We start from the raw sequence: 72,089 nt of genomic DNA, 5'->3' as shown, positions 1-72,089 counted from the left end.
TCAAGCACTAAATCAAATTTGAATATTTTCTGATCTACTTTGTACCGATCTTGTATATACAATAATCACGGTAGTGTAATGTACCGTATATACTCGAGTATAAGCTGACCCGAGTATAAGCCGAGACCCCTAATTTTACCACCAAAAACTGGGAAAACCTATTGAATCGAGTATAAGCCGAGGGTGGGAAATGGATTGGTCACAGACCCCCCCCAGTATATAGCCAGCCAGCCCCCTATAGTATACAGCCTGCCCCCAGTAGTATACAGCCATCCCAGCCTGCCCCCAGTAGTATACAGCCACCCCAGCCTGCCCCCAGTAGTATACAGCCACCCCAGCCTGCCCCCAGTAGTATACAGCACTGCCCAGCCTGCCCCCAGTAGTATACAGCACTGCCCAGCCTGCCCCTAGTAGTATACAGCACTGCCCAGCCTGCCCCCAGTAGTATACAGCACTGCCCAGCTTGCCCCCAGTAGTATACAGCACTGCCCAGCTTACCCCCAGTAGTATACAGCACTGCCCAGCTTGCCCCCAGTAGTATACAGCACTGCCCAGCTTGCCCCCAGTAGTATACAGAACTGCCCAGCTTTCCCCCAGTAGTATACAGCACTGCCCAGCTTGCCCCCAGTAGTATACAGCACTGCCCAGCTTGCCCCAGTAGTATACAGCACTGCCCAGCTTGCCCCCAGTAGTATACAGCACTGCCCAGCTTACCCCCAGTAGTATACAGCACTGCCCAGCTTACCCCCAGTAGTATACAGCACTGCCCAGCTTGCCCCCAGTAGTATACAGCACTGCCCAGCTTGCCCCCAGTAGTATACAGCACTGCCCAGCTTGCCCCCAGTAGTATACAGCACTGCCCAGCTTGCCCCCAGTAGTATACAGCACTGCCCAGCTTGCCCCCAGTTGTATACAGCACAGCCCAGCTTTCCCCCAGTTGTATACAGCACAGCCCAGCTTGCCCCCAGTAGTATACAGCACAGCCCAGCCTGCCCCCAGTAGTATACAGCCCAGCCCAGCATTAAAAAAAAAAAAAACTTATATACTCACCCTCTGGTGGCCCCGATCTGCAGCGCTGCTCCCCCCATGTCCACGCGGGTCCTCTTCTGGCTTCCGCGCCCGTCTTCTGTACATTATGCTGGGCGCCGCCATTGTTGTCTTCCGGGCGGCGCTTAGTATGACGTCATCAGCGGCGCCCGGGAGACAGCAATGGCGGCGCCTAGCGCGATGTACAGAAGGCAGAAGAGGCGCCGGGAAGCCAGAATAGGACATCGGAGGAGCGGCGCTGCAGAAGAGGACATCGGGGGAGCAGCGCTGCAGAAGAGGACATCGGGGGAGCCAGAAGAGGACATCGGGGGAGCAGCGCTGCAGATCGGGGCCACCGGAGGGTGAGTATATAAGTTTATTATTTTTTAAGTATTTTTTAACTCGTTGTGACTCGTGTATAAGCCGACGGGAGTATATACGGTATCTGTTTAAGGCTACATTCACACGACCGTATGAAATTGTCCGTATCCGTACCGTTTTTTTGCGGATTACATACGGCCACATTGTTTTCTATGATAAATACGGCCAATCATTTATATTGCCGTTTTTCAGCCCGTACCGTACCGTATTTTGGCCGTAAAAAAATATAGAGCATGTCCTATTTTAACCCGTATATCTGGCCCGTTTGCTCCATAGAAGTCAATGGGAGCGTAAAAATACAGGCTAAATACGGGTTGCATACGGTTGTGCACCGTATGCTGCCGTATATACGGGCCATTTCCAGGGTGACCAGGATCAAGGGGGTTGACCTTCCTGTCAGCATTTGTTCTGTGTAGTATTGTCTGCATTGCCTGGTGAAAATGGCTTTTCTCTCCATGGAGCGACTTATTGCACTAGTCCAGGCGAATCCCATTTTGTGGGACAAAAGAGAAGAATCATTTTGCGACCGCGCAAGAAAGGCCAAAAAGTGGGAGGAGGTGACGGCTCTTTTACTTCCCGCAGATTGGAGTGAGGCGAAGACAGCAAAGCAGCGCAGAGAACTTGGTGAGTGAGATTCAATCCCCTGTCACCAACTTGCCAGTGACCTCTATAGCTTTGTGCATGATGGATGTCACCGCTGCAGCTTTGTGCATGATAGATGTCACCCCTGCAGCATTGTGCATGATAGATGTCACCGCTGCAGCATTGTGCATGATAGATGTCACCCCTGCAGCATTGTGTATGATAGATGTCACCGCTGCAGCATTGTGCATGATAGATGTCACCGCTGCAGCATTGTGTGGGACAGATGTGACCTTCCTTTTTTTTTTTTGTTTCAACAGTGGGAATAATCACCAAGCGCTGGACATCAGCCCGCGACCAGTATAAATGGGAAAAAAGTCAGCTGGCCAAAAGTGGAAGTGGGTCATTAAAAAAAAAACCATACCTCTATACAAAGTACATGAGATTCTTGGACGCAATAATGAATGTGGGAGAGTAAGTATATAAGGTTTTTAAAATGTTAAACATGCTCTATATGTCTAGAGGTGTGTTCTTTCCTTCATGCAGAATTATGTCCCTCAACTGAAAAGAATCATTATGCATGATTGACAAAAAAATCCCTTGCATATACATTTTTATTAATATAATTTTTTTATTCCACAGTACGGCCAGGGGCGCACCTACCATGAGGCGAGTTGAGAAACTCGCCTCAGGCGGCGGCGCCTCCTGGTGGACGGTGGGGCGGCATCAGGCAGGTCACTCACCGCAGCTCGGCCCCGTCTGTCTGCGGCCGCCTTCTGACCCTCCTCTCCCGGACCCCCGGCTCGCCTCTCCAGTCCGTGGTCCGCCCCCCTCCCTCTCTGCTTCTGGCCGGCCGACGTCTCCTATCTGAGGCCTGCCTCCCCTGTCCCCGACCCGACCGCCCGCCTCATGAATCCGCGGCCCGCCCACCTCTCTCGCCACTTCCGGCCGCCCGCCTCACACCTCCGCGGCCTGGAGACGTCTCCAGGCCGCCCGCTTCACCCATCCAGGGCCCGCCACTCCTGGCCGCCCGCCTCCACGGCCCGGCCACCTGCTTCAAGTGTCCGCGGTCCGGCCGCTGGCCTCACACCTGCGCAGCCCGCCAGTGTCTCCCGGGCGCACGCTTCACTCGTCTGCGGCCCGCCACTCCCAGCCACCCGCCTCCGCGGCCCGCCCGACTCTCCCGGCCGCCTGCATCACCCGCCCGCGGCCGCCGTCATGGTAAGTATGTATTTATTATATCCTAAGATGCATCTAAATTTAAATGTGTATACATGTATATACACATATATATACACACACATGTATATTTATATGCATCTCTGTATACATGTATATACTGTACGGTGAGTGTGTGTGTTTGTATACTGTATGACTGTATATAAGTGTGTGTATACTGTATGTGTGTGGTGAGTGTGTGTATATGCATGCTATATGAGTATATATGCTGTATATATGTGTACATGCTGTATGAGTGTGTGTATACTGTATATATATATATATATATATATATATATATATATATATATATATATATATATATATATAGCGGCTCGCTGTATGTATTGTATGGTATATGGCGGCACAATGTGTGTATTATATATAACATGGCGGCACGCCAATACATACAATATACATATAATACATACAGCATACCGCCATATAGTATATAATACATACAGCATACCGCCATATAGTATATAATACATACAGCATACCACCATATAGTATATAATACATACAGCATACCGCTGTATGTATTATATGGTATATGGCGGCACACTGTATGTATTATATGGTATATAGCGGCACGCTGTATGTATTATATGGTATATGGCGGCACGCTGTATGTATTATATGGTATATGGGGGCATGTTGTATGTATTATATGGTATATGGGGGCATGTTGTATGTATTATATGGTATATGGCGGCACACTGTATGTATTATATGGTATATGGCGGCACGCTGTATGTATTATATGGTATATGGGGGCATGTTGTATGTATTATATGGTATTTGGTGGCACACTGTATGTATTATATGGTATATGGGGGCACACTGTATGTATTATATGGTATATGACGGCACGCTGTATGTATTATATGGTATATGGGGGCACGCTGTATGTATTATATGGTATATGGCGGCACTCTGTATGTATTATATGGTATATGGCGGCACTCTGTATATATTATATGGTATATGGCGGTACTCTGTATATAGTATATGGTATATGGCGGCACGCTGTATGTATTATATGGTATATGGCGGCACTCTGTATGTATTATATGGTGTATGGCGGCACTCTGTATCTATTATATGGTATATGGCGGCACTCTGTATATATTATATGGTATATGGCGGCATGCTGTATGTATTATATGGTATATGGCGGCACGCTGTATGTATTATATGGTATATGGCGGCACGCTGTATGTATTATATGGTATATGGCGGCACTCTGTATGTATTATATGGTATATGGCGGCACTCTGTATGTATTATATGGTATATGGGGGCACGCTGTATGTATTATACGGTATATGGCGGCACTCTGTATGTATTATACGGTATATGGCGGCACTCTGTATGTATTATATGGTATATGGCGGCACGCTGTATGTATTATATGGTATATGGGGGCACGCTGTATGTATTACATGGTATATGGGGGCACACTGTATGTATTATATGGTATATGGCGGCACGCTGTATGTATTATATGGTATATGGCGGCACGCTGTATGTATTATATGGTATATGGGGGCACGCTGTATGTATTATATGGTATATGGCGGCACGCTGTATGTATTATATGGTATATGGCGGCACGCTGTATGTATTATATGGTATATGGCGGCACGCTGTATGTATTATATGGTATATGGCGGCACGCTGTATGTATTATATGGTATATGGCGGCACGCTGTATGTATTATATGGTGTATGGCGGCACGCTGTATGTATTATATGGTATTTGGGGGCACGCTGTATGTATTATATGGTATATGGCGGCACTCTGTATGTATTATATGGTATATGGCGGCACTCTGTATATATTATATGGTATATGGCGGCACGCTGTATGTATTATATGGTATATGGCGGCACGCTGTATATATTATATGGTATATGGCGGCACGCTGTATATATTATATGGTATATGGCGGCACGCTGTATGTATTATATGGTATATGGGGGCACGCTGTATGTATTATATGGTATATGGCGGCACTCTGTATGTATTATATGGTATATGGCGGCACGCTGTATATATTATATGGTATATGGCGGCACGCTGTATGTATTATATGGTATATGGCGGCACGCTGTATATATTATATGGTATATGGCGGCACGCTGTATGTATTATATGGTATATGGCAGCACATTGTATGTATTATTTGGTATACGGTGGCACACTGGATCTATTATATATTACATGGAGGACGCTGGATGTATTTTATAATATATGGTGGCATGATGTATTGATTTTATATTATATGGCAGATTGTTGTATGTATTTTGTTCTATATGGTAGCTCGCTGTGTGCATTATATAGTACATGGTGGCACACTCTTATGTATTCTGCATTGCTTTATTTTCAAATTAAACCAATATGATTTGGGTCTGGTCCTGTCGCTCCTTGATATATTACATATATGGAGTCGGGGGGGGGGGGCGTCTTTTTATAGCTCGCCTCAGGCAGCAGAAAGGCTAGGTGCACCCCTGAGTACGGCTGATAACCTGGAGGAGTCTCCGGCCACAGAAATTCCACCCTCTCAGGATGAACCGCCCACTGATGTGGAGGACGCGGGTGGAGAGGCTGGTCCTTCTACTCAGGAGCCTCCTGAAGTCCCTGCTCCTTCCACACCAGCACGGCCATCTTCCACACCTACACGTAGTCGTTGTCGCAGGCCACCGCATACACAGGAGAGGGCAAGTGTGGAAAATGTTGCTATATGCGAAATTTTAAGCCAGCTAAGAACCCGAAGGGATGACTCCCCAGAGGACGCATACCTGAGGGGACTGGCACCTGAATTAAAAAAAGTTTTACCACATGACATGGCCAACTGCAAAGCCGCACTGTTTGCAGTTGTTCAAATATTCCAAAAAATCGACTACCCTCAGAAAAATGAGGTTGGCCTTTACCTGGACCGGCACCGGGAACGTGTAGGAGGCCTAATCCCACCCAGCCCTCCACGGCCCACTCGGATGTACCCCACATCGTATGAAGTGCCATCACATAGCCAGGCCTCAATGGGGGGAATGTCCAGGGAATTCTTTGACTTATAATTTTTTTTTGTTTATTTTATGTATATAGTTTTGAAATTTATTTTCATAAAAGTTATGAAAAAAAGTAAAGTCTACTGTGTTTATTTGGGAAATAGTTTTTATATAATGCACTGTGCCACACCCACAAAGGTCTGTGCAGACCGTGTCATTGAGCAATCAAGCTACAAGGATACATGGCCTGCATACACTCATCTGTACAGTGAAATAATCCCTCACTCCCCACCCCCACATCCAACAAAACACGATACACAATTTTTAAAAAATATATTTATTTAAACATGATCAATTAATGATGAGGTCTTTGTTAACTCCTTTGACTTATTTTTAACTTGTGGCACAAAATGCACAAATCAAAAATGGGTCAATGAAGTTTTAAGCTCACAACCCACGTCAAGGGGCCCCATCTCTTGCGAGTCCCTACACTAACTACCAAAACAAAAAAGAGGAAAAATAATAAAAAACTGATCTAAAATAGTCCAGAGCCTCAACGTCCACTAATAGCATCCAACTGCCAGGGAACTGCACCCTCTGAAGAAACAAAGTAAGAGGCAAACTGCTCACGAACGAACAGTCCTGCCGCTCCGGGTCGTCCTTGGAGAGTGTTGTCCAGGGGGATAGACGCTGTTGGATGTTGTCCCTCCAGTTCACCATCTGAAGCACCATCGTGGATCCGAACGAAATTGTGAAGAATAACGCAGGCTTGCACTACCTTCTTAATATTGTCCGGGTCCATCTGAATTGAGCTATGTAGAACCCGCCACTTGTTGCTTAGAATCCCAAAAGCACACTCCACGTACCGTCTCGCACGAGTGAGCCGGTAATTGAAAATGCGCCTTCGTTCATCCAAACCACTCCGAGGGAATGGTCGCAACACATGACGGGAAAGTCCAAAGCCTTCATCAGCAACGATCACAAATGGTGCAGGAGGTCCAGTTGATCCAGGTAGACATCTTGGCTCTGGAAGGGCGAGCTGGTTGGAGCGAAGCGTTCACCCATTCTGGAAGCCCTGAAGACCGCTGCATCCGCAGAACTTCCATAGGCCCCAATGTCCACAATTATAAACTTGTCACAGTCAGCCAAAGCCAACAAGACCACAGAAAAATATTGTTTATAATTGAAGAATTGGGACCCTGAGTGAGCCGGCTTCTTTACACGGATGTGTTTCCCATCCAGCGCCCCAATGCAATTTGGAAACTGTGCAGATTCATGGAAACCACCCGAAATCCGGATCCAGTCTTCAGCAGTAGGCTCAGGCATCACCGCAGCTTTCAATCGCTCCCATATCACTTCGCAGGTCGCTCGCACGATCATTGAAATGGTGGAAACACCCATCAGAAACTCATAATGCAGTGAAGCAAACGAGTTCCCAGTGGCAAGAAACCTTAAAAAAAAAAATACATTTAATATTTAAACACACAGTCCATCTTGAAATAATGAAACGTATGTACATATGAAAAACTTACCGCAGTGTCACGATGAGCCGTTCCTCTGGTGTGACGGACCGCCTCAGGTTGGTATCCTGTAACCGAAGCCCCGATCGCAGGTCCTCCAAAAGACGGTCAAACGAGGTGACAGTCATCCGAACGTAGCTGAAAAACTTGTCCGGATGCTGCCGCAGGTCAGTGTACAAGTTGCTGAAGTGACCCCTCCTAGGCCGCTCAGCAACAATGGGATGAACCCAAAACCGCCGGGTCCTCTTCCGCTTCTCCGCCTGCATTGCCAAACGCCTTCGGAGAATCGTCACAAGGGCCCAGTCCAGGAGCAGATCATCAATGAGATTGTATGACATCGCTGGGAGATTTATCAAGTGTCTGAAAGTCAGAATATTTCTAGTTGCCTATGGCAACCGATCACAGCTCCCCTTTAAAATATTCATGAGCACAGGTAAAATGAAAGTTGAGCTGTGATTGGTTGCCATGGGCAACTAGAAATATCCTGACATTCAGACTCTTGATAAATCTGCCCCAATGGGACACATTTACTAACGGTCAGAACGCCGCATTTTCGTTGGGTTTCGCATTTTTTTTCTTTTTTGCTTTGAATTGCCACGGGTTTTTGGCGCACGCGCTCGGATTGTATCGCATCGGCGACATACCATGGAATTTAAAAAGCAAATTGTGTCGCAAGATCAGCACTTGCATGCTCCGGGAAGAAGAAGGTGAAGGAGGTGAACCTCAGCGGGGGAAGCGACACATGCAGGAAATCGGGTGCATGATCTTAGTGAATCGCGGCAGACCCAAATTCTCGTTAGACAACGCACGGCAGGGATCACGACGGGACGGGTAAGTAAATGTGCCCCAATGTGTCTACTTTATTCTTTTGTTTGGTATGATCACGGTGATACCACATTTATATAGGTTTTATTTAATTTCAAAAATGAAAACAATGGTGCTTATTTACCAGGGGTCGTGTATTGCACTTTCGTCAGACTGTGCGCCGTTTTCGTGATTTGTACAGCTTTGACAGGTATTTAACCGGTGTCTGCGCTGGGATTGTGTCGCACGTGATCATTTTTGGCGCAGTTGCACTGGCTTTCGTGCAACACAGATTGGGGGGCGGGCCATCAGACGATCCAACTGATTCGGACTGAACACAGGATTTAACTTTCAAATTGTATCGCAAGACAATGGGGGCCTTATACTAAGGGCCCGATTCGCGGTTTCCCGACGTGTTACCCAAATATTTCCGATTTGCGCTGATTTTCCCTGTATTGCCCCGGGTTTTTGGCGCACGCGATCGGATTGTGGCGCATCGGCGCCAGCATGCACGCGCCGGAAATCGGGGGCGTGGCCGTACGAAAACCTGACGGATTCGGAGAAACTGCCGCATTTAAAAAAAGGGTAGCTGGACAGGCACTTACCTTCACCAAGTATAGGATCGTGATCTCCGGCGCGCCTCGGCGGATTTCAGCGCAGCAGCGACACCTGGTGGACGTCGGAGGAACTATCTTAGTGAATCGCCGGAAGACCCGAATCCACCACAGAGAACGCGCCGCTGGATCGCGAATGGGCTGGGTAAGTAAATCTGCCCCAATGTACTTACATGCACCAGGAAGAAGAAGGTGAACTCTGTCGGACCTGAGCAGGGAAGCGACACATGCAGGATATCGGGCGCACGATCTTAGTGAATCGCGGCAGAGTGCATTATCGTCGGACAATGCACTTTTGGTGAACTGCATGGACTGTGTAAGTAAAACTGCCCCAATGTCTAAGGAAAAAGAAAAATACCCTAATAAATTTTTAATACTTCGGTTTATGGAGCTGTATGAGGTGTCATTTTTTGCAAGATGAACTGAGGTTTTCATTGCTACTATTTTGAGGACTGTGCATTTTTTGTTAAAAATTTTTATGTTATGTAAAATGGTGTAAAAATCATTTTTTGAACATTTGGGGCTAGTTTCCATTTTGGGGTTCACCAGGCAATAACCACTTTTATATTTTGATAATCGGCCATTACGGGATTCGGCAATACCCTACATGTTTGTGATTTTTACTGTTTATTTATAATAAGAAAACCAAAAATATTCCCCGGCACGGGGAAAGAGAGGAAAGACACTAACAATTAATCATAAAAATAGATAATTCTTTAATGAAAAAAATATATATTAAAAACATACAAGAAGGTGTGGTACGTATGAAACATGAGATGTAGACAGCTATTCAGGATGATGAAACACAGACAGTTTGCAGTCGAAAATACAGCATAGGGAACACAGTAGAAAGTTCTACTACATATGGGTGTATACCAGGGCTGGATATAATATGTACCCCGCAAGGATGTTAATGTGAAATAATGAGGTGCAGATAGTTGCCAGATTGGCACATAGAAACACTAATAAAACATCCAAGATAATGTAAATGCCAGTCCTTACCAGTAGGTCAGGTATGGTGTTGCCCGTGGCTGCGACGACTGCAACGCCCCGACGCGCGTTTCGGCCGCTAAGCCTTCGTCTGTCCCCCAGACGAAGGCTTAGCGGCCGAAACGCGCGTCGGGGAGTTGCAGTCGTCGCAGCCACGGGCAACACCATACCTGACCTACTGGTAAGGACTGGCATTTACATTATCTTGGATGTTTTATTAGTGTTTCTATGTGCCAATCTGGCAACTATCTGCACCTCATTACTTCATATCAACATCCTTGCAGGTACATATTATATCCAGCCCTGGTATACACCCATATGTAGTAGAACTTTCTACTGTGTTCCCTATGCTGTATTTTCGACTGCAAACTGTCTGTGTTTCATCATCCTGAATAGCTGTCTACATCTCATGTTTCATACGTACCACACCTTCTTGTATGTTTTTAATATATATTTTTTTCATTAAAGAATTATCTATTTTTATGATTAATTGTTAGTGTCTTTCCTCTCTTTCCCCGTGCCGGGGAATATTTTTGGTTTTCTAGCAATGTTGCGAGGTTTTGACCGCCTTAAAAATGCGTATACCTAAGGGGTGCCACTAGGCATTTAGGTGGGGCTTAAATACCCACACCCGTATTACAATCCATCTACTTTGCCCTTTAGACTGTTCCTTTCTGTTTGTTCTCATTGTTTATTTATAACGCAAAAGAAAGATAAAATATAACCTTTATAAAGTCATTTAAAATCATTAGTGATGTCTCACACTAATCTGTGGGAAAATTAGTATGGCATTATGTTTGTTGCCATACTGTATCATAGCCACAGTCATTGTTGAGTGACAACTAAGGACACATCTACAGGTAGGGGTCCCCTTATTGGTTATTATGTCCCTCCTGTAGTGTAATATCGTCCCACCATTTGGTTGATAGTGGGATAAGGGAAGGAACAGGCTGTGTGACCCAGAAATACCCGGCAATCACCGCCATAAGGTTAGTAATTCACAGGCTACATCAGTGTCTCACACATATACCACGACGCGACACAATGCATAACCTGGCTGATACTGTGTGAAGAGTACGCGGCTTTAATAGTTGTTAGCTTTGTCTAGACACATATCTGTAGCGCTATCACAATAACCACGCAACTTGGACTGCCAGCTGGGTTGTACTGTTAGCAGATATTGCCTACAATCATGCGTTGATGCCAGGTACGCTGACTAGCACTGTCCCTCTGATTGATGTCCCTAACAGTGGCTATGGATAACAAAGAGGTGTCCCCGGTTTCCCCGGGTCTCCCCGCCTTCTTCTAGCTTCCAAGAAGAATTTTTACAGATCTTTTTGGAAAATAATATGTCATTTTAAAGTCCTGTCACACATCGCATTTTTGGACAGCATGCGTTTTCAGTCCGTTTAATGTTGATGCGCTGAATGTTTACCATGTTTTTGGCTGCTTTGAACCTGTTTGTAGTGTAGACAGCTGTAAAACCAGCCAAACACATGGTAAACATTCAAAAACACACACATTTTAAAAATGTGTGCATTTTTAAGATGCATGCGTTTTTAAACGGACTGAAAAGGCATGCTTTAAAACGGTCCAAAAAAGTGACAATTGACATTTTTGGTCCATTTTTAAGCATGCGTTTTTCAGTCCGTTTAAAAATGCATGCTTCTTTAAAAAGCAATTAGACGTCAGCGGGAGCAGGTCCCAGTCACGTTGCTGCTCCCTTCTCCGCTCCTCCGTGCATCTCACTGAATGAGGGCGATGCATAAAGGAGCAGAGCCGCCGGGCTAAAGGGGTTAAACAGAGCTGCTGGTTCTCATTAGACCCGGTCCAGCTCTGATCCAAATCCCCAGTCTCAGGTGGTCGCTCTTATAGATGCCGTTACAGGGGAAAACTTGTAAAAGCAGGGGTCTTTAATGACCTCATAGGGGACATATAAAGTAAAAACACACACACAAAAAATATTAACCTGTTCACGCTTCGCATCGCCAGCCGACACCCCTCCGATGACATCACAGGACCAATCTGATTGGTCCTGTGACGTCAATCGTCTCCATTGGCCAGTCAATATAAATTGGCCAATGACAGCGATCTGTGATGATTTTTGGGCAGATCTTACTAGCCCAACACTCTCCAACATCGCTACTTTGTGATTAATGATGTTGGAGAGAGTTGTGCTAGTGATCTGTCCCTTTACTGCACCCCAAAACAAATGATTACCCCCCATTGTCCGTTTTCCCAATCCCCCACAACCGCACTTTTAAGTGCGATCTGTTAAAAGAAGTAGTAGTAGCGTGGAGCAGTAGTAGTAGCGTGGAGCAGTAGTAGTAGCGTGGAGGAAGAGTTGGAGTAGCGTGGGGGAGTAGGCATAGCGTGGGGGAGTAGGCGTAGTGTGGAGGAGTAGGCATCGCATGGAGTAGTAGGCATTTTGTAGAGAAGTAGGAGTAGCGTGTAGGAGTAGGAGTAGCGTGGAGGAGTAGGCGTTGAGTGGAGGAGCAGGAGTTGCGTGGAGGAGCAGACGTTGCATGGAGGAGCTGGCATTGAGTGGAGGAGCAGGTGTTGCGTGTAGGCATTGTTCTGTGTTGTACCAGTACAGAAGCCCCCAAGCCAGACTGTATTTTGGATTATAATAGGTACGTGGGAGGGGTGGATTTGTCGGTCCAGGTACTTCAGCCATATAACGCCATGCGGAAGTTGATGGTGTGGTACAAGAAGCTGGCCGTGCAAGAAGCTGGTCTACCTGTGGGGTTAAAATGCTCACTACACCCCTAGATTAATTCATGAAGGGATGTAGTTTTCAAATAGGGTCAGTTCTCAGGGGTTTCTACTGTACTGATCCCTAAGGGTATCTACAAATGTTTTATGGTGCCAATTTTTTTTTTAAATGTCTGTGCTCCAGATGCCATTCTCTTCCGAGCCCTGTCGTGTATCCATCTTGTATATTATTGCCATGTACCCAGGAGAACCTGCATGAAAATTTTTATTGGGTGTTTGTCTCCAGTGGCATGAATTGGGCTAAATACTTTTGACAATACAATGACAAATTTTGAGAAATTGCAAAGCAAATTTTACCCAACACCATTCAATTTGTGTTACATTTGAGCCAGGATCTTATAGGTTAAAATGCTCATGCAACCCTAAATAAATTCTTTGAGGGTTGCCCTTTTCTAATATGGAGTCACTACTCGGGGGTTTCTATTGTACTGGTACCTCAGGGGCACCCCAACACCAGCCTAGTGAAAAGGGTGCTCCAAAAGCTAAATTTTGCTAGTCCCTTCTTAGGCCTGCCGTGTCCCTAGCCTGTAGACTATTGCTACACATGGGGTATTACCATACCTGTAATAACTCACAGAATGATTTTTGGGGTGTTTATCCACAGTGGCATGAGTTGAGCTGAATACATTTCTTCCTACTATGACACATTTGAGAAAACAATGCAATTTTTACACTGCCCCCTTCACTTTGTAGTACATTTGGGCCAGCATCTCAGGGGTTAAAATCTTCATACAACCCTAGATAAAATCTCTGCGGGGTGCCCTTTCCTAAAATGCATACTCGGGGGTTTCTATTGCACTGGTACCTCAGGCGCACCCCAACACCAGTCTAGTGACAAGGGTGCTCCAAATGCAAAATTTAACTCCTTCCCTTCTCAGCCCTGCTGTGTGCCCAGCCTGTCTATTATCAGCACATATGTGGTATTGCCGTACTCAGGACAACCCGCAGAATGATTTTTGGGGTGTTTGTCTGAAGTGGCATGAGTTGAGCACAATATATGAGGCACTAAAATTACATTTTTGAGATAAAAATGCAATTTTTGCTCTGTACAATTTACTTTGCATTAGATTTTGATCAGCATGGTGGGGGGTTAAAATGCTCACCATGCGCCCAGTTAAATTCTTTGAGGAGTCTAGTTTTCAAAATGGTATAATTTCTTGGAGTTTTCTATTGCACTGGTACCTCATGGGCCCTGCAAACATGACATGGCACTCTAAATCCAAACGTGTGAAAACGGAGCTCCAAAAGCAACATTTTGCTTCTTCCTTTCTAAGCCCTGCTGTGTGCCCAGCCTGTCAACTATTGGCACATGTATGGTATTGCCATACTTGGGACAAGCAGCAGAATGATTTTTGGGGTGTTTGTCTAAAGTGGCATGGGTTGGGCACAATATATTAGGCACTAAAATGACAATTTAACATAAAAATGCAAGTTTTGCTGTGCACCATTTACTTTGCATTAGATTTTCACCAGCATGTTGGGGGTTAAAATTCTCACTACAGTCCTAGATAAATTCTTTGAGGGGTCTAGTTTCCTAAATGGTGGCATCTTTGGGGGTTTTCCATTGTACTGTTACTTCAGGAGCTTTTTAAGTGCATTGTGGCATGACTTTTTGTCTAAAAACATTTGAAACTTTGAAAATTGTCATGTTTTAAAATTTTTTCCTAAATTATTGAATTCTTACCCCCCAAAAAAACTGATCACTGAAATGAAACAAATAAAATGTTGAAAAGTTATTACCACAGGAAGATACTCTGGTCAAATTTTTAAAAAAGGACTTAGCCTTAGAGGGGTATTCTCGTCTGGGCATTCACATCCAGATTCCTTAATCAACCATGTATAAACATTTCTTCAATTAGAATTCATTAAAAATAATTTACCTTTGTGAAGATAATTTGATCTTCTGTATTGATATGGTCCCTTAGAAACAAGACTGTGTCCCTATATATGGCCACCTCTGCTGGAGGGATTGCACAAAGAATCAAAAAGTTTTGTATATGAAATGTCCTGGAGTTAGTGCATGTCCTACAGCCGTCCTGTGGTAATGATTGCTGAATCCTGGTGGTCAGGCAGGACTCTATAGCGCATGTCTGGCCACCGCTGCCAAAATGTGAGGTGGTCGTATCCGAGGAAGCTATCTCGTTTCAAAGGGACAACATGGCTACATTTATGAGAAATTATCTTCACACACAAACATTTTTTTAATAACATCCAATTGACGAAATGTTTGCATATGGCAAATGAATTTATTTAAATGTGAATGCCCAGATGGGAATACCCCTTTAACTTACAAACAGGCTCCGTCCTTAAGGAGTTAAGATAAACAGCCAAACGCATGCAAAACGGTCAAAAAAACGATGTATTTTCAAAACAGATGCATTTTAAAAATGTGTGCTTCAAAACGGACCCAAAGCACCACATGGGGCATCACTCTAATACTCTGGAGTGCTGGATCCTATATCGTATTCATCTCGGCGGCCAGGTCGGCACACTGGACCACGTGCACTCATTTACCACCATAAGTCATAATGAAAAACCTGCAACATTTTTTTACACTTTTATTCTTTGTTCATGTGGCGCTTCTTTTAGTTGGCACAGGAACCGCCTAGTAACACATTCTATAAAAAGTTTAGGGGTGTTCCTATTTCAGCAAATAAATGTTTTTGTTAACGTTTGTATAATTAAAGTTATACATTCTTCCAATATACTTTCTGTATCAATCCTTCACAGTTTTCCAGATCTCTGCTTGTTGTCATTCTGTGGGAAACTTCATTGTTTAGCTCCTGTGCACAAACACCGTCCCATGACCATGTGATGTTACACGGGTGCACGGCTCGTTATATCACACAGCTCTATGACTCTCTGTGATATAACGAGCCGTGCACCTGCAGGTCCATCACATGACCATGGACAGATATCTATCCATAGGAAGGAAACATAGAAGCTTCCTATAGATCAAAAGCAAGCAGAGATCTAGAAAACCGTAAGGATTTGATACTGAAATTATATTTTAAAAATTGTATAACTTTTCATCACACAAACAGTAACATTTATTGGCTGAAACGGCAATGCCCCTTTAAGGATCACAACTAGAGATGAGCGAGCACTAAAATGCTCGGGTACTCGTTACTCGAGCCGAACATTTCCTGATGCTCGAGTGCTCGTTTCGAGTAACGAGCCCCATTGAAATCAATGGGAGACCCGAGCAATTTTTAGTAAAATTAAAAACTGAACGAGCACAGTGAAAGAACACAGTGCAGAACAGATTGCAGATGTTCGGGAACATCTGCGATCTGTTTCGGAGACGCGTGCAGAACGATGTTCTCTGCAATAGTATTTGAAGAACAATATGTGTGAAGAACAACTTGCAGATGTTTGGAAACACCGTTCTGCATCTGCATTCTGCTCCGGAGACACGCGTGCAGAACGGTGTTCTCCGCAATAGTATTGGAAGAACAATATGTGTAGAGAACAACTTGCAGATGTTGTCAAACATCTGCAAGTTGTTCTTCACACATATTGTTCTTCAAATACTATTGCACCGTGCAAGCGTGTCTCCGGAACATCTGCGATCTGCTCCGGAGACAAGCGTGCAGAACGGTGTTCTCCGCAATAGTATTTGAAGAACAATATGTGTGAAGAACAACTTGCAGATGTTTGACAACATCTGCAAGTTGTTCTCTACACATATTGTTCTTCGAATACTATTGCGGAGAACACCGTTCTGCACGCGTGTCTCCGGAACAGATCGCAGATGTTCGCGAACATTTGCAATCTATTCTGCACAGTGTTCTTTCACTGTGCTCTTCAATTAAATGATTAAATTAAATGTTTTAATTGTATTTTTTTTACTGTTCTTTACTTTTTTTTTTTAAATTAAATGCTCGTTATCGAGCAGGGCAAATACTCGTCCGAGCAACAAGCCGGTCCGAGTATGCTAATACTCGACCGAGCATCAAGCTCGGACGAGTATACTCGCTCATCACTAATCACAACCTTCTTGCCCGGATCAGTTTCTGAACAGCTTTCTGTTTAGCTCTGTTGTATGATATAGAATATAAAACTTCTATTAATTTTAGCAATATATTTTTGGGGCAATTGAACAGAATTTTCACTTTTTTAATAATAATCTTCATTTGCACCCTTATAAATGAAATGAAATTGCATTCACACTGCTGTTGATACACTGTCCAGTGAGATTTTCCCTCTGGTTTCTGGATAGCTGTATGGTATATTATATATATTTAAGTGTTAATTGTGCAGGGTGAGTAAAAGTCATTGCACACGTGTCACATACTCTATGTCTCTGACAGGTGTAAAGTCATTTTTTGTTAATCATGACCCTGTGATAATATGTAAAGATCAGAAGCATTCTACAAATATACATTTACCAAAGAATATAACACAGTTCTGGCGCAGAACTGACAGTTCTCATGGCTCAAACATATATGTTCTTTTTATAGGTTGTGTAAAGTACTTAGTTTAAAGTACTTATTAAAAGTATTCTATGGTCACCCCTCCTATTTCATCCACTGTACCAACACAGGCTGGAATTTATCGAAAATCTACCATAAAAAAGCATGATGAACCACTGACACTTACTTATAGATCCAAGCTGACTGTTATCCATGACCTCCTTCCTTCAAATTTCAACTTGTAAAATTATGCTAATGATCCACAAGGGCTCTGGAGGTGTTACCAGTGCCCCCCTGCTCCCTCAGCACTTCCCACTCCCATTGCTGCTGTCATTTTAGACAGTGGGAGGGGGAGATTTTTTTTGCAGTTAAAGGGAACCTACCACCACAAATCTACCTATAAAGGTAGATCGGGTGGTAGGTGGATCAATGGGACGTGAGCATAGCCCTTTTAAGGGCTAATCCTCACGTCCCCACACTTTTTTGTTAACTTTTATAAGACATTTATGCAAATTTACTTATGCGGCTACTGGGGCGTGGAGTAGCTGCATCTGAGGTTACACGAGGCGGCTACTCCACGCCCCGGTAGGATCGCCGGACGAGGGCGTGCAGCTATGCGGAGCTGCGCGCCGAAGATGGGTGAGTAGGAGGGAAAAAGAGGCTACCGGGGCGTGGAGTAGCCGCCTCGTGTTACCTCAGATGCGGCTACTCCACGCCCCAGTAGCCGCATAAGTAAATTTGCATAAATGTCTAATAAAAGTTAACAAAAAAGTGTGGGGACGTGAGGATTAGCCCTTAAAGGGGCTATGCTCACGTCCCATTGATCCACCTACCACCCAATCTACCTTTATAGGTAGATTTGTGGTGGTAGGTTCCATTTAAAGAAAATCTACCATCAAAATCAAACATGATAAATTAGGAGCACTTTCTTATCCAGACATTGTGATGGTATTCTTCTTATATTATTTATCCATGCCTACTACTTCCTAAAATAATCTTTTAAATTATGCTAATTACCAGAGCCTCTCCATTCTGCAGATTCACAGGGTGCTACAATGAGCAGAACATGTCTCATCCAATCCCCTGTTCTCTTCCTTCTGCCTGAGTAATATAGCAGTAGCAGGAAGTGCATGTGAAGGGGTGACCTACTCTGTTCATTGTAACTGGCTGTGAAGCTACAGCATGGAGGGCTTCAGGTTCATTAGTATAGTTACAAAAGTTAAGAGGAAAGGAGGACATAGATAACAAAGAAGATTACCACAGTCACAGTGCATGGATCTGTAAGTAAGTGTTCCTGGTTTATCAGGCTTGATTTTGATGTTAGATTACCTTTAATGTTTAGGTTACAGAACATCAGTTGTTCCATTGATTTCTGTGAAATTTATGAATATAATGGAGGATGCTATTTTTGGAACTACTGTAGAAATAAATGTAGGATGAAGCATGTGCATGGCCACCTCTCCAGTATCCCACATTTCTACATCTACTGAATAATATATATCTCTTATGGACACTTTCCTTCTACTTTTACTGATCTTAGGATATTAGTAAACAATTTGATAGACAGTTCACACATTGATGTGTTAATCACTTATGTTTATCCCTTAGTGATTCTAACATGGTAAAGGTAACTGTTATCCCCTTAATTTGCAATTCTCCTCTGTTTTATTGGTGATTTGTTCCTATCACTGCATTATCTCCTCAGTGTAAGATTCAGCAGTGTGGGTGGGCACTAGCTAAGCAGATACTTCCTGATTTCTCTTTGCACCAGTTTTTTTTTTTGGTACACCCTTAAAGAGGACCTGTCACCCAAATTTTAGGCACTAGGAGCTGCTTACTATACTCTGGTGTCTTAACGAAAAACAGTTTTACCGCCAACACTATGCACTACTAACGCCACTGCCTCGTTTTGTACCGCGCGGCCGTTTGGTTCCCATCCTCTCACTGCTGCCACCCTGCTGACTCACGGCCACAGTAGTGACTTGCTGCCTGCTTTGCTGCCTGACGCGCAAGCTGACACCCTCTTCTCCCGACAATGATGATGAAGCCCTTGTCCACCTGGCTCACAAGTGCGATCGGCTACATCATCATCAATTTGTTTTTCCCTGTCACTGCTATTCTCAACGGTCTCAGTATGCATAGCCCGACTACTTGCAAGTGCATCATAACCTCCCATGCAACTCTCCACATCTCTACTTTCCCGCCTACTGCACGAAGCAGCGGATGTCTGCCCCACCTCTTCCGTACCAAGCAGCTGCTGACTGTCCGCAAAGAGTTTGTCCTCGCTGTATAAAGTGGCGCTGAGCCCAGACCCCTTAGTACAGTGGTGGCGAACCTATGGCACGGCCGCCAGAGGCGGCACTCAGAGCCCTTTTCCTGGGCACCCGGGCCATCGCCCCAGCACACCAGACAGGACTCAAAGAATCTTCCTGCAGTCCCAAGCAATTTAAAAGATGCTGCTTTCAGCCATAAATTAACGTGATAATTACTTCGCTATTTGGGATTGTGGGAAGAGGGAGAATGATTAAACAGGGCCGAATTACCTTTGGAGAATTTCCTACTGGCCCCACGATTCTCTGAGTACAGAGGGACACTGGAAAGAAGCTAAAATGATGCAAATTTCCCATCTTGTTCTCAAGAGGCCAATATGATTGAACATTGTTGAGGAACAGGGAGCAATAAATTACTGCCTTTTAGTTTTGGTTGGCACCTCACAATAAATAAGTTTTTGGGTTGCACTTGGGCACTCGGCGGCTTAAAGGTTCGCCATCACTGCCTTAGTAGATCTCTGGCTGAGGGAAATGAACAGGACAGAGAGCCGCAGACCTGCTCCTGGGCCATGCCAACTAAGGGTTGCATCTGACAAACCCATGGACTCTTGGCTGGGGTTGTCAGTGAATGACCTAGTCAACCAATCGAGAGCCTTTAGGTTAATCATCAACACACTGCTGCTAGATGACACCAGTAGTTCTGGCCTCACAGAGTCACCCCTGCTGTGACGCCTCCTTACTGTGCTGCAACCTTTGCCTTTTCCACCTGCCACCTCTCTGTCTGACATAGTGGTTAATCGACCAATTCAAAAGAATTGAAATTTGGGGAATACAGAACTCCAAAAACCCTGGACTTTGAGAAAAAAATCACTCCATCAGCTATTGAGTACAAGCAGATACATACAGTGTGAAATGATGGGATTGCAAATGGCCATCTAGTTTTATAGGGCTGTGACATCACATAAGCCTGCCGGTCGCTGATTGGCTTATGTGATGCACATGTGATCGAGAGTGTTCCTTTCTTCTTGTCAGAGTTCTCTGCCCCATGTAACACTTTGTGCTCGCGGCCATTTTGCTAATAAATGGGAAAAAAATGTGTTCCCACAAATTCCCGTAAACTTCGGATTTCTGCAGAACTGAAGTTTTCCTGAAATTCGAAACGAATTCCACTTGGTTAGAATAATTTTGCCCATCTCTAATTACATACTTATCACAGTAAGACCTTATTCACATGGGTCGTTGTGTGGATGTGTATCCGGCCGGATATACAACCCCAAAGACGCCTATGGTGCCCCGCTCGGTATGCTGAGCATAACGTATGACCACCGTACTGTGCCGTGAAAAAAGATAGAGCAGGCACTATCTAGGGCTGCAAGAATGGCCGTTCAGCCCTATTTCCTATGGAGAGCAGCGCTTACCCCTCCTCTTCTCCAGCACCCTGACGTGTGGTCACCCGGGATACAGCAGGGTGAGCACGCGTTCATCTGAATGCCTTAGCTGACTGAACACAGCATGTCCGTCGAGTTCAGTGATTCTAGGTCCAGCCTGGTAAATCCAGGACTTGCATGGAGCCAGTTTATCAGAACACACTCATTCACCAGGCATTAGGCTACACGCTCGTGAATATTGTGGAAGATTTATCAGAACTGTCTGAGAGCAGAACTGTTGTAGTTGCCCATAGCAGTTCAGCTATCATTTTTACCACAGTAGTTTATAAAATGAAAGCTGAGCTCTGATTGGTTTCCATGAGCAGCTAGAACAGTTCTGCTCTCAGATAGATGGATCTCCGCGAAGTCTTTGGCCCCTTCCACACTAGCGAGTGTGATGCGATGAACTCGCATCACACTCGCAACGCAAGCTGCCGGGAACGCACGGCCCGAACGCTGCACCGCAGGAGTGAACTCAGCATGTCAGGCAGCGTTCGGGCCGTGCGTTCCCGGCAGCTTGCGTTGCGAGTGTGATGCGAGTTCATCGCATCACACTCGCTAGTGTGAAAGGGGCCTTTGTCTAGGGGCTTCCCTTTAATAAATCTTTTAGTATATGGCCCCTTGTACTTCTATGGGGTGATAAACATTGGTTTCCATAGGCCCCTGTGTAAGCCCCTTAGAGCAGGCCGTATTCCTGCCCATCTTAGCGGTATGGTCTTGTATGGTCTTCGTCTTGTGATGACACGCGGCCGCAAGCAGCACACCACAGGTTATGGCTTGTGTGTATGAATAAAAGTGATAAAAACTGTGGCGCAGGGTTGACAGTCACATAGGAACAGGTATAATGACAACTATCATGGGCACGTTGTAAATGGGGATCAGGGTCTGGCAAAATGTTACCTGCACAATGTTATAGGCGTCTTTGGTTGGGATTCTGTCTAATTATGTGGCAGGAATATTGTTATGGAACATCAACGATTGCAACAATCTTATAAGGGCATCTGTGGCTGGGAAAGTGTGGGGCTCTTTATGGAGATTCAGCACTGAACAATGCATGGGGGTTTTATGTCTCTATGTGAGGGAGGATTTTATTGCTGTCCTCCTGTCGTGCTCATCGTGCCCATCCAGCATAAAGTTGTAAAGCCCTGTACACACGACATCCTAGCCGCTTCATGCGTTATAAAATATAACATGACGTGGAGCCCCGCCCATTCGGCGTTACCCGGAAGCACATGACAGGGCACGGGGAGGAGCATCACGTCCCTAGGAAGGTTACATCCCGGTCACTTCATGTGTAGCTAAACGCTCGTGTGTCTCCCGCAGAAGCAGCATGGACCCCGGCACAGCGGGTAAGCCCTGCCCTCCGCATGCTGTCCCGTCACCGCGCTCCCTGCAGCGCCTCCTGTCCCAGGGCAAGCACGTGGTGTCCATGTAGGAGAGGCAGCTTGTCATATGTCCTGTATCTCCTAAGACTCCATTCACATCTCATTGTTTTCCAGGAAATAAATGTAACTTTCTTAGTAAAAGATTGTAACCCCCGTCCATTGTATGTGTATGGAATGAGAACTTTATTCCAGTATTACAGTACTGGACTACAGTACCAGTCTAATCCATTAAAGGAAACCTACCACCACGGATCTAGCTATTAGGGTAGATCTGGTGGCAGGTTCCTCTAATCTATAGTAGGAAAGCCCTTTTTAGTTGCCCAAATCTTGTATAATTTTCATAGCAAATTTTTAAGTAGGCTGCTGGAGTGTGGAGTATCCAGAGCCGGAACTGCTACTCCACGCCCCAGTAGCCTCTCTTGTTCTGCCCACCAGCTTCATTGCGCAGCTACGAGGAGCCACACACACACTCGTTTGCGCAGCCTGGTTGTGTGCATGCGCATTTGCTCCGGCGTTGGAGCTGAGAAAGTGCAGCCGCTATCTTTGCGAACGCGTGTGCACAGCTCCTAGTAACTGCGCGCTGGATTGGTAGGCGGAACGCAAGAGGGTACTAGGCTACTTCACGCCCCAGTAACCTCTTTAGTAAATTTGAATATTGGCTGCATTGAAAATGATAAAAGAATTTTTTGCCACTGGATCTACCTTAATATGTAGATCAGTCCTATACACCAGGAAAGCTGACGTACTGGCTGATGAAGGCATCCTTTACGATATATATGTAGTCAGCTACATCTTTCCATCCTGCTCCCAGTCGAGCTGAGTGATGTATACGCTCTGTAGAGGCAATAGGGGATGGATGCAAAGTATTGCATCCCTCCCATGACCTCTGCTGATTGTACGCTTAAGGAGGTCCCCAGTGATGTCACTGTTGTACAGGTGACATCCCTGGAGGAAACACCCTGGACATCGTCTGTAACCAATCACTGTCTCAGCAATGTTCACTCCTCCTCCCGCTTTCAAGGGGAAGGGAGAAGCGAATAATGTATCCCACCATATGTGCATACAGTGGAATACGCTCCTGCTTTGCAATTTTAAGGGTACATGCAAAACTGTCTATCCTTGCAGTGGAGGGGAAAAACCCTGGATAGGCCTATTACAGATAGCTGCCGTATAACAGGCCTGGGAATCAGAGAGGCTCCAGCTGTCATAGCAGCATATCACTGCTCCCTGATATTTTCATGTGTGGACGTGGGCAACAATCTGTGACATCGATGTAGGTACTGTGACTGAGGTATCTTCTTATATTTGTTATCCATAGCCTACTTCCATGGCTACACACTGCAAGGGGGGGGGGCTGGCTGGCTACACATTGCAGGGGGGGGGGGCTGGCTGGCTACACACTGCAGGGGGGGGCTGGCTGGCTACACACTGCAGGGGGGGGGCTGGCTGGCTACACACTGCAGGGGGGGCTGGCTGGCTACACACTGCAGGGGGGGCTGGCTGGCTACACACTGCAGGGGGGGCTGGCTGGCTACACACTGCAGGGGGGGCTGGCTGGCTACACACTGCAGGGGGGGCTGGCTGGCTACACACTGCAGGGGGGGCTGGCTGGCTACACACTGCAGGGGGGGCTGGCTGGCTACACACTGCAGGGGGGGCTGGCTGGCTACACACTGCAGGGGGGGCTGGCTGGCTGGCTACACACTGCAGGGGGGGCTGGCTGGCTACACACTGCAGGGGGGGCTGGCTGACTGGCTACACACTGCAGGGGGCGCTGGCTGGCTACACACTGCAGGGGGCGCTGGCTGGCTGGCTACACACTGCAGGGGGCGCTGGCTGGCTACACACTGCAGGGGGGGCTGGCTGGCTACACACTGCAGGGGGGGCTGGCTGGCTACACACTGCAGGGGGGGCTGGCTGGCTACACACTGCAGGGGGGGCTGGCTGGCTACACACTGCAGGGGGGGCTGGCTGGCTACACACTGCAGGGGGGGCTGGCTGGCTACACATTGCAGGGGGGCTGGCTGGCTGGCTACACACTGCAGGGGGGGCGGGCTGGCTGGCTACACACTGCAGGGGGGGCTGGCTGGCTGGCTACACACTGCAGGGGGGGCTGGCTGGCTACACACTGCAGGGGGGCTGGCTGGCTGGCTACACACTGCAGGGGGGCTGGCTGGCTGGCTACACACTGCAGGGGGGCTGGCTGGCTGGCTACACACTGCAGGGGGGGCTGGCTGGCTGGCTACACACTGCAGGGGGGGCTGGCTGGCTACACACTGCAGGGGGGGCTGGCTGGCTACACACTGCAGGGGGGGCTGGCTGGCTACACACTGCAGGGGGGGCTGGCTGGCTACACACTGCAGGGGGGGCTGGCTGGCTACACACTGCAGGGGGGGCTGGCTGACTGGCTACACACTGCAGGGGGCGCTGGCTGGCTGGCTACACACTGCAGGGGGCGCTGGCTGGCTGGCTACACGCTGCAGGGGGCGCTGGCTGGCTGGCTACACACTGCAGGGGGCGCTGTCTGGCTGGCTACACACTGCAGGGGGGGCTGTCTGGCTGGCTACACACTGCAGGGGGGGCTGTCTGGCTGGCTACACACTGCAGGGGGGGCTGTCTGGCTGGCTACACACTGCAGGGGGGGCTGTCTGGCTGGCTACACTCTGCAGGGGCGCTGTCTGGCTGGCTACACTCTGCAGGGGCGCTGTCTGGCTGGCTACACTCTGCAGGGGGGCTGGCACCACTGAATTTTCCACCCTCGGTTTATACTCGAGTCAATAGGTTTTTCCAGTTTGTGTTAAAATTAAGGGTCTCGCAGAGATCGCGATAACGCCTCTAAAAGCGTCTATGACGCTTGTAGAGGCTGATTTACTCCCCCAAAAAACCACCATGCGTATAAATACACTTGGTAGTTTTCTGCCGGGTGGGTGCTAGGGCTGGGTCTTCCAAAGAGCCTAGGCTGTCTTGTTTTAACCCTTTTAAGGGGTTGTCCGGGTTTTAAAAACTAGTGAGGGCCAGGCTGGGGAGGGCTATTTCAAAATAATAAACATCCACTTACCTCCTCCGGCGCCGCCGATGTCCCGCACCGCGGTTCCTTCGATCCGTGCCCCTGTTTGTTTACAGGGGCACGGAAGCCGCACACAGGGAGCTTCCGGTCCGTGTTGTTGGCGGCTCCTCCCATCCGTCCCTATCTCTCAGCGTTGTAAGCGTGGGAGCTTCCGGCCGGCCTTTCCCTAGAACTGATATAAATAAACAGTAAAATTCATAAACACATTAGGTATTGCCACGTTTGAAAATGCCAATCAATCTAAATATAATAACGTTTTTTCACTGCGTTTAACCCCGTAACGGAAAATAGCGCCCAAAGTTGAAAATGACACTTTTTGCCATTTGGAAAAATATATAAAATTTAAATAAAAAGTTATCAAAAGGTCGTACAGTCCATAAAATGGTAGCATTGAAATTGTCATCAAAAGTCGCAATAAGTGACAGCACCCACAGCTCCGTACACCAAAGTATGAAAAAGTTATTGGTGCCCAAAGATGGCAAAATCAAAAAGAAAGTTTTTGTACAGGAGGTTTTAATTTTTTTAAATGCATGAAAACATTAGAAAACCTATACAAATTTGGTATCCCCTTAATCGTACCGACCCAAAGAATAAATTTGAAAGCCGTAAAATCCAAGCTGACAAGAAAACGGCGCACATGCATTTTTCACAATTTTCCCGCTTCCCAGTACACGACATGGAAAATTAAATACCATCACTATGAAGTGCAATTTGTTACGCAGAAAACAAGTTATCACAGACAAATAAAATAAGACATTACAGAGTACAAACAGTCATGTGGCACATTGGTCTATTAACACTTATACGACTAGGAGTCATATATTTGTATTACTGAAAATGTCATACTCCTCAGCTGAAATTACTCCTCAAAAATGGTGAAAGGAGTATTATTACCCTTCTGGAAAAATGTTAGTGCGACCTCTGGGGTCTCGGCTAATACACGTGTATACACGGTATATGTCTTTGAGTAATAATATAGGTTTTAACTTTTTTTGACAATCAACACATTTAACCAGAAAAAAAAAACCTTAACTTTCACAACTTTCCGAGCATGTAAGCAATAAATATGTTATGTAGAGGGCATTTATACTTACAGTAGAAGGGTTGTGCTGACTCCACACGTTATGCAAATTAATGGATCTGGGTCACCTTGTAACTAAGCCACGGTAGACTTGGATTTGCTTGTGGAACTGGAGTGTTAATTAAGTCATCATTATCTGCTGGATCTTTCAACTGTAACATTTCTACTTTCATGACTTATTTTAGAGCTGTGAGAGTCGCCATGGACCTAATGGCTAGGCTGGGACCTGTAAGAGGTAGTTAAAATGGCCTGCTTGATTTCAGTAGCGTTCCTTTGTGAACATGGTACAGTTTAATAAGAACACATGGTTCTTGTTACACCAGACAGATAATATTAAAGGGATATCTGGGTATTTAATTTCTCTGCCGTATACATACATTTCTTCAATTGAATGTTATAATACCTGTATAAAACTTATATTTATAATATATTTTTTAGGTGTAAGAAGGTATTTTCCCATAAATTTAGCCATGAGACAAGACTGTTGTCCTTGGATCCGACCACCCCGCACCATGGCAGTGGCTACACGTGCTGTGGGACATGCAGTAATTCCCTGACATTTCACATCCAAAAACAATGTTTCTTTGTGCAATAATTCCAGAAGAGGCGGTCGTATCCAAGGACAACAATATAATTTTTAAGGGAGAATGTGCTCTTTGCTAACAGCTTATCCTATGAATTACTCATTTAGTCAGTTCGGTGCGAGTCGGGCGATTTATGGTTTAATTGTCTGTCCTATGGCCAAAAATGATCATCAGAATCTAGCTGCAGCACTTGTGCAATATAAAGATTAAAGCGTGTCCACCTTATCTTTGTCCCCAAACTGAGAGGAATCTCTGCCAAGTCAGAAAAGGACTGACTGAATCGACTATTTGGTTTCAGAGAGAGATCCCCTTTTTTCATGTGTATTTGCATGCAATGTGGTAAGGAGGGCTTGAGGGGTTCCCTTTAAGCACCGAAAAGCACAGTATTGTGAGGCATATCCAACAACAATACCAAAAATATGTTGCTATTGTGGCAACAAGTAAATCCTGCCTTGAGTTTCTTACTAGTGGGACCACTGGTGACACTCACATTGTCAAAGCAAAAGCTGGGAAAGAATAAAGTACCACGTTGCATAGAATGTGTAAGTGACCAGAGACATTAGATGTGGTGTGGTCATTCATACAGGAAGTCATTGACAGCTGAAGAGAAAGCATCAGTATGTGCCGTGCTAAATGGAAGATGCACAGCCGCTAGTGCTATTGTTAGCAGATTACAGGACTGTGGTTTAGTAAGTTTAGAAAGGCTTTAAAGCAGGGGTGCACAATCTCTTTCAGTCTGAGGACCGCATTGTCATTCCGCTACCCTTCAGGGGGCCGCATTATTAACCAAAAGCAAGATGCACCAAACACCACAGTACATAACAAATTCCCTTCAAAAACCACTACTGCATAATACTGTATTTGTACAATAAGTAACATACAATACAATACAGCGCTCAAACAAGACGATAATGATGATAGAAATTGTCTGAATCCATTTAGCAAGTGCTTGTGAGTAACTGGCTGCACACAGGGGCAGATAGACCAGTACTGTGCCCTACCTGCCAGGTATTCACACGTATTATCTGTTACACAGAGACGATTCTTGCCTTTATGCTGGCTCAGGTGAAAAGAATATAACTACTATAATACTGCCTCCTATCTACAAGAATATAACTTCTATATTACTGCCCCTATGTACAAGACTATAACTACTATAATACTGCCCCCTATGTATAGGAATATAACTACTATAATACTGCCCCCTATGTATAAGAATATAACTACTATAATACTGCCCCCTATGTATAGGAATATAACTACTATAATACTGCCCCCTATGTATAGGAATATAACTACTATAATACTGCCCCCTATGTATAGGAATATAACTACTATAATACTGCCCCCTATGTATAGGAATATAACTACTATAATACTGCCCCCTATGTACAAGAATATAAGTACTATAATACTGCCCCCTGTGTACAAGAATATAAGTACTATAATACTGCCCCCTATGTACAAGAATATAAGTACTATAATACTGCCCCCTGTGTACAAGAATATAAGTACTATAATACTGCCCCCTGTGTACAAGAATATAAGTACTATAATACTGCCCCCTGTGTACAAGAATATAAGTACTATAATACTGCCCCCTGTGTACAAGAATATAAGTACTATAATACTGCCCCCTGTGTACAAGAATATAAGTACTATAATACTGCCCCCTGTGTACAAGAATATAAGTACTATAATACTGCCCCCTGTGTATAGGAATACAAGTACTATAATACTGCCCCTATGAATAAGAATATAACTACTATAATTTTACAGACAAAAAGAAAAAGACAGCTCACAGATAGCAGGTCAGGAATACGAATGTAAGGGGCGGCTGAGTGCTGGAACCCTCAATTTTTTGTGTATTGTTACATAACTCCTAAAAACAATAAATACTGCCTCCTATGTATTTCAAAATAAAACTACTATAAAAGGTTCTCTCCCCCCCCCCCCTTCATAGACAGCTAGCCCCCCTTCCATGTCTTTTCTCTCTCTCTCTCCTTAGGCAAACCCCCTCAGGTATATCTGGGCACGCCCCTCAGGTCTATCCCCCCCCCCTTCTGCTGCCTCCCATTCTAGTCCCCCTTTGCTGCCCCAGTACCCTCACCCTCCTGCCTGCTGTTCTAGTCCCCCCCTCCTGCTTCCAATTCTAGTTATGTTTCCCCCTCCTTCCCCCAGTTCTAGCTCCCCTCTCCACTCCTGTTAGCAGCCCTGTTTCGCAGAAGGCTGGATAGAGAAGTCGGAGGGTCATGTGATGACATCATCACAGGTCCTTAAGCTTCTCTACAGCAGCCGGACAGGTCCCGCAACACTTTGCTTACGGCATGTGTTTCGCACGTGGGCCTGCTGCTGCATTGGGAGCTGCAGACGGCAGCAACCTTAGGGTCTGCGTGCCGCGGGTTGTGCAACCCTGCTTTAAAGGGTACTATTATCTTTCACTACTAATTTACTGCATAAAAAGATATTATATTCTTGAATAAATAGTTCTGTGCAATACCTTGACACTGGGAGCTTGGCAGATTTACCATTAGAAGTGTACCGGCAGTCCCTGGGTTACGTACAAGATAGGTTTTTTAGGTTTTATTCTTAAGTTGAATTTATAGGCAAGTCATATTCTAATTGTAACTCAAGAAGAAAAAAAATGTCCCTGACAAACTTTTGTGCTGCCATGGGACCGTGATTTATCAATAAAACTTTATTACAGACACCTTACAGCTGATCATTGCAGCCGGGGACCAGAGTAAAGCATCCAGAGAGCTTCACCCGAGGTCACAGTGGGCAGAGGGGTCCATCTGTAACTAGGGGTCATCTGTAAGTCAGGGACTGCCTATATAAGTAGGGGGTCTTGAAGTGCTTCTTCATAGAAATTCCCAAAAATGAGTCTAAACATAATTTATTAAAGTGACCCTCCAATTTATTGCAAATTTTTTTTTGTAGTAAATTTGTAATACAGTGACAATACATGGTGACTTTCTTATGTGGCTCTGTAAATTGTCAGCTTAAACTACTCTCTGCATACTGTGAATGGACTGAAACACTTTATCCATTGATGAATCGGCGCTGATTATGGGTTATAGTAATTTTATCATTCAGATATTCATAGTTTTTTATTCTAGCTGTTTTATTTTAGCTGACTTGTTTTTTTTTTTTGCAAGATAAGTATTCTGTAGTCATTCTAGGTACATCATGGGGGGAATTTATCATGACTTATATGCCAGTTTTCTGGACCAACTCCACAAATAAATAATAAGTAATAAAAAAAAAATATGAAAGTCCCATTTAAATGTCTGTTCTATTCCTGATCTAAGGATTTAGGCCAGGGGCTTACAACATTTATTGGTGCCTGGATCATATTATCATACCGCTCATTAGTAACCATCAGTAACCAGCACCCTAGATGCACCAACAATCACCGTACAGCACAAAATGCCAACATCAACCAAATACTGCGTTCAAAGCAGACAAATAACAATGGAGACCCCCAGAGCAGACCTCTAAATCCTCCTTTCCTGGCTCCTCTTCTGCTCCCTGCAGCTTTTTCTCTTCTATGTGCTACTCATGTCTGTGCCCAGCACTGCTTGTATGCGCCAGCACCACTGCGCCAGAAGCAGGGAAGTACCCGGGAGCAGTGCAGCACAGCTGACAAGTACTTACCACTTGGGTCCTCTTTTGCTCCTAGGGCCATTCTTCTCTCGGGAGAAGTGAGGATTTTTCAACTTCCACTACCCGGCCTCCTGCACCAATTTACTCTTCCATCCGTTATTCAACTCGAAATTTGACAGCCCACATGTGGCCCATCGGCTGCGAGTGCACCCCTGTTCCAGGCTTTTAGTTAAGATGAATGTGTGCTGCATTTTGTGTATATGCTTAGTACTGAAGCTCCTCTGCTACAGAAAAGGCAAAAAAACCATACACTCCTCCTAGTGTGTTTTACTGTAAATAGAATCCTCAAGTCAGATCAATGTAAGAAAAGAGCTAGCCTCACAAGTTTCCCTGCTTATTATCCCCATAAAATATGAAAGGAACGTATATGATAGGAGGGCATTAAGAATTTATGTTGACATCTTCTCTCCCATGATACCCTATCCGTTTAATCCACTATTTAATCCAGGATTTCTATATATTTTATTGTATGCTTACAGCATATTTGAACTGTTTTCACTGGTAAGACAAACCATTATTGTAGGTAATATAGTTGTTAAATATTAAAGCGAATCTGTCACCAGGAATGTCAAATTTAGCTGGTGACATGTTCCAATGCCATTCTGAACATAAACATGCCTTTATCAGCATTCTGAATACAGCCACTAATTTGTAAAACTTTATTTCACGTTACATGGCTCCCTGCCACAGCATGTGCTGAGTCCCAGGGGTGAGGTGGGGAGGGCAGCAGCATCAGCCTGTGTCTCAGTCTCTACTCTGTTCTCATCCAGCTTTCTCTACCCCATCCCTCTTTTTGTCATGTGCATTGCACAGGCATGGGAGGGGTATGGTATGGTGGAAAGAAAGAATGCATTGAGGAGATTGAGGTTGGGAAGTCAGAGTTCTCCTTATGAAGCCTGCCAATTAAGGCCACCATGTAGGCGTGTGGAGTATTTCCATGGATGCTCCACTAGGGGATTCTGGCAAAATATGCAAAGTATTCCAGGATGGGATAGAGAAAACTATGCCTCTTTTAGCTACTGTGTAAGGCAGCTCCTGTGACATCAGGCATGACCTACAAAAGGCCTTATGACATGATGCAGGATTCAAACCAAACCAGTATATGTATTCCAGAACAAACAGCCTCCCAACTGTATACAGCACTGTTCCGACCTTATTGGGTCTCCTTACTACAGCATAGAGAACTGGTTTGGCTGAGTGAGAGGCTTGTGACTAGTGTCAGGAAGTAAGAGTTCTCCTTGTGGAGACTGACAATAAACAGTGTAGGCCTGTGGAGTCTTATAGCCGTGGATGCTCCACCAGGGAGATTCTGGGAAAATATGCAAAAATCTTCCAGGATGGGGACTGAAAACGAGCTGCTGCAGCTGCCTTCTCACGCTCTTCCCATCTGACTCGCAATACATCACTTTGCAGGGAGCCAGGTAATATGAAATAAAGTTTTATAAATTAGTGGCAGTATTAAGTATTCTGACAAAGGATTTTCAATATCAACATAGCATAGGCTATTGCAGTGGTGGCAAACCCATGGCACGGGTGCCAGAGGTGGCACTCAGAGCCCTCTATATGGGCACCCTTGCCATCACCCCAGGGTAGAGTTTGCCAGACAGGACTCAAGGCCTCTTGCAGTCCCAGGCAGCCCAGGACCCCAGAAGGAAGCTACAATGACAATCCAAACTTCCTCTCCTTCTTTCTACTATATTGGTGTCCTATACAATTTAAACCTGTGTAAGAGCAGGTAGTAATAAGTTACTGCTTAAATTGTTGCATTGGCACTTTGCGAAAAATACATGGGTTTTTGTTGTAGTTTGGGCACTTAGTGTCTAAAATGTTTGCCATCACTGGACTATTGGAACCAGTCTCTAGCTAAAAGTGACATCCCTGCTGACAGGTTTAATTCTCTACACAACTTTCATTCTTTCTCCTTCCCTCATCTACATTGATGGTATAAATTGTGAGCGAAAATTCAGGGGGATTTAGGGCAGGCCTGGAGGTTGACATTTACATAAATTCCTCCAAATCTGATGTGATCCCTACTATAATAATATGTACATTAATTTCTACCATACGTTTATAAGCTAGTCCATTATATTGCTTTTATGTATCCGTCTTTTTTGTAGCAACTCATTTAGACGCTCGATATTTATGGTGTGCACATTTCTATCATTATTCTGTGCTAGCACATCATGAGAATGCAAGAGTCTTAAAAATAAAGCCTAACAAATTCAGTCAGTGAAGGAGGTGAAAATTGATTCCTCCCGAATGTCAGGGTAATGAAAACTCTTAAGCTTTGTCTTCTTTTATTTCTGGTTTTCTTTTATTACTTTTCACGTATCTATATGTGACTGCAAGAGTTCATAAACTTCTTGTACAAAGTGTCTGGTACTTACTGACTCATCGCATTACTTTTGGGCATGTGTAGTGGTAAGTCAATGTTTTTTTTTAATAATTTTGCTTTTTAAAAATAGGACTTGTTTTCTTCTTGCAGAAGAACATGAGCTGCGGCATGTTGAGAAAGATGTTCTCATCCCAAAGATGATGCGGGAGAAAGCCAAGCTGCGATGTGCTGAGCAAGTAGAAGGTGAGGGGAAAAGAAAGTCCACTAACGGCATTAATGGGGAAAATGGATGTATGGTTTTCATGTGAGTGGCTTGAGTGTCACCTTCCAATGATATACGATTGCAACCAATGATCAGTTGTGTGCAGGTGGCCTAAGGCTATGTTCACACACATCCACAAGGATACCTACCGTAATCCAGCAACACGAAAAAAATTGAATATCCCACACTATATTCGAAAAAAAAAGTCCAAATGTCACTATTCCGCCATTTTCCCAAAAGAAAGATTGTAGACTGCAGGCAATCAAATGTATGGGTGTCAGAATATAGTATTTTATTTTATTAAACATGTGGTATCTTTATGATCATATGGTCCCAAAGAATAAAGTGTCGTTTGAGTCTCACAGTGAAAGTTGGAAAAGCAAAGCCTATAAGGAATTGGCGCAACTGGGTTTTTAAATTTTATTTTGTCATATACACTAGATTTGGAACTTTTGCAGCTTTACAGTATTTTGCACCTTATAAAAAATGATGCCAATGAGGAGTACAATTTGTACCATAGAAATCTCTTCTTATGGGTCTGAAACAATAAATAAGGCTTTTGGACGCTCACATTTTTAAACAGGCTTTTCGATTTTAGCTTTTATTTTGTTATATAAATGTTATGGAATCTGCTGTGCTTAGGTCATCTGATATTATACCATAGACTATGAAGCAGGTGTCCATTGCTTTCTTCTCAACTTTGTGTGTATGTATCCATGTATAATATAATAGCAATTATTTCCTCAATCTTGTCAGAAAAATACAAGACTTATCTATAAAATGTAACTGACTATTGTTTGGTTACCACTTTACAGTAGACATAAAGCACAACTGTAATTTTTTTTTTCACAAATCAGTAGCTCTTGGGATATAAAAGAACTTTATTATCTTTGTTGCCTATGTCCAGCAATTTCTTTGCTATACCCCTCAGGTTATCTCAGTGCTGAAGTATCTCCTTCCTTTGCCTATGCTGACGGACTAACAGGAGGGGAGAGGCTGCTCCCTGCTCACAGAGGAGACATGAGGGGGAGGTCATGTAAAGATGCTCTCTGTGTATGTAGCAGAACTAGATGTGTTCAGGACTGTGGATATATATATATATATATATATATATATATCTCTATATATATATATATATATATATATCTCTATATATATATATATATATATCTCTCCTACACGGAATAGTGAGATAGAAGTTCTCCCCTGTTCATGTAACTGTTTTACTTATGATTTATACCACTTATGGCATCCTGTATCTACATGGTGCAGCGTTCAGTGGATTTACCTGTAGGAGTGTCTCTGGATTTGGTGCTAAATTACTTTGAGAGAGAACACAAGGTATTATGGGATCTGTGGGTAGAGTGAATTTTACTCAGCTGGAGGGCAGATACAGGAAGAGGTTAGTGCCCCTCCCCCCCCCCGGCAGTTCCAGAACAGAAATTGCCATAACTTTGGAAAGAAAAATAAAGCAGCACAATATGTGCATTGTTCTATTTGTTTAAAGGTGGAATTGCATATTAGAATTTGAAATCATTATTTCTTCAGCGTTAAGATTTAAGGCAAGCTTAAATTAAGCAAGCTTTAATTAGGAAATTAAATACAATTTTGCAATATCTGTTTTTGGGGAGAGTTAGGATAGTTTTTCTGGGTGGGTTCAGCTGAAACCTGTATGGCCAGAATAACATTAAAACGTTATCTAAGCTTAAAAAGTTATTTCTTTTCATTCCATTAAAAAAAAAGATATTTTATAAATGGTTTTTCCACAACACCTAGGTTTTCTCCTACCTCTGCTCCTCTGGGCACACACTGATATTTAGTAAAAATGATTGGCCGTAACATAACTTCAGGCCTCTCTACTGCAGAGCCTGGCCAGTGTCAACCATGGTTTCAGTAACATGCACCTTTTCAACAATATTGCGCCAACCATTGCCATTGTGTCCCTCAAGGGTTGCACTGGCAAAAGAATAGGACATTTTGAAGTGACATGCAGAGAGTCACATATGAAGATTGGAGCCCTTTCCCAGCACCTCTCTGTGCATTCCATTTGCCCAAAGGCAAATTAAAATGACACTTGATAGAAATAACTTGTGGAATAGTTATGGCCTATTAGGAGACGTGGTGTAACCACAAGAGAAGTGTAAGATACTTGGCATTGAAGCTCTTAGGTTAGGTTGTGTCTGAATAAATCAATTTGTGGATAGTATTTTATAGGACCTTAGGCATGTTTCTACCACTTATTTATAGGTACATGTACCATTTGTTGACTATATGTAGCGTATGGGATGAAAAGGTAAAATGATTTTTAGACTGAAGTTATCCACTTCTTTATTTTTGAAGAAACACATCTTCTTTATATTTAATGATGACCTTACATTACAGGGAGAGATTTTAGGAGTTGTGCATGACAAGTGAAATTATCTTAAGTACTTGTTTTAAATTTTTTAGTCTATTACCAAGTATGATATTGTGAGGTAGGCTGCCCAATAGTGCTTGAAACCCCTTCTCCATTTTGCCATATAACCACAAAAATGCCTCCGCTTACAACCTTTTAGGGGGTGCAGGGAGTATTCTTCTACGTAGTTGGGTACATATGTCCGTTCAGACCAGTTATTGGGTAGATGAGCTCTTATGACCGTGACGCCTAGGTTACTGGTCCCTTTACAGTCAAAGGCTGTTAACGAACCAGCTGAAAAATAAACTATGAAGAATTTCCACCTATTATATTTATGTAGAAATAATAATAAAGAATTTCAAAAAAATAAATCTAACGGTATACAGAACAAAGGTATGAATCAAAAAACATACAAAGTGGTGATCGGGGGGAAAAATGGTAGGGCTATACAAAGATCTTGAACATGTACACAACAAAATATAGTATAACATAAAGTGGGCATGAAAAATAATACAAACTAAAAAGAGACTAATGATCCAAGGGGAACATGGGTGGGGACCAAAAAGGGAGGGAACAGACAATGGGAAACCAAATGAGGAGCAGGGAGCTAGAGTAGGGGAGGAAAGAAGGAAAAAGGGGCCAACGTTCTCATTTATTGATACAAAGTCATGGAATAAGTATATTGGATTTAACCAAAAAGGAATACTTGGAGGTAGTGGGCACATTTTTCAAGTACAGGAGGTCCAGACTTAACACCCCACTTACAAATGACCATTGGTTTACAAACTGATCTCTCTGCCAGCTGTGACCTCTGATGAAGCTCTCTTGATGCTGGTAATTTACTAAACTTTGACCTCAGGTTGCAATGGTCAACATAAGTTATGCAAGATGCCCACATTGAAGCTCTATTGTTAACCCTTGTTCCCATGACGGCCAAAAATATTTTAAAAAATCATCTCTGACAAAAAAAATACACACACAAAATATACAGTTCCGACTTGCAAGCAAATTCAACTTAGGTTCTATCTTAGCTTAGTACCCATCTTGTATGTAAACCAGGGACTACCAGTATTGGGAAAGATTTGCAGCAGCTTCCATCATTAGGGCCTGCATTTCATTGCTTGGGATATTGTCCAGGTCTGGAACCTGGGTGGTAATTTTGTTAAAAGTAATTTGTCTCATCTGACTTTCATATTTGTTGCTCAATCTTTATTAAATCCAATAGATATTTTGCCTTATTTATCCACTCTGTTTGCATTCACTGCAGACCATTTTTGGAGAAAATGCCCCCCCTCCCCAATACCGTATATACTCGGTTATAAGCCAAATTTTTTAGCACAATTCTTGTGCTGATAAAACCCCACTGGACTTATACTTGCGTATAAAGTAAAATTTGTACTCGCCCTCCGGCCAGTGCTCTTTGTGGTAAAATTAGGTACCTCGGCTTAAATAGGGGTCTGCTTACGCTCCGGTATATACGGTAGGTTGTTCTAATCCAATATTTGCAATATTTGGAGATAATTGCATAAGGGTGTTGTACCCTGAATTTTTACTTAGGGTTTTTTTTTTTTTTAAGACAAGTTCACTAAATGTTCATGAATGAATTATTTTGATGGTTCAGACATCGGCTCTCTTTTCAGATGAATTTGCCCATTGAACCAAATGGGTTAATTTTAACATTATAACACACAAGCTTTTTTTTATGATTGATGAGTATGGGCCTAGTCTGTATACAAGACTTAGATTTTTAGCAGGGCTTCTATGTCTTTAAACAGCCCTGAAACAATTGCAAGCTGCCAGCTATTGCGAATTATTTCTCCCTTCACACCATCACGGTGTGAAGGACCTTGCGTACAGATAGGCACTGCAGAAATCGCAGCTTCAAGAGGTATCCGCCGACTCCAGAGGGGCGAGAATTTCATCATACGCCGGCGCACAATACATCTCCTCCAGATGTTTGATTTAGTCAAAAGGTGGGAGTGAGGAGATACCTAAAAATGCCCAAAAGAAAGACAGTCCTCACCTAAAACACATCTTGCATGTTTGCTGAAAGAAGCCAGCACCACTCTCATTGCTCTAGGACTGTTAATTGAAGTATAATTAAGGTGGTTCCCTAATTAGCTTTGCAGACCTAGCCCAACAAGGGTTAAACTCCCTTTGTCCAGGTAAAAGGAACTCCTCTGAATCTCACAGTGGGATTACAATGTGCACAAGTTCACATTTAAATCACAATACACAGAAATAGATGAACCAAAGCTTTTTCAGATATAGAGTTAATTTAAAGGGGTTGTCTGATCGGGGTGCTTATTTTTAAAAGAAAAAAATTCTCAAAATGGGCGAAATCTAAATGAATCAGTAAGCGTCTCACAGATCCCCTACAGATGATTTCTGACCCTGTCTTGATCCACCACCAGTCTTATTAGCTGATCCCCACTCTACACTGAGGAAATTAACTTCTATCCAATCGTGTTGATTGTCGGAGGGGGCAATTTTTTGTATGTTTATAAAGCAATTAGGAAATAGGAGTTTTTTGAGGTTTACTTTGTGTTGTACCCATTCTTAGCTTGGTGAGCCTGAAACATTTTGCCATATTTCTGTAAAAATGTATATGTATTTGGGTATAGGGTGCAGCATATTCTGCCCATAGCCTAAGATATATTGGCCTTTATAAATGTGCATACATAATACAATTATAGATCTGGGAGTAGCAGGCAGGCTCAATCCTTTTCAGAGCAGCATGTAAAATATCATTTGGGAGTGAACTTTTATTCCATTTTATTTTTAATGTCATCTCAACCCAGCTTATCAGAAGAATTAAGTGAGAGAGCTAGCACCACCATTACTATGTACAGTGGTTTGTAAGGGGAAGGAGCAGCTTTTACAAGGACAAAGAGACATGAAATCACTTTCAATGAAAGAAACGGGCCTCATTAAAGGCCCCAACAGCAGTTATTGACAGCTACACTTCCTATTAACAAGGAGCATTTAACTAAGAGTTTGGCTGTTGGATCCTTGGAGTTGATCTAATTTGCTCGTATTAATTAGTTTCTTTGGAGCGTGGACACTTGGTGCTCACAGCTTTAGACTCGTTGGACTAATTAGGATACTGAATTGAACAGAATGTGGTAAAGCCTTAACCTTTTACCATAACCAGCTGGGGCTATCATAAAGACCAGAAAGCCCAAATGTTCCCTATTCAGGTAAAAGTGCCCTAATGAATATCAATTTCAGCAAGCTGACAGATTTTCTTTTCTCCAGTCATGCTTAGTCATATTAGAAGAACAATGTATTGCGTTGAGGATCAGTATACGGTATTTTTTTCATGTGATATCATCGAGTATTGATCCCATTTTGCCATATATGTGTATATACACCTCTCAAAACAATAAAGGGAACACTCAAATAACACATCCTTGTTCTGTACAAAGTTGAATGTTCTGACAACAAAATAAAAAAAATAAAAAAATCAATGGAAATCAAATTTATTAACTTATCAAGGCCTGGATTTTAAGTCACCCACAAAATTAAAGTGGAAAATATACACCACAGGCTGATCCAACTATGATTAAAAAATTCAAAATGAGGGTCAGTATTGTGTGTGGCCTCCACGTGCCTGTATGACCTTCCTACAACACCTCAGCATGCTCCTCATGAGGTTGCAGATGGTCTCCTGAGGGATCTCCCCCAGACATGGACTCAAGCATCCGCCAAATCGTGGACAGTAGAAGTCCAACGAGATATGATGTCCCTGATGTGCTCAATAGGATTCAGGTCTGGGGAACGAGTGGGCCAGTCCATTGCTTCAATGCCTTCACCTTGCATGAACTGCTTACGCACATGAGGTCTAGCATTGTCCTGCATTAGGAGAAACTGGTTATGCTAAAGACCTCTCCCCACGGCATCTCCAGACGTCTGTCACATGTGCTAAGTTTGAACCTGCTTTCATCTATAAAGAGCATAGGTTGCCATTGCCTAATTTGCCACTCCTGGTGATCCCTGGCAAATGCCATTGGTCCTGCAAGGTGCTAGCCTGTGAGCATAAGCCCCATCTGTGGACATTTAGGTCCTCATACCATCCTCATGGAGTCCTTTTCTAAGAGTTTGTGCAGACACATGCACATATGTGGCCTACCGGAGGTCATTTTGCAGGGCTGTGGCAGTGCTCCTCCTGTTATATTGTGTTGTTCAAGTGTTCTCACCAAATAATACTTAAAGGAACAAAGTTGTATTTTCCCCATTAGATTTCTCAAATAAAAAGCTAAATTTCCAGGAAAATGATTATTTCCTTTTACAGAGATAATTGTGTTATCTATTCACTGGTGTGCTGTAGGGGACTTTTTTTTTTAAACTAACAAGTTGTGTTATTGATGTGTGGACTATCACATGGGTACTAGCTTAAGTTAATTCACAGTTTTGTTAAGTAGGTGTCATTCAATAAACCTATTGACCAGTGTGGTTTGTTTCACACGCCATTCATGGGCAGACTTGGCTTTCACAAGCAGCACACTCCACGGGATAATCTCCCACAGTGCTCACATTGTAAAGCCTTGTTTTTGCCTGGCCAAAATTTCCCTTAAAGTGCTCAAAAAGGGAGAATGGCTTGTATTTTTCTTGTCCACACAGTCTTACTGTGAGATGGGGAATACACAGACGACACCAAAACAGTAGCGTTTAACATGGTGTCGCCCCCCTGCCTCCTATAATTATGGTGAGTAGTTTAGAAACCTGCTATCGGGACTTGATAAAAGTGCTAATTGCTCTCTTTGAGTCCCTGAATGAATCTACCTGGTAGTTCGGGGCTTTACACTTTTTGTGGCAAGTTTCTACTACTCTTGCTATGTTTAGTTGATTGGCCCACTCATAATACATATAGAACACTTACCTCAGAAACACCTATCATAGTACAGCTTTAATTTTATAAACAGCTGTGGGAAATTGAAAGCTGTGCTCTGATTGGTTGCCATGGTAAACTAGAACAGTTCTGCTAAGACCCTTCAGACCCCCCCCCCCCCCCCATTGTATTTTAGAAGTCTCTCACCAGTGTAATGTTCTGTTGTAAACTCATTTGTCTTTTGACCCTTTATGTGAATCATGAATAAACCTTAAAATACTGTCCATATACATGTGGACAAAATTGTTGGTGTTCCTCGTTTAATGAAAGCAAGACCTACAATGGTCACAGAAATTATTTGAATCTGACAAAAGTAAAAATAAATTACATTTTATATGAAAATGAACGGCAGAATTTTGCTTTTCAATCATTCTTCAACAGAATTTAAAAAAAAACTCTTAAAACAGGCCGGGACAGAAATGAAGGTCCCCCTGAAAAAAAGTGAGTTAAGGGACATGTAAAATAAAGTCTGGCCCACTCATTCGATCAGAGGCCTATACATGGCTCAGTGTGCTGTTTGGTAACATGGTCTGTACCACGCTCAACAGGGGCCAGATGAAGCAAAGGACAAAGTTGTTTTGGGAGCTGTTTTTATTTTACTAAATGACCGGTACCAACAATTTTGCCGACGTGTGTAAATATGCTACAAATGTCCAGTCATCACTGTAAGTGGAAAGCTTTAAAGGAAACCTACCCCTTGAAGTGGCAGGTTTCAGAAGAAGATACCGAGCACCAGCTCAGGTTGAGCTGGTGCCGGTTTAAAACACTTTTTAAACTTTATAGCCGGCGCAGGCAGGTACGCGCTCGACGCTTACCATGCGCGCGGCTCTCCTTCACTTCCTATGTAGCCGCGCGCACGGTCGCGCGCATGGTAAGCCCCGAGCGCGTACCTCCCTGCGCCGGCTATAAAGTTTAAAAAGTGTTTAAACCGCAATACAGCAGTTTAAAACACTAACGAAAATAAGCTCCGGCACCAGCTCACCCTGAGCTGGTGCCCGGTATTTCCATCTGAAACCTGCCACTACAAGTGGTAGGTTTCTTTTAACATACCCAGGTGATTTTGAGATTTTCTCGTGTTACACTTCATGTTAGTTGGAAAATGTGAGTGATATGGTTTGCGTTTATGAAAAAGAATGCATATTTAGCAAAATAACTTGATAACTGCTTTATGTAGACATGGATGACATAAGATGTTATGAGGCTCAGAACTTTAGGTGCAATTTTTCTCATTTTCATAAAAAAAAAAACCTCAGGCGCTATATAAAGTTTTAATAATAAAAATAATAATAATAAAAATTCTAAATTAGACTTTTGAGGAACCTGCTCAGAGTCCTAAATAATAAACGCCATAAATCACACCATTTTAGGAACTACACCCTTCAATGTATGTTAAACAATTTTAATGAAGTTTGTTAACCCTTTTAATTGCTTTACAGGGGTTAAAACAAAATCAGCTGCAATTATGAAATTTACATTCTCAGTGGCTAAAATGCCAAAATGCTCTACTATCTCTGGTAGTAAACTGCTCTATGGGCGCACACCATGGCATTTTGGGGATGGAGGTGCATTTAGAGGAGATTTGCATGGGTGTTAGCCCCTTTCACTCTGCCCAACCATGACTGCAGCGTGGAAGGCTTCCCATTGGATCAGACCTACCTCGTGCCACTTTTATGGGGATCCTTTCCAAGGCAGCCCCGGAGTCTAATGAGTGCATGGGACTCCCTGAAACACACACACCCTGAAAAAGTTGTGGAAAGAAAAAAAAAAATACCCAAAATACCACTTTTTGCAAAGAATAAGCCCACAACCAACTGTCAAAAAAAAAAAAACACAATGAAATGCCTGTGAAAATGATATTAAGTTAACATTTTCTGTGCATCCTAAAAAAATTAATCATTTTCTTTTCTTCCACCATGAAAAAGTTAATAAAATTTCATCTATAAGCCTAAGCCACATAACATCTTAGAAAAATTAGATGACACATAAAAAACCATGCTGACATAAAAAAGACATCTACCTGGAAATCAGAAAATGTAGAACTTTGAAAATATTAAAAACAGGGCCTGGTCAGGAAGATAAAAACTGGCTTCTGTGGCGAGAGATAGCAAAGAGGTAGCAAAGACAGGAACAAACTATGAAAAATAGTTCAAAATGTACCCAAGTATCATATTTATTACCGTGTATACGCCGAAGTACCTAATTCTAACACAACAAACTGGAAAAACCTATTGACTCAAGTATAAGGCCTAGCGTGGGAAATGCATTTGTCACAGCCTCCAGCCAGTATATAACCAGTGCCTAACCCCCCAGTATACAGTTAGCCAGCCCCCTGCCCTGGGGCTGCACAATGACCTGTGTGTTACATGACACAGTGCAATGCATTTGTAATGCACGGTGTTCAATCAATGGGAGCTTGAACAAGCAATTGCTTTTTCAAGCCAACCTGCAAGATACATTTTTTTTAATAAAACAATTAAAGGGGTTTGGCCATAAAAGAAAATTCTCAAATTATTAACCATTTTTTGTTGTATTTGGACCAAGGACTATCAATAAAGCTTCATTACAGACACCTTACAGCTGATCATTGCAGTCTGGGGACTAAAGTAAAGAATCTAGAGAGTTTCACCAGAGGTCACAGTGGGCAAAGGGGTTCGTCTTTTACTAGGGGTCATAGCCTTTAAAAAGTGACGATGCAAATCCACGATCACCCACGATCAGAGTTTATATAGTTCATCATAGTACATCATAGTTTTGACTGCAATATACAGCAGACACCTGCATCTTCTGGCTTCGCACTGCTTGTGAGCGGGTGACAGAAGCAGGCCTTAATAGTTTGGCGGTTTGCAGGAACTATGTTCAGCAGTTTGTGGGAAGGGGTTAAAGGTATCCTACTGTAGAATCAAGGATTGTAAATAAGGCACTCTCTTTTTTGGCAGGATCTGCTCTTTTTAACTTCTTATGCCCTTGTTAAAAAAAAAGCTTAGCAAATTATGCAAATGAGTCTTAGGGGCTCTGGGCTCTATTAACAGCTGTTCAGGCTTATTTGCATAATTTTTAAAGCCTTTTTTTGAAAAAACAAATGCCTAGAAGCTAAAAGAAGACCAGATCCTGCCAGGGGGGCTACCTGCTCTATCTGCACTCTCCCCTGCCCACACGCTTGGGCTTAATTTATATAAAGTTGAAACTTTAGCTCCTAAATAACAGATCTAATCTAAGAAAGGCATGGTAGATTTCCTCTATTTTTATTTTATGCAGAGACTACAGGCAGTCCCCGGGTTACGCATGAGAAGTAGGTTTGTTCTTAAGTTGAATTTGTATGTAAGTCGGAACTGTATATTTTATAATTGTAATCCCGGCCAAAATTTTCTTGGTCTTTGTGACAGTTGAATTTTAAAAATGCTGCATTGTCGTAAGAATCAGGATTAACAATAAAGCTTAATTTCAGACACATAACTATCATAGCTGTTTATTGTAGCCTAAAGCTAAAGTACAGTAAATTACCAAAATCCAGAGGCCCGTTTGCTACTAGGGGTCGTCTGTTAATCGGATGTTCTTAAGTATGGGACTGCCTGTACTAGGTATTGTATGTAAATGCTTGTGTCATTGTGTTGCTTAACCTCTTTGATAGGGCAAGAGTTAACAATATATAATGTTTTTCCCTCTTTTGTGTGAATGTAATTAGTTTGTTTCATCTACCACTATTTAATCTCCTTCTTCTATATGCTCTTGCTCAAATTAGAATAATTCTTTTTAATCAGTTGTGCAGCGTAGAATATAAAAACCGTGCCCCCGTTGTATGGTACAGAAGAGGCGGCGGCGGATATTTTATTATTTATGGCAGTGATTTAAAAGTAAAATCAGAAATATTGATTTCTACTTGACTGGAGAGATGATTTACTTTGAATATCCGTCTCATCCTAATCAGGTGAGAATTAATTGAGTCAGAGGTTTTAGATATTCACTGATGTTAACTGAACCATGATCAATCTAGGCCGGGCCGCTGTGCGCAATGTACTGACAATACCAAGCAGCTTATGCAGCCAGCGCTGAACAATACACGGCAATCTTCTTCTCATGCTCATCCTCTCAACTTCCTGGCTCATTACATGCACCCGCTAAAGATTCTCTGAGCACTTTCACATTGTAGGCCGCTACATAACAAACTAATCAACCTTCATCTGGGACCGCATTAAAGACACACCAGCTTTATCATGGAATCGCTGTATGGAAGGCAATCTTGCCTACTTTATAGGTCCCACAAACATTGGGGCACATGGGTAAAAGTGTTGTCTGGGGGAGCTCCCTATGTTCCTGTGATATTGGTCTTCAGAATTGGACAGTAGTTTTGTTTTCTTTCCTATGGCAAGCGCTGAAATAAAATAACTTTCCTTTCTCCTCTGATTCAGTTCAGAGTGGCACAACCCATCAGTCCGTTTTTATACACAGATTGCATCCGTGACTTCACGCAGCACTGCAGCAGCCGATGGTGCCCTCTGCTGAACATTGAGGCGGCGGTACATGGGTGGTTCCATCTTTGTTATGATCATTGCTCCCAATGGCGATCATTTGCCATGACAGCCTTGGGTCTTTGTCAGATACGAGGCTGCATGACATCTGCAGTTTTGATACAATGAGCCCCTAGAACTGATATAAAACATAACAAACAGTAAAAATCACAAACCTGTTAGGTAGCGCTGTGTCTCAAAATGCCCGATCTAGCAAAATCTAAAAATGATTATTCACGGCTTTGAACCCCATAACAGAAAATACCCCCGAAATGTCTGAAGTTCTGCTTTTAAACCATTTTACATCACATTAAAAAAAAGTAATAAAAAGTGATCAAAGGGTCGCAGAATCCTCAAAATTGTAGCACTGAAAGTGTAAGCTCATCTCATAAAAAAATGACTGCTCCGTACACCAAAGTATGAAAAAGTTATTAGCGTCAGAAAATGGAAACACATTCTTTTAATTTTTGAAAATTGTATTGAAACACAATAAAGCCTATATAAATTTGGTATCCCTGTAATTATACCGAATAAAGTAGACAAATAATTTGGAGCGCACAGTGAAAGTTGTAAAAACTGGGACCACAAATGTTGTGGGGTTTTTTTGTTTTTTTTTGCCAATTTCACCACATATGGAAACTTTTTCTAGCTTCCCAGTACAGGGCATGGAATTATAGTCACTGAGGAGTAAATTTGTGACGCAGAAGATAAGCCCTCACACTGCTCAGTATATGGAAAAATAAAAGTTATAGATTTTTTAAGATGGAGAGTGAAAAATAAACGCCAAAAAAATGCTGCATCCTTAAAGGGTTTAGCACCTTTCAAGCTAGTGCAGTCATGAGTCGTCTTGGGAATGATGCAACAAGTTTTTCACACCTGGATTTGGGGATCATCTGCCATTCTTCCTTGCAGATCCTCTCCAGCTCTCTCAGGTTGGATGGAGAACATTGGTGGGGGCCATATTCAAGTCTCTCAATTGGGTTTAGGTTCAGGCTTTGGCTGGGCCAGTCAAGAATGGTCAGAATTGTTCTGAAGCCACTTCTTTGTTGTTGTGCTTAGGGTCATCGTCATATCGGAAGGTGAACCTTCGCTCAGTCTGAGGCCCAGAGCACTCTGTAAGAGGTTTTTATCCAGGACATCTCTGTACTTGGCCGCATTCATCTTGCCTTCAATTACAACCAGTCATCCTGTCCCTGCCCCCATAGCATGATGCTTCCTCCACCATGTGACACTGTTGGGATTGTATTTGGCAGGTGATGAGCAGTACCTGGTTTTCTCCACACATACATCTTAGAATTAACACCAAGATTATATATATGTGTGTGTGTGTGTGTGTAATAATCCCATAAAGTACAATTCACTAGTAGTCCTAGTTAGTACATTTTAAGCCGTGTAGAAGTAAGTCCGTGTTGAGAGCATGTTTTGCCTAATTTGGGGCCTGCTTACATTGTGGTGGGTGCCTGCAGCTGAAAATCCCAGTTGCATGGGTCAGAGAAGATACGTTTGAATAAAAAGCAGCATCACTCATTTGTATTCCAGTGAATCAAGTATTCTCTTTATTCATCAGAGATACGTGCAACATTTAGCCAATCATTGACAAAAACCAAGTGTTTTTGTAAATGAGAATACTTGATTCACTAGATTACAACAGAGTGCTGCACTTTTTCTTCAGTTAGTTCATAGGGCTCTGCGGGAACCTGTCACCAGCTGTATTTGTGAAAATGTGGTGACAGGTTCCCTTTAACTTATTTTGTTTTTTGTTATCTTATTACTGACAAGTAAAGATGACTTTTGTCAAGATGGAATCCGGTTATGAAACCGGTCTTATCAAACAAAAGTTCCACTTCTGGGCATTGAAATAGATACCCGGTCAGTAAAGACTTTTCAGGCCTCGTAATTAAGGAACTATAAACTGTGAGACCAAGCAGGGCTGTGGTGGTAGTGATCATTTTGGTTTCTATAAACTGATCTGCATTTTTTTCATAGTCTCATTAACTATATTTGGAGTGATCAGTGAAAAATGTTTCCATCTAGAAGTGATCTATTAATAGATAATTATGTATTATATTTAATACATCTGTGTGCCTTACTCCAAATAAACGGATGGCACTCTGAGCTGCCTGTAATTTGCTAAATATATCAGTCCCGTTACTACAAATTTTGTACTTTTCCTCAACTAAAAATACTCATCAGAAACACTAGGAGTATTTTTTACTATGCCAGAAAAAAATTGATGCGACTTCTGTAGTAACCCAGCTACAGAGCCTGTGGTGTGGTCTCCTTAGTACATTTCCGTTGTGAACGCTGTGCCTCTTTATCTCCTTGTGCGACCGCTGTAGAATTGACACCAAGGACATTGACAACTGTATAACTTGCTATTGAAGACATCATCTTTTTATCACGCTGTAAGCAGTTTGTAGTGACAATATCCTTCTCTTCTGAAGCAACGTGCTTAGCACAGTCCTCCACCTCCGCTGCTCTTTGTTTTAACGCCTGCAAATCATATCAGTGCAAGGTGTTGAGCATCCAGCAAATAAATAAATAAATAAGAGTAGCCCTCCCTATTCAAGGCAAACACTTTCATTTATTTGAAGAGTGTGATCACAATATCTTAAGTGTTGTGATAATATACATGGTGAGATGACACCTCAGTAGGGCCAGCTACTAAGTAGAAAAAAAAATGGTAAAGATTTTCAAGCTGCAGCCAGGGCAAAGCAGAGACCAAGTTATGCCGCTGTCTATAGTTATGTTTTTAACAAGTGTGAGCCTTGTTGTTGGATCTGCTGTGGCTGAATACATTGCATGTACATAGAATACCACATCACTACAAATGCCATGACAGGGGAAGTCACATCTTCAAGGCTTGGAGACCATTGCATTTGAAAACCAAAACTAGACTTTAAAGGCCAAGGTGACCAAGTGATCAAGCTCATTTTTCAAAACCAGCATGTATCACTTCATCCGGTTATAACTTTAGAGCGCTTTAACTTACCCAATTGTTTTTGAGTTTGTTTTTCCGTGACATTTTGGACATCAAATTTTGGTTGATATATTTTGAATTTATTTATAAAAAAAAAAAAAAAGAAAGGTAAATTTGATTCTTTATTAAAAAAAATGGCAAACTTCAAAATGTTCTGTTTTTCAAACTGATAGTCTTACCACCCAAGTTAGTTACTAACAAACATTGACCATATCTCAGCTTTGTGTTGACGTAATTTTAGAAATTTTTGTTTTCTTATGACGCTAGAAAGATCACAAATCCAACGGGATTCTCTCAAATCTTCAAGAAAATTTTTTGAGTCAATTATTTTTGGACCATTTCATTTCTATAGGGGTTTTGGAAGTTCCGCCTTTAGAGACCCACCACATATCACCCCGTTCTATTAGCTTCACCCCTCAAACTATTCAAACTACACAGCAGGTAGGAAGCTTGTTAACCCTTTATGTATTTTACAGAAATTCAAACAAAATGAAGGTTCTATTTGGAATTCACTAATATTTGTCATTACTACATTCATTTAGTACCCAAATTTACCCACATTAACTAAATAAAAGTAGAAAATGCATCTAGGAATACATTGGGCAGTTTTTTTCGAGTAAGAATGTGGATGTAACCGGCTGTCCGCTCACATGGGGAAGCACGGAAGGGAAGGAGCGCCATTGAGCTTTTGTAGGGTAGAATGGTTTTCAGGTGCCATGACGTATTTGTAGAGCCGCTGGGGCCATTTTTGTACAGGAGGTTTTCATTTTTGTAAATGTATGAACACATTGTAAAACTATACAAATTTGTTATACCCATGATCACACCGACCCAAAGAATGAAGTAGAAATGGCATTTGGGCACACAGTGAAATCCGTAAAATCCAACCCCACAAGAAAACGCAGCAAACATGTTTTTTCACTAATTTCCCTGCATTTGGAATTTTTTTTTTCCTGCTTCCCAGTACACGGCATGAAATATTAAATACCATCACTAGGAAGTACAATTTGTTACGCAGAAAACAAGCCCTTACACAGAATTTTACATGGAAAAATGGAAAACATTTTGAAGAAGGGAAGTGAAAAATGAAAACACAAAAACGTTTTATTTTTCTGTTTACAAAGCTTTGTGAGGGCTTGTTTTCTGCGTAACAAACTGTACTTCCTAGTGACTGTATTTTATGTTCCATCCCTTGTACTGGGAAGTGGAAATACTATTTATAATGCGGTGAAGTTGACAAACCGCATTTTCGCCATTTTCTTGTGGGTTCTGTTTTTACACCTTTGACTGTACACTCCAAATGGCGCATCTAATATATTCTTTGGTTCGGTACGATCACAGGGATGCCTAATTTATATAGGTTTTATTAGATTTTAAAAGATTTTAACAAAAAATAAAACTTTTTGTACCCCCAAATTATTAATTTTACCATATTTTGACTCCAATAACTTTTTCATACTTGGGAGTATGGAGTTGGCCAATGTGTCATTTTTTTTTACTGGACAAGCTGACTTTATGTGTTGGGAAAGGGCAAATCCGTGGTGGACATTTGATCGCTTTTTTCGATTACGGGGTTCACAGCCGGTAATAACTGTTTCTACATTTTTATAGATTGGGAAATTTGGGACCATTTATTACAGTGCATTAGAGGTGGCAGCCTATGCATCTGCATAGACTGACAGGCCTGAGTTGGGGCATGAGCTGAAGTAAGACTGGTGTACGGCATTGGTGTCTTGTGCTAAATATTATGTAATTCAGTAACTAATTGTACTACTCTCCTACACTTCACATGAAGAGATAGAACTTGTGTAGTATATTGCATTACCTGCAATAAATGCCACATCCAGTATGTCATAAGACTGTCTAGTTTAACTGTGCACTGTCATACTATTAGACCTTTTTAACCCCTTAATGCTCCATGCCATACATATATCTAGGTGTTATAGAGCTTTAAAAAAAAAAAAAGGGCTCAATGAGTGCATACAGCAGCAAATGCCCGCAGCTAACATACAATGTGCCGCCATCTTTATTTAGATTGTTGCTCCCCGTGACGCCATAACAGCCTCATGTCTTTGCAAGGTAAGAGGCTATCTGGTTCCTGCTGATCTATAACAAAGTGTGATTTGCACATTGTAATAGATGATGTGGAAAATCCCCATATACTGCCATACTGTAGCATTGCAGTATATGGAAGGAACAATTGGACAACCAGTGGTAAAGTACCCTAGGGGGTGTAAAAAATAGTAAATAATTTAAAAAAAATAATTAAACCAAATAGTTAAAATCACCCCCTTTCCCTACAATGGATATAAAAAGAAGTTAAATCATACACGTGTGAGATCCCCACTGAAAAATGACTACTGAGTTGATTTTCTTTTTTTTATGAACTGGTCAAACTGGGGCTGGTGGCTGGCTGTATAATGGGGCAGGGGCTGGCTACTGGGGAATGGCTGGCTGGCTATATGCAGGGGCAGGGGGCTGGCTGTATAATGGAGCTAGCTTCATACTGGGGGGAGGCTGTAACCAAAGCATTTCACACTCTAGGCTTATACTCGAGTCAATATTTTTTGTGGTAAAATTAAAAGCTTTGGCTTATATTCGGGTTGGCTTATGCTCGAGTTTATACAGTATAATGTGAAAATTGTAAAACACTGATCCCACATATAGAAACACTTTGTCCGCAACGACCCATACAATCTAAAAAAAATATATTATTGAGCCTGCATGAAACACTAAAAATTATGATTTTTTTTTTTCATCCCACAAAAAAAATACAATAAATAGTGATCAAAAAGCATATCTACTCCTGGTGCAAAGTACAACATGTACTGCAAAAAAAACACGCCATCAACCAGCTCCGTAGGCAAAAAAATAAAAATGGTAAATGTAAATGCAGAATATTCCTAGCGTTCAGATGCTCGGTGTAATGTGAGAAGTATGCTAATAAAGCCTTGTTAATGTTAGGATTCTTTCGCTGTATCTGTATGGAGGCTGTAGCTTGAAGGGGTTATTTTATCACCTTGCAATGAATTCTGTGTGTTCCGAGCAGGGCTTCTTTATCACCATTGCAGAGTGTGCTTGCTGCTGTAACTCGGGGTCTCTTCCCGGGATATCACACCTTTTAACCAAACAAGACTGGTGACTTAACAAGTGAGAGGGACCTCCCGATGGCTTTTGCTAAATAAAAGCAGCCTTCAAAAGCGTCAAGAGAAATTATTTATTTTATCGAAAGCAACTCAGCAGTCATTTTCCAGTGGGGACCTCACATCATACCTGCACGAGCCTACAGCTTAAGACTGTCTGCATGTTCTTCCTCTGAAATATCGCACCCTTCTCTGACTTCAATATCAGGGTGATGCTTATTTTGGCCTTTTAGTTTTTTGATGATAGTTTTGTTCAATGGGATACTTTTCATTTATTAAAGGAAACAAACGCATCTTCCCCCATACTCTCTACCAAAATGTGTATGACTTCCAAACCTTCAAACGTAACCCAAAGACCATCTGTTCAATGTTGCCTGCAACACACAATCAGGAGCGGAGTAAGACTACCATAGGCCCTGGGCTGCATGGACATTCTAGCCCCCACGAGTCTGGAATTCGCTTCCTACACATGGTACTAGAATCAAGCTTCTTGGGGGAATGGAGGAGGTTTCAGCGCTTTGGGAGTACCTTCAGAGGTCCTGGATTGAATCTTGTGTATACTGTATGTGTATTTAGAGCAGGAACAGATCAATGAGGATTTGATGGGTCAAGGTCCTTCTTAGAATAAATTTTGGTTGGTGGTTTGGGTGGCCATGGGCCCCTGAGAAGGTTTGGGCCCCAGCCTACCACCCAAACTGCCTGTGTTTATAATCTACAGCTGCACACAATAACTACTCTGTCCCCTCACCTTGTGTCTCCATCTGCCTTCTTGGACACGGTCCTCCTCCCACTTGTTCCAGACCTCTGCAGTTTTTGTATTTTCACTTTGTCTTTATGTAATCTATGTGAATCCCTTAATGATGGTTCTCTATAAATTACCATAATCCTCCATTTTTTAAATAGAATAATACTTTGCTGCCCATCAAAAATGCAACACCATAAAAGAAGCAACCAAAATCCTTTTGAGTTAATGCAAATGTTATGCACTTCAGCATATAGGCAAATTGTGTGCCATTGGTTTGCCTGCAGCAGGTTGATAATGGGATGATTTGGGTCCATAGGTATCATAGTAGATTAGATTAAAGGAAGCGGGTAAATGAAATTAATGATCAACATCTCATCTTGAGAACCTAGTTCTTACAACATTTGTATATTTTTGCTTTCCTTGCGGGACAAGATAATGTTTTCATTGATAACATAACATTTTGGGGACTGTGGGACTTTTTGATCACATTTTATCCTAAATGTTATGTGATGTAAAAATTGGCAGTTTGGATATAAATCGGGCACTATTTCCAGTTATAGTGTTCACTGCCTGGAATATTTTTTTTACTTTAATAGATCAGGCCTTTTGGGACATGGTTATACCTGGAATGTTTATGATTTTTATTTTTATATAGGAGGTTTTTTAAAGGGAACCTGTCATCAGAAGTTGGCCTAAAAAGTACTATTAGTATGTTTTCTAGCAGCTTTACACCTTTCCGATTGTTTCTTTCGTAGCCCAGCATGGTTCCATCAGCCAGAAAATCAACTTTGAAGTGAAATGTAAATTGGTAGTATAAAGTCAAGGAGGGCGGTGAGTTTTAAAAGTGAAGTCGAGCTTTCCCTGTCAAGCTTTCTGAACACCTCCTGTGACTTACATCGTGCACCAGACTTCAGGTTAGTGATGTCTCTGGGTGCAGGCCCATCAGTTAAAGTGAAGGGGTGTTCTGAGACAGGAAAAGCTTGAATTCCGTGTTAAACTCTGCGCCTACTTGTCTTTATACAACAAATTCAGTTACTTTAAAGTTGATTTTCTGGATGGTGCCTCCACCCTGGGCCATGAAAGAAATATGATCTGGAAGGTGTTCAGCTACTTGACAACATACTGATAGTGGTTTATTAGGTATATATTCTGCTGACAGGTTCCCTTTAAAGGTTTTTTTTGTTATTATTTAGTACTTTTTAGGTTCCCTAGGGTGTTTGAACACTAGGGGGGTTCTGATTGCAGTATATTGTGAACATGCAGCTCCTAAATTACAGCAGGAGGTAATGAGGCTTAATTGGCAGCCATAGGAACCTCCCAGAGGCTCCAAGCCATCATGGCAAGCAATCGGAAACCCCTTCTGTCATAGCGGATGCCGATTTGCAGTTATGTGGCTGTGAAGCTGTTGTTTATGTGAAATGATCGGCTTTGACCACAACTAACAGGTTAATTGCCATGACACCTGCCAGCACTGATGGCAATAGTTAGCTGCAGGTGTCTCCTGCATAATACAGCAGATAATCTGCCTCGTATGGAGAGGGCTCAGCCTTTGAACCTTCTTTTTGTACAGCCTTAACCTCTTGAGATAAACAAAAGTGCACACAGTGCAGATACTCGGTAGGCACAATGGAAAAAAATTGATAATGGATTATAGAAATCAACATACAATTCGATAAGTATATATGGCAGGATCTGCTGATGGTTCTGCCGTTTACGGTATTATCAGACAACGTTTGGCAAATGAGCTGCAGCGTCTTCCTGGGGTCTGGTCTAGTTCACGACCAGAGGAAGAAAAACGGGTTTAATTACAACGCCTTTCTGGGACGGAGTGCTGTGTAGTAGCTGGTACTAACAGCTCCTTCTTGGGCATATGCCTTCCCCTACATGTATTTGCCTTACGCCTGATGAAGGGGACAATCTGCTTCCAAAATGTGTTGTCCTGTTGACCGAAATAAACAATAAAACACATGAATTGTACTCAATGGAAGCAGCTTGTAGTTAAACCCAGGTTTTTCCTCTCATTTAACCTCATTTACCTCTTGGGGACATACATGTACTACACTAAATCCTTAAGAGGTTAATAAAATGTTTAAAACTTTTTTGCTGCCCGTGTTTACTGCACTAAATGCTGATGTCTTCATGTTCCCCATTTAGAACGGCGCTATACATTCAAACTTTGCAACCTTTGATTTTTTTTTATTTAATATGGCTTTTGTTTTTTTATGGACAGTAGTGTATGTCCCTTTGTTATGAAAAGTTGATACATCATTGCAGTCTGTTTTATTATGTGGCATGCATTATTAGCTTCAATCTTATATTTAAGGCAAGACACCCAATTTTGATCATTCTAGAAAATCTCAATTAGAGTTCTGAAACACTAATAGATCCAAGAGCTGAATACGTTGTCTCATTACTGAAATGAGCCTGTAAGCTGACAAAGGTAAACGAGAAGCATTTTATGGCTTAGAGACACCAGACGCGCATTATAGACTTGATGCATATTGCATTTTTTTAAATATATAATTATAAAGGTGAGATGATTCAATTAGAATACAGTCCATACTGATAGATGTAACCGTTGTAAATGATTTCAAACATAAGACAGAAAATGTACAAAACAATATTATAGCATTATCTCCTTTCCTTAAAAATATAATAAAACTAGATATTTAGCTTTATTCCCTCTACTCAGAAGCCTGTGTATGGCGGCAGGACAACTGGCTGGAGCACCAACCTTCCCCATGCCCTGTCTGCAGTAGGACACATAGGTGCACATTTACTTACCCCTCCTGACGCATTCCCTGAAAGTGCATTGTCTGACCGGAATGCACTCTGCCGCGATTCACTACGATCGTGCGCCCGATATTGTGCATGTGTCGCTTCCCCGCTCTGGTCTGCTGGAGTTCACCTTCTTCTTACTGGTGCATGTGCTTGATCTTGTGACACAATTTGAAAGTTAAATCCCGCACTCAGTCCGAATTAGTCGGTTCGCCTGACGTCTGAACCGAACAAATAAAAATTGAAATGTAAAGTTTTTAAGGAGATTGCATTAGCAGGACACAGTTTCAGGCGTAGGGAAAGAATATGCAGAGTAATTCATCAGGGTGGGAAAAATAAAAATATGCCTCCAGCACTACCTTAAATAAAATGGCCCCTTCTACATCAATGTTTGACTTTGATGAAGTCTTGTTCTATGATGTGAGGGAATTGCCAAAAAAGAAAATGGACATTTAATGACTGCTCTGGCTCACAGCATGTACAGTGACTTAGGACGGCCGCTAACCCACAAAGCTGTCGGCTTCCACACTCCACAGGGATGTTGGGTGTCACACCCCCTATGATCACCATTCGATTATTAAATAAATAAAATATGGCTTACGCACCAGATTCTGATGTGCACAATGACAAGTCAGACCATCTGCCGTACGCCAAAAATAATTTACCTTTTTTGGCACTCTTATAGTACTGCCGTGTGCCACATTATTCTCCCTCCCTTCCCCCAAATAATGTCTGAAACAAAAAAAAAAAAAAAAGTAAATTCACAGTATCCATCCGCATACCAACCCAGGCTACAAAACTGTAATAGCATTTATTAATCCACAAATGTCATTCAAAAAAAAAAAAAAATCAAAACTTATGGTGCCTTGGAGACAACTTTTATATAAGTAGTAATATTAGTATCACTGTATTAGTATTGACCCAGAAAAAAAAAAGATTTTATTTGTGCTAAATGCAGGAAGTTCCAGTTATAGTGTTCACTGCCTGGAATATTTTTTTACTTTAATAGATCAGGCCTTTTGGGACATGGTTATACCTGACATGTTTATGATTTTTATTTTTATATAGGAGGTTTTTTAAAGGGAACCTGTCATCAGAAGTTGGCCTGAAAAGTACTATTAGTATGTTTTCTAGCAGCTTTACACCTTTCAGATTGTTTCTTTCGTAGCCCAGCATGGTTCCATCAGCCAGAAAATCAACTTTGAAGTGAAATGTAAATTGGTAGTATAAAGTCAAGGAGGGCGGTGAGTTTTAAAAGTGAAGTCGAGCTTTCCCTGTCAAGCTTTCTGAACACCTCCTGTGACTTACATCATGCACCAGACTTCAGGTTAGTGATGTCTCTGGGTGCAGGCCCATCAGTTAAAGTGAAGGGGTGTTCTGAGACAGGAAAAGCTTGAATTCCGTGTTAAACTCTGCGCCTACTTGTCTTTATACAACAAATTCAGTTACTTTAAAGTTGATTTTCTGGATGATGTCTCCACCCTGGGCCATGAAAGAAATATGATCTGGAAGGTGTTCAGCTACTTGACAACATACTGGTAGTGGTTTATTAGGAATTAGGTATATATTCTGCTGACAGGTTTCCTTTAAAGGTTTTTTCTGTTATTATTTAGCACTTTTTAGGTTCCCTAGGGTGTTTGAACACTAGGGGGGTTCTGATTGCAGTATATTGTGAACATGCAGCTCCCAGAGGAAAAAAAATAATTATTTGTGCTAAATGCAGGAAATTTTTTTTCTAAAAAGAATTTCCTCAGTGTTTTTTTTTTTTTTTTTTTTAATATACTGTACAGAATTGGTTAAAAACAGCTTGTAGACTAAATAGCCGGGGCATTGAAGGGGGGAGACAGGTGCGGTAATAAGCTTTACTAGGGCTGCCTAATTCTCCAGGCAGATACCTGTGTTTTCCATGCTATTTTTCATCTCTGCATAGAACAATTGTAACCTGTACCAAAAAGAATTTAAACTAGAGACTAAACCAAACTCCCCAGGGGAGGGGTTGGGGCGGTAGTTTGGCTTCCCTTGTATGTTGGGTTGTTTTGGTTTTAAACTGTTTACAAAACAAAATAAAAAATATCAGATTCATAAAAAAAAACTCAACCAAAGCTGAACCCCTTGGATACTAATCTACCTGCTGTAATGTAGTACTTGTACTAGTATACGACACCCGCGTGTGAAGCTCTGTGTACACATCCAGAACACAGCCTCATCCCACTCATTGCCTCCATTGTAACGGGAAAGAATCTAGGAGCTCTATCAATCGAAACAAATAAAAGCGGGGTTATGTGTTACACGATATGAAAGGAAGGATTCTAATTAAATCCTTGTGCTAAATAAGCGACAAAGACCTTACAAACAGAGTGTGGCTGCAGGCCAGCCATAGCGAGACTTGAGGATCAGATTTGGTCAGCGAGTGAGAAAATGCTTACAACAAGGATTAATTTGTTGATCACAAAGCTATAACATTGTATTAGAAGCCCTAGTCATGTGTAAACCAATTTCAGAAGCTATAAATTCAGCCTGTGCCATCATGCAGAATGTATTGCTCTTTCCATTTAATTACATTTTAGATTTGCCTCTTACATCTTGTGGATATACGTTGTGAGGATGTGTATATGTTGTGAAGAATGGGAGTTATTTGATCACATTTTACAACCTGTGATCTTATACTTGTCATATTTGCTTTATTTGTAAATCCAGTAAATTAAAGTTAATTACACACAAGATAATATTGAAAAGGCTGCAGACTTGTATCGTCTTCTAGGAAGTTTCAGAAGAAAGTCGCAGTATGTGAACCAATGCCATCAATGTTGGACATTGCAGTGAACTAACTGACATACAGAATAATGGGGCACATTTACTTACCCGGCCGCTAGAGTACATCCAAAGTGCATTGTCCGACAATAATGCACTGTGCCGCTATCCACTAAGATTGTGCGCCCGATATCATGCATGGGTCGCTTCCCCGCTCAGGACCGCCGGAGTTCACCATCTTTTTAGTGGTGCAGGTAAGAGCTAGGGCTCGCGACACACTCCCTAAATTGTCGCGCATGGAAGCCAGCACACCTGCTCCAAAAAGGATTGCATTTACCAAAATACCAGTGCACACACTAGTTACATATCTGTGCAAGCCGTGTAATCCCTGAAAAAGGCGCACAATCCAGTGAAAGTGAGCAGTGCGACCCTTAGTAAATGTGCCCCATTGTCTTTAATCCAGCAAATATGCACCTTCTGATTGCTAGATGGTTATCAAAAAAAGTATTTAAAGCTCACTTCTAAGGGAAAGGGACAAGAAGGAATAACACAAATTCTGCCACTTGAAACTAATTTTATATTTTATATGAAATTTTATTTCATATAAATTTACCTTTTAGTTTTTCTAAATTTGCAATTGTTTAATGCTAGTAATTTTCTGGTTTTACTTGTGACTTATAATTTTTAAAAATTATTGTAACAAAATATTAGCTATGAGTATTTATAATAGAGCTTCCATATATCAGCTGCAACCTAAACATAAAAATCTCCCAGAAAAGAAGTTTATATGAGTGAAATAAGGACTAAGTAGATAAAAGGCATCTGGGGTGTGACCAAAAAATCATTATTATGGGTGAGGGACAAGGGGGATCTTCATGAGGATCAACTTAATCAATATCCAAAATTTTTGTTAGTTTTATGAAGTTGGGTAGAAACATATTGATGTTTCTCCTATGTGGTCAATTCAGTCTCCCATCTCTGGAAGCTGCTGGCCACCCGTAGACTGCAGTGAGAGAATATGCATTTCAGAAAGGAGCTTCAGCTCACATTTTGGAGGGGGAGGGGGATTGCAACTAATTTCTCCTCTGTCATTTGGGTAAGGAGGGGGTGGTGCTAAACAGTGGTTTGGGCTGCACAGGGAAGCCCCGAGCCTGTGCACCAACTATACCACAGGTGCAGGCTATAGTGCAATTCCACACTAGGCAGGACCTGGTGCACAATGTCCGGTGGCACAGCCTTCTACTAGATAATCTGGCGTGTGACGAGGTTCATCCTGCACCAAGGTATGATACATTCTTGCCCCCCACCATTGTCTTTAAGTCAAGCCTTGGGTAAAAAGAGAGGGCAGTGGTGACCAACCTTTGGCACAGGTGCCAAAGGTGGCACTCTTAGTCCCTGTTGTGGATGCCTAGGCCATCAACCCAAAGTATTCGATGCTACCTCCTGCATTCCCAGGATGTGCTGTAATCAGTGTTATTTTAAAGTGACACATTTCTGGCTGCTTGGGACAACCCAAGGAGCGAGAAGATGTGGATAAGGGTGTATTAGCATTGGAGCTTATGCTCTGTGCCCCAAAATTCTTCCTGTTCAGAGGATCCTGGAGGGAAAGCTACAATGAATTTTCCTCTCCTACTTACTAATGTATTAGTGTCCTAAGGATAGCAGTGACAAAACAGGGAGCCATAAGTTACTGCTTACATTGGCACGTTGGTACTTTGCGATAAATAAGTAGGTTTTTGTTGTAGTTTGGACACACTGTCTCTAAACGGTTTGCCCTCACTAAGCTAGGGGGTTATAATGATTTTTACAACATTTTAGAATGTTTTACATTGTTTGTTTTTCTTTCAGCTTTCACAAAATGCTGCCAGGAAAATGGATTTCTTATGGTGTTGAAGTGTCGGGATGAAAACGCAGCACTGAAGGAATGCCTCACACAACAGTAAGTGCTATTATATAGCACCTCAATGGTACCAGTATTACGGAGTAGAGCAGGGCTACTCTTAACATTATTTCTGGGACTTGTACCTTACCATTGGTAAAGTAAATGTAATGCTGAAAATAGAGGTTTATCCCAATTATGAAAACTTTCCTTCCTTTGGATTCACTCCCGACTTTGGACCACCAATACCTGCATCAAAGTCTGCATTTCTGAATGTAGCCTTAATTTATTCTGTTACTATAGTTTGCACAAGCTCGTTGACCTTTTCAATTTTATTTTACAGTTATAAGGACCCGACCTTTTATGAAGAGTGCAAACAGGAATACTTAAAGGAACGGGAAGAATTTAGACAGACAGGAATTCCATCCAAAAATAGGCAACAGAAAGTACCAACCAGCATGTAGTGATACATCATCCCCAATTTTTTATTTTTTTTTGTAAATTATTCATCATATCATTGATTTTGATTTTAGTTTCTCATTTCTTGATTAATAAAATATTATTTTTATTTTGCTTTGTGTTTTGGAGTATGATGTTTGTGAAATGAAAATAATGATTTGATTTTTCTAGTGTTTTTTTCTGTTTTTTACTCATCAAACTGAGTAAGAAACAGATTGATACATGCTACAGGAAAGATGGTATAGATATGACTTTAGTAAACACAAAGGATAAAGATATTTCCGGCATTGGTGTACAGAATAAATGGAGCTGCAGGAAGTTTGTTGGAACTGGTCCAGTGTGGTGCCCCCACAGCTTACCTGGTCATTCAGATGCTCAACGGTGTTATGTCCATGGGTTATGTACAAAATAGGTTGAATTTATATGTCCATAAGTTGAATCGGATATAATTGAAAATTGTAGCTTCAGACAAAATTCTTTAGTCCCTGTGACAATTGGATTTTGTATATTTTTTGCCCTCATGGGAACAATAAAATGTAATTAGACACCTTACAACATCTTATCACTACAGCCTGGTACTAAGGTAAAGCATCCAGAGAGCTTCACCAGAGGTGACAGTGGGCAGAGAGGTCTGTCTGTAAGTAGGGGACTACCTGTATAGGGCGAGAAAAAATTTCTTCCTCTCCAGGCTGGTCCAAAATGTTTATTATATACAGGACCTAAAGTGATATCAGAAGCATGTGACTCATCACATGCTTCTAACTTCAGATCTTGTAGGTAATAACTACAGGGTGGATTCACTTCAGTATTTCAGTGATTTTTACAGATGCCAATAGAAGTTTATGTGTAAGCAAAAAAAAAACACTATTTGAGTACATAGTAATTTTTATTTTTTCATGGACGATTCTGGGAAACCAAGAACAGGAAAAAAATGGAACAATGGAAGTGAAAAATGTGAAAAAAAAATTATTTTTCACTGACAAAACTAATATTCATGAGTTTTCTTTTTGCAGACCCACATAATTCTGTAGCTCCAAAATGTTTTCCACTAACCATGGATTAGTGAAAATTGCAACTGTTGAAAAATAGAAAAGAATGGTTCAGTAAGGAATCAGTGAAAATCCTTTATGCCAGGAAGAGAAAAAAGGGTTTGTGAAAAGCCCTGGCTTAAAAAGGTCAGTGAAAATCGCTGAAGTACGGATTTGAAACGCAATGCAAATGTGAAAGAGCCTTTAGGATATAAGATCATAAGTATAAAACCAGTGCAAGGGGCCTAAAACCCCTGTAAAATCAACTAATAATAAAAAGTCTACATGTTTGTCCCTGGACTCTTCAGCCCCAAAATTACTTGCCCATAGCTGCCCAATAATGACTAGAATACCATCAAGGGACTTTTAGAGCCATCATTAAAGGACATCTACCATCAGGATCATGGATTATAAACCAAATACACTTAGATGTTGGTGAATGCCCCCTTTATCAGGATATGCTCTTCTTTTAACGTCTTATGCCCCAGATTTTTAAGAAAATATGCTTTAAAAACTATGCAATTGAGCCTGAGGGGCTCCAGGCTCCATTAACTTCTATGGAGTGTGGAGCCCCTCTGGCACATTTGCATAATTTTTTAAACCTTTTTTTCTTAAAAACAAAGGTATAAAAAGCTAAAGAACAGATCCTGAAAAAGGGGTAACACACCAGCATGCAAGTGTTCTTGGTTTATAATCCATGATCCTGATGGTAGATGCCCTTTAAATCCACTTGCCTACACAAGCGATTTTTCTGACAAACTCGCTCCGCGCGCAAGCAGAATTTACCAGACCGAACCTACAATTACTGAACTAAACAGAAAGTCCAGTTCAGAGTAAACTCATTTGTAGGCAATGGGTTTAAGAGTGGAGGGGCCTGGAAGTATTGAGTGCAGATAGCCCATTAGTGTTGGCTGAAAACACTGGTCAGCAAGGGGTTACCATATTTTTTTTACTTTTTTGCTGGGACTTTTATAATTATACACATATTCACAACCGGGAAATGACTAGCATGGTATTAAACATGAGACCTACAGCAGCCCTCCTTCCACACGAGCAGATACGCCACACAACAATGCTGGAATTATTACTGCAATCATTTCATTTTCTCATTACTTTTGGAAATTGTGGCCAAATCACTAATTACCAAGATGTACATGGCGAAGTACATTAACGATGACGGGGGGGGAATGCCGGCAGTCACAAGAGAAATAGTTTCTTCTGCTTTGTTATTACACAGGTAGTTGATTCTATCAGCTAAAGCCGAGCAAGTAGGATTTGTTTTATGCATATTGAGTTGTGTTCTATTACTTTGCAGGAGATTGCAATCCCTCGAGTCTGTAGTGTTCACTGGTCACAGTAAGTTTCAGCATCTGATACCGTGCCCATTATTTACAGTGTATAGATGTGAGCAGGATAATGGAAAGCTACAAGATATCAAGAGAACAATTCAGAATATCATTCACTTACATGGAAGGAAATATTGGGATTTTGATGTGACTACAGGGGAAAGATGACTTAATATTTCTAGAAAACAAAATTGAAACAAACACTGTATGGAGAATAGATTTTGATTGCAATATTTCAAAAAAATTCAATGATTGGATTCTGTCTATTGTACTGTTATACTATTCAATTTCTTCTCTTTCTTTATACATTTGTGAGCATTTGTTTTCACTTGTAGTTTGAAGATGCCATCCATGAAGGTGATCTCTGGGTTATTGAGATCTACGACCAACCATCATTATCCAGTACCACTACTACCTGGGCGAAAGGAAGCTAAGTTGCAGTTTCACTTCATTGGAAACCGAATCATCTGTTTCCAGGAATAGGACCTTCTCTGAGCTTTGTGGCTTGGGCAGTCTGCTCACACGTGGGGCCATGGATACCAAAGTCGTGTGTATGAGCCTACAGGTGGTTGAAGACTATACTAGCTGGCTAATACCATTAGCTAGCTCTTGTGGCATTTGAATGATCTATATGGTCATGCATTTAAAGTGGCGAAAGATGTCACAGGTGGCTGACTCTGGTTAAAAATTAAGATAAATATCTTGCAATAGCAGCTCTGATCTCCTCATTCCTACTAGAAGATTGGAGATAAGAGCTGACTGAGCACATACTCAGCACATACCCCCACCCCCCCCACACAAAAAAATTATACCGGGGGGCGTGTCTAGTAGCCATGCAGAGCCAGTATAGGGGGAAAAATGATAGGAGGATAGCACGGCACCCGGACATCGGAGCACCTCCGGCGCAGATCTACAACTTCTTTTACCCGCTCCAAGTGACCAGGCCACGCCGCGTGGTGGATCACAAGCCTTATAGCAGGCCCCACGTAGGTCCCAGCAATTAGAACCGTCAGCAGAAAGCAAACCCCGCACATCAGCCATGGTTTCCACTTCCTCCGTCGAGTGGCTCAGGCAGCCACGGCCACTTCTCCCCTCCCTCTCGGGGTGCCATCTTGAAAGACACAGAGAGCTCCTGCTAGCATAGGCCTCCGCCAAACGGCATCCCGCTCCTCAAGCCCCTGCCCGGCCAGTACAACCTCCTCACAGGGGGCAATGCCTGAGACAGTAGCTGGCCACAGTCCTCCAGCCACAAAGTCACTACTTGGACCTCCTGCCGCTGCCGGGACCCGGTGACCCTCCACAGCCTTCATTCCACATGCCCGCAGGCCTGAGTTCAAAGGCCTCCCCCTACAATAAGCCAGGAGCACCTGCTCCATAACAGGAGACTCGCTCCACTGTGGGAAAAAGCAAAAACCCCAACCTGTGAGCTGATCTCCCCCTACCTGAGGAGGCAGCAATCATGTTAAGGGGACATCCAGAACTATAAGCCTTACTGGCCCTTCTGCCCTCTAAAAGAGACATCTGATCTCAAGGGAGCATGGCGACAGGAGATTCAGCAGGTCCAAGAAGAAGTACACCTCCTCCTGGACAGAATGGATGAGATGGAATCATTCCGCACTGAGGTTTTCTCAACACTGCAAGACATGCAGGCCTGAATTCTCAATCCTCTCACTAGCGTCAAATAACAGCTCAACCACAACTTGGAAAATAGAAGTCGCAGAAATAACATACGAATTAGAGGGTTGCCAGAGACGATGCATCAGAATGACCTGATCCCGACCCTGACGGGCATATTCATCATCAGAGGTCAGAGTTAATGGTACATTGTCCTCCCCATTCATTATCAATAATGGAACAGGACAGGGGTGCCCCCTCTCCCCGCTCCTCTAATCGTGTTAAGAAGGTGTTCAATCATCATTGCGTAGAGCCAATCCATCTGTAGAAAGCATTCGGGTAGGTGAGAAACATCAAAAATGCCCGGCTTTCACAGACGACATCTTACTATATGTCTCGTAACCGGCCTCCTCTATTCCCCACATTACGTCTTCACTCTCGACTTTTGAACATTTTAGCAACCATAAATTTAACATGTCAAAGTTGGTAGTAATGAGTATGGGATTACAACCGGCCCTAGTTAGATCACTCAGACACCCTTTTCCCTTCACCTGGCAAAATGAGGCCATTACCTACCTAGGCACAGCCATTCTCGGAGACCACTCCCAATTTTTCTCACTTAACTATTGTAAGTTCCTGCGCAATCTTCAGGCGGATCTAGTAAAATGGAGATCCAAGAAAATCTCTTGGATAGGCAAATTAAATTGACTAAAGATGACTGTCCTTCCCAGGTTATTGTATCATTTGAAGACTATCCCCCTGACACTCAACACGTCATTCTTGAATAGCCTGTCAGGTACTTTGAATTGCTTTCTTTGGTTCTCCTCGCCTCCTAGAATATCAAAGAACACGCTGATTCGTAGGAAGTTGCATGGTGGTCTGGCTCCTCCCCATTTGTAAGAGTTACTATTAGGCAAGAGTTTTAGCTCGCATACTCGACCTGTATCATAGTAAGTCAGGCAAGCTATGGATAGGTCTAGAATCAGCTCAAATATTCACCCCTCTTCAATCCCTCCCCTGGACGAGTACCTATATCGTTCACGAACACCACCTCACAAAACTTCCGTATGTTACAGAACAGATCCTGAGAACCCTTCGGAAAGACTCTTCGACAGCAACAATCCCCTCATGCCAATTACGCCAAGACCCCTGGAGAGTCTACCACTTTTCTCACCCCTCTCAGTTCTAACAACACACTTATATCAAAAACTGTATTATAGAACACAAGAATCTTCCCCCCTAGATGATTTGCTCCCAAACCAACAAATAACAACACGCTCCCGATGGGAATACACACAACTGCAGCACTTCTACCAGTCCATCAAAACGAGAGCGCAGTTTCAAAGACACTACTCCCTTTCTACAGATGTGCACTTCCCCAATTCCTACACCAAGGCCAATCTCTGCAATCTACACCGTATATCTAGACAAATGGGCCGACCCCACGCCACCATATCTGGAAAAATATAGCCCAGAGTGGTGGGACAAATCTTTCGAACTATGCCTCAAACACTCCATCTCCAACAATGCCCAGAAAACTAATTATAAGATCATCTTGAGATGGTAGTGGGTTCCGGCTAAACTCCACGCAATCCACCACTCCTGCCCAGCAGAGTGCTGGAGTTGTAGGCAGGCACCTGGCACTATGACACATGTCTGGTGGAAATGCTTGATACTTTAGCCCTTTTGGCAAATGGTTATCAGGCTGATCTACAAAATCACAGGTATTGTACTACAAAACGACCCGGCTCACTTTCTCCGCTCCATGCTACCTACTGCGACTCCCTCTGCCATGCACTTCCTTCTGGGCTTATTCCTCATAGCGGCCCAAGCCCTGGTCCCCAGAATCTGGAAGACTAAGGATTCCTTCCACTGCGGACCGCCTACAAGAGATGTTGTCACTCCAGAGAATGGAGGAAATCACGGCTGACTCACACGGTGCCATGTTTGTAGGCCGCCTTGCTCGCACCTGCCTTTTCAGTTTGCCCATAAATTTTCAATGGCAATGAGATCATGGCTTTGTGATGGCTGTAAAGCCACTTTGTAACCAGTTTGGTTGAATGCTTTGGGTCTTTCCTGTTTGGAGGACCCATTAGCACCCAATCTTTAACTTCCTGGTTGATGTCTAGATGTTGCTAAAGAATTGTCACATAATGTTCTTTCTTCGTGATGCCATATATTTTGTAAAGTGCACCAGTCCCTCCACAACATGATGCTGCCACCCCTGTGTGTCACAGTCGGGTGGTGTTATCAGACTTGCAAGTTTTTCCCTCCAAACACTGGTCATTTTGGCAAGAATTTAAAATGTTAGTTTTGTCACACCACAGGACATGTCTCAGAAAATGAAGATCTATGTTCCTGTGTTTATTTTTAAAGATGAATCCAGCTTTTTTTGGAGTAACAGCTTCTTCCTGGTAGAGTGGCCTTTCAGCCCATGTGGATATAGAACTTGTTTCACCGTGGAAACAAGACATGACATCATCATATGGGCAGTCCCAAGTTGTTTAACCCTTTCAGAACCTTTTTCATTCCAAAAGCAATAACTTTTTTATTTTTACTTTTACAGAGATGTGAGAGGGCGTGTTACCTGCAGGAGAAATTATACTTTTTAGTGGCACCATTTAATAGCGAAATTGACGAAAAACCCCACATTTCTTGCGGGCCCTGTTTTTATGGCTTTTTAAATTCTGTGCACCAAATGACACTTCCTCTTTATTGTTTGGGCTGATATGATAGCATGGTTTTATTAGGTTTTAGTAGATTTTTAAAAATGTAAATGTTTAATACAAAAAAATATTTGCCATTTTGCCAAATTTTGAGGCCAATGACTTTTTTACACTTTGGTGTACGGACATATACAAGGTGTAATTTTTTGCAGTACGTTCTGGCATTTTAACTTTATCAATTTGGGACAGTTTTTTTTAATATTTTTATACAATTATTGATGGATGGAAAAATGGTGAAAGAGTGGCATTCAGACATTAGGGTGCTATTTTCCATTACGGTGTTCACGGCCAAGAATAATCTTTTTTATATTTTGAATGGCCATTTTGGGAGGTGGCAATATCTAACATGTTTATGATTCTTGCAGTTTATCTATTTTATATGTGTTCCCTTTTTTTTATTTATTTTTTATCGTTATTTCATACCCTCTAGGGTACTTTATCCCTGTAGGGTCTGATTGTTCATACTATATACTGCACTACTACTGTATTTCAGTATATTTCAAATTTTACGGATGAACCCTAATACCCTGTCATTTACAGGCTAATGGAGATCAATATACATAGTTTCATAGTTTATACGGTTGAAAAAAGACACTTGTCCATCAAGTTCAACCAAGGAAGGGAAGGGATTGGATGAGGAAGGGATTTAGGGGAAACAATTCTATATAACATAACCATCAATGTTATTTAGGTGTAAAAAGGCATCTAGACCCTTCTTGAAGCTCTCTGCTGTCCCTGCTGTGACCCGCGCCTGAGGCAGGCTATTCCACAGATTGACCGTTCTCATAGTAAAAAAGCCCTGTCGCCTCCGGTGATTAAACCTTGATTTCTCCAAACGGAGACAGTGCCCCCTCGTCTTTTGATTTGATCTAATCTGAAACAACTTACCACCATATTTTTTGTATGGACCATTCATATATTTATATAAATTAATCATGTCCCCTCGTAGTCGTCTCTTTTCCAGACTAAATAAATCTAGTTGTTTTAATCTTTCCTCATAACCAAGACCCTCCATACCCCTTATCATTTTTGTGGCTCTACGTTGAACATGGCACGCCTACGAGACTCTATGAGACTGTAGGCTGCCATGGCAACCAATCTCCACCCTCCGATGATGTCACGGTGGTGGCGATCGGCTTCCCAAGATGACAGCACCTATTGGCAGTGGCAATGTAGGTGCCGTGGACATAGCCGACTGCGGCAGTAACAGGCAGGTGTCAGCTGTATCATACAGCTGAAATCCGCTGTGTATGGATAGTATATATATGTACATGCATATAACGACAGGAAGTAAAGCAAATAGAACACAGTAATAACTTCAAAAATTTATTTTCTTCATTTAAAAACAAAAATAAACAAACGCATAATAATCTTCACAGAATGTCTAAGACCGTTAATGATTTTAAGTGGAAGTAGCCAGGTTCTCCTTCATGCAGAAATCATAGTAGTCAGTTGTGTAGACAAGAAGAGTAACAATAACAAATTATGTGACTTGTAATTTTTACATTCGACTCTGTAGTCTAGCATTTCTTTTAAAACACCAAAACGGAGACCTAGCTGCTGTGACTCGCCCCTCTGCACTACATAAAGCTTCTATGTAATTGGATATGTCAATAACATAGCAAAATCAAGCATAATAAACCAGGGACACTTACTGATTGATCCAAGCACTGGGACTATGGTAATTCTCTTATATTTGTTATCCATGGCATTCTTCCTTTGAAAATCAAGTATTAAAATTATTTGTTATCCATGGCATCCTTCCTTTGAAAATCAAGTATTAACATTATGCTTACGAGGCAGAAGTAGCCCTGGTTTATTATGCTTGATTTTGATGCTAGATGAAATAGAGGAGAGATTATGAAGTGAAAAGATGATAGTAGGGAAAAGGGAAGCCTGACAGGATAGGTTGGATATATACTGTTTGTTATGCAGGTTTCCTGTTTTCACTTCACTGATGATTTATGCAAAGTTTGGTGGAGGGAATCGGACACCACGATTTACCTGCCCAAACGTTTTTTCCTTTGTTCTGCCAACAGTACTTTTGTTTTATCGGCCAGCTGCTCCTTCCACAACAAAACTTAGAAATATGCAAATAAGGCTGAAAAACCCAAACTCGGCTTATACTCGAGTCAAAAAAATAAATATATCTAAACTCACCTTTCCGGCGACCCCTGTATATCTTCTGTGCGATCTGTCCGGCAGTGGCGGCAGGGTCTGGCAGGCTATATACACTGGGGCAGGGTCTGGCAGGCTATATACACTGGGGCAGGGTCTGGCAGGCTATATACACTGGGGCAGGGTCTGGCAGGCTATATACACTGGGGCAGGGGCTGGCAGGCTATATACACTGGGGCAGGGGCTGGCTGGCTATATACTGGGGAGGCTGTGACCAATGCATTTCCCACCCTTGGCTTATACTCGAGTCAATAGGTTTTCCCAGTATTTTGTGGTAAAATTAGGGGCCTCGGCTTATACTCGGGTCGGCTTATACTCGAGTATATACGGTAGGTAATTTACCAATACAGGCAGTCCCCGGGTTACATACAAGATAGGGTCTGTAGGTTTGTTCTTAAGTTGAATGTAAGTCGGAACTGTATATTTTATCATTGTAATCCCAGCCAGAACTTTTTTGGTCTCTGTGACAATTGGGTTTTAAAAATGTTGGGTTGTCATAAGAATCAGGATTAACACTAAAGCTTCATTACAGACACCTGATAACTGTTAGGGCTGTTTATTGTAGCCTAGGACTAAAGGACAATAAATTACCAATATCCAGAGGTCCGTTTGTAACGGGGGTCGTCTGTAAGTCGAGTGTTCTTAAGTAGGGGACCGCCTGTATATATCCATTAATAGTTCTGCTCGGCTGTATTGATGTGTAAAGTGAAGCCTCCTGTCTTTTACCTCATCAGCCAGACATAAAATGGCCGCAGATGGAGGGACTGAATCGCCCTGCCGGACAGATGGAGATCACATGACCCTCCATCTCCGGCCATTTTATGGTCAGGAATTCTGGCAGATGAGGTTAGAGACAGGAGGCTTCACTTTACATATCAAGAAAGCGGAACAGAACTTTTAACCCCTTGCCGCCAAAGTCACTTTTCCGCTTCCTGACACAGCCAATTTTTTCAAAGCAGAGACGCGTCACTATAAGAGGACATAACATTTCAAGGCTTTAACATATCCAGCCGATTTTGAGATTGTTTTGTCGTAACACATTGTACTTCAAGTTAGGTGAAAAATTTTGGTTTCGCATTTATGAAAAAAAATAAGTATATATTTGGTGAAAATTTTGAAAAATTCTTGATTTTCAAAATAACTTGATAACTAACATTCACTAAATGTCTGCTTTATGTTGACATGGTTTTTTTAGGTGTTCTCTTATTTTTGTAGGATGTTATGAGGCTTAGAAGTTTAGGTGCAATTTTTCATATTTTCATTAAAAAAACCAACACAAAATCAAACTTTTGAGGGACCTGCTCAGCTTTTAGGTCACTTTCAGTGCCTAAAGAATAGTAAAACCCACATAAATTACCCCATTATAGAAACTACGTGCCTCAGCATATGTGAAACCACTTTTATGAAGTTTGTTAACCCTCGTTTTACAGGGGTTAAAACTAAATCAGGTGCACTTTTCCTTTCCTCCATAAACTCATCAATTCTGGTTTCCTTTTTTTGCATTTTTTTAGGGTTGTTTTTCATATCTATTTATTTAATTTTTAAAGGTTGGACTTGATGGACTTGCGTCTTTTTCCAGCCTTATATACTATGATACTATGATATCGCCATCTTTTTGGAGACAACCAATTTCTTCTTTGGTTAACAGAGCTGGTTTAGGGCTTATTTTTTACGTGTTGAGTTGTCCTTTTCAGTGGTAGCATTTTGGTACACTTAACTTTTTTTGGATCATTTTTTGGAACATATTTGTGAGTTTATGAAAAATGTACAATTTTGACAAGTTTATTTGTTTTACCAAGCGGTTCCAATAATGTTAGTAATTTATTGTACAGATTGTGACGGACGCAGGGAATGTTGGCATTTAGGGGACTTTTACTTTTTTAATTCATTATTTTTATAAAAAAAAAAAAAAAGACTTATTAAGAGTTTAACCTTTTTACATTTATTTGCTTACAGGTAAGCTTGAGCAAGCAATGCTCTTATTGCTTGTACAAGTTCTTATTTGTGTAACACAATGCAATACATATGTACTGCACTCGGTTATGTGACACACTGAGCATCCTAGAAGACAATGCACAGCCCCGGGGCTGCCATCAAGCAGCCGACCTCCCCCCCCCTAAGCACCACGGGGTGGGGGTGGGGCAAATCACTTCCTTACGCTGCGGTCACAAGGCTGTAATATACAGCTTACACCCACAGCTTCTGGTGTCAGTTCCAGAAACTGGGTGTAGTGGTATGGCGCAATGCTGGAAGTCACTGTCGCCCGTGACTTTTGTGCAAAAATTAGGTAAAGTGACCAACCCCTTTAAGGATCACAATTACACTACTCTAGAGCACAGGTTAGCTATAGAAGAGGATATGGAGGTCAACTTGCAGCACTTCTTTTAGGCCTTTTAGTGTAGTTTGACACTGATTTTTTTTATGGAGAAACAATAGTTGAGGTGATTCTAAAGTAATGGGAAGTTTAAAGGGGTATTCCAGGAATCAGCATAATTCATATACAAGTGGGCACTCAAAATATAAGCTAATGTGTAATTAGTTGTTATTTAAAATTTTGCTCCCCTTAGCAGAAAAATGCTGCTGACATAGACTGTAATGAAGAATTAAAATGCTACTGGCCCTTTAATCAGTCCGTTAATTTCCTCTGCGCAGTCCGTTGCAGGACAGAAGATGGCCGCTGGTCACATGTCCACATCACATGTCCTGAACCTGTCTGGGCAGGGTCATGTGATCACCACTACGTTTGGCTGTAGTGGGTTGGTTGCAGTGCATCCAGTATGATCAGTGTTGTGGGGATGGCAGTTACACATCATTACTATGGTAACATAGGAGGACAGTCTGTGAGATCATCACTGGGAGCAGAGCATAAGAGGGAGGAGGAGTTACTGAGAACTAAAGGCTCTTGGGACTTGTAGTTTCCAGTGGCAGCCATCTTAGTGATAACTCCACCTACTTTAGAGAGGCCATACATTTTGTAAATCATAAAATCAAATTATTTAAGCTCCGTTTTGTGACTAATGACATTGAGTATTGTTGTACTCATTTATTTATATCATCATGGGTTTTTGTGTCAGACGTTCATATTCCCGGAATACCCCTTTAATCTCTTTTCAACATTCACAGAATGGAACCCCAAAGGGCTAAATATGGAGACATCATGGGTATTACTAGAAGAAAGCCTTGAAATTGGACAGAAATAAAATGAATCATATGTGTATATGTTTTCTAAATTATCTAAAATTTAAACTGTTTCCCTT

The 72,089-nt window shown here is 42.2% G+C and overlaps 1 protein-coding gene across 1 annotated transcript; it reads left to right on the top strand.

Annotated features, from left to right (window-relative positions):
• The first annotated feature begins 22,250 nt into the window (after positions 1-22,250).
• CMC1 (C-X9-C motif containing 1) lies at positions 22,251-60,054 on the top strand. Its single transcript, XM_072154819.1, has 4 exons — positions 22,251-22,383; positions 33,303-33,395; positions 59,451-59,541; positions 59,825-60,054. Exons 1-4 carry the CDS (start codon positions 22,365-22,367, stop codon positions 59,943-59,945), a joined length of 324 nt encoding a protein of 107 aa, XP_072010920.1. The 5' UTR covers positions 22,251-22,364; the 3' UTR covers positions 59,946-60,054.
• Positions 60,055-72,089: the final 12,035 nt, after the last annotated feature.

The sequence above is a fragment of the Engystomops pustulosus genome, chromosome 5, assembly GCF_040894005.1.
Source record: "Engystomops pustulosus chromosome 5, aEngPut4.maternal, whole genome shotgun sequence".
NCBI classification, from domain to species: domain Eukaryota; kingdom Metazoa; phylum Chordata; class Amphibia; order Anura; family Leptodactylidae; genus Engystomops; species Engystomops pustulosus.
This window is presented reverse-complemented; position numbering and strand designations above follow the sequence as displayed.

What these genes read in the sequence shown, in the direction of transcription:
- CMC1 (XM_072154819.1), top strand. An exon ending in ATGTGCTGAGCAAGTAGAAG is followed by an intron (nt 33,396 to 59,450) that starts GTGAGGGGAAAA and finishes TTTTTCTTTCAG; the next exon opens with CTTTCACAAAATGCTGCCAG. An exon ending in AAGGAATGCCTCACACAACA is followed by an intron (nt 59,542 to 59,824) that starts GTAAGTGCTATT and finishes TTTATTTTACAG; the next exon opens with TTATAAGGACCCGACCTTTT.